Here is a 72089-nt window from a genome sequence, read left to right as displayed (position 1 = left end):
TCCCAGCTACTTGGGAGGTTGAGGCATGAGCATGGCTTGAATCTGGGAGGCGGAGGTTGCAGTGAGCTGAGATCATGCCACTGTACTCCAGCCTGGGCGACACAGCAAGACTCTCTCTCTCAAAAAAAGAGAAAGTACTCATTTGATTTCACTTTTTTCCTTAAAAGAGTAAGACATGTCATAGGATACATGAATATCTACAAATCTGCTCAAACTCCTTAATATGATTGTACTAGTTTCTAAGGGCTGCCATAACAAATTACCACAGAGACAACATAGTAGAAATTTATTCTTTCGCAGTTCTGGAGGCTAGAGGTCTGAAATCAAGGTGTTCGGCAGAGCCATCCTCCCTCCAAAGGCTCTGGGGAAGACTCCTTCCTTACTGCTTCCTAGTTTCTCATGGCTCCCTGAAATCCTTGGCATTCTTTAGCTTGTAGCTGCATTGCTGTAGTCTCCGATTTAGTCTTAACATGGCCTTCTCTGTGTCTCTTTGAGGCTTTTTTTCTTTTTTTCTGAGACATAGTCTCACTCTGTCTCCCAGGCTGGAGTGCAGTGGTGCGATCTTGACTCACTGCAACTTGCGACTCCCAGGTTCAAGTGATTCTTCTGCCTCAGCCTCCAGAGTAGCTGGGATTACAGGTGCTTCCCACCATGCCTGGCTAATTTTTGTATTTTTAGTAGAGACAGGGTTTCACCATGTTGGCCAGGCTGGTCTCAAACTCCTGACCTCAAGTGATCCACCCGCCTCAGCCTCCTAAAGTGCTGGGATTACAGGCATGAACATCGCACCCGGCCAGAGTCTTTTCTTCTTATAAAATCAGGAATCACTGGATTTAGGACCCACCTTAAGATGACTTTTTATCTTGAGATTCTCAATTAATTACATCTGCAAAGACTATTTCCAAATAAGGTCGCATTCTGAGATTCCAAGGGGACATGAATTTTGGAGGGACAATATTCAACCCATTACAATTGCCTACAGGTCTTTTATGATGTGGTACCAACTCAATTCTCCAGCCTCACCTCTTACCACTCTCCACCTCTCATTCCAAGCTAGTTGTATTAAGCCACTTGCAGTTCAGGGACCATAAGGTGCTCTTTCTCATTTCTAGATCTTTGCTTTTTCTGCCCACCTCTGTTTGAAATGTCTTTGCCATCTCCTTTTGCCTGGTTCTTACTATTTTGCAGATTCAGCTGCTCAAGGAAATTTTCCCAAATCCCACCTAGCATTGCTGTATTCCTTCCCCCTCCCATCTCTCTCTTGCATCCTAGGTTTAGCTCTATTACAGCATGTATCTCACTATTTAATAATTTTAGTTGATGTCCTGCTTCTTTCCTAAGTCTCTTTCTCCAACTCCTTGCCATCCAAATAATCAATAAGGGACAAATCATTTTTTGTCTTATTTTGATTTACTTTTGTATTCTTAGTGCTTAACATGGTTCCTAACAGGCAGTCTACAAATGATTATAGAATACGCGAACAAATGAATGTCTTTGAAATGTAGTTCACATGTGGTAAGAATTTCCAGGTGCTAAAATTGATAGGCAGCAGCATCTGTGGTGGTTTTTTTATTCATATTTGTCCTTTATAGAGAAGAATAACTTTGAAGAAATTGAGGGAAGTATTCCATGACTGTTGAATATTATATTAGACAGTATTAAATTACCTCATTTAGTTTTGGTGTTGCATGTGTTGAAAACTCACTTTGATCTGACCATAGCTCTATTCATTTTTATTATCCTTAGATCAAATAATGTAAGATTCTCAATACAGCCATAAATTTGAATGATGGAATTACCATATGAATGGATTTGAATTTCATATTAATATTAACTTTAAAGAAAATGATGTGGGTTTTTTGTTGAAGAGAGAAAAGCCTCTATTGAAATCAGAAAATGTATATAGCTACAAGTGAAAGAACTAGAAATAAGAAAAGAGAAAAGTTAAGGTAGATAGTGTTGATTATCTTCAGATAACTTGCCATTCTCATCACCAATGGAATTTAAATTATACACCTTGAATAAAATGAGGACAGAAAGCTGTTGTTAGAAAGACCACATTTCTTTTAGTGAATCATTTTTGGAATAAAAGGCTTCCAAGATTCCTGAATGTTTTCCTTTTTGGTTGACACAACATCAAGGACTATAGAAGTATGTAGCATGCTGGCTGGGTTGACTGGAAGAAAAGGACCTGCAAGCTAGTGGGTTGAAGCACATCAACAAGAAGGACATCAACTGTGGGGACAGTCCTGGAGGTTCTTGGCCTCTGGAGCAGTTCTGTGGCCCAGTCAGTAGAATGGATAAATAAATGGTAGTGTGCAGCAATCAAGATGGATAAGCTTTCAGCTACATGGAGCAATAAGGATGAATCTTAGGCTGTTGCACAACAGAAACAGGACACAAAAGAACATGGACAGTATGGCTGCATCTACATAAAATTCAAAAGCAAGCAAAACTAAGCTATATTATTTAAGGGATGCATACATAGAGAGTATGTATCCATAGCCTGGGTGCGGTGGCTCACGCTTGTAATCCCAGCAACTTGGGGGGCTGAGGCGGGTGGATCGCCTGAGGTTAGGAGTTCAAGACTAGCCTGGTCAACACGGTGAAACCCTGTCTCTACTAAAAATACAAAAATTAGCCAGGTGTGGTGGTGCGTGCCTGTTATCCTAGCTACTTGGGAGGCGGAAGCATGAGAATCCCTTGAACCTGGGAAGCGGAGATTGCAGTGAACAGTGATTGCACCGTTGTGCTCCAGCCTGGGAGACAGTGAGACTCAAAAAAAAAAAAAAAAAGTATGTATCTATACTTTTTTAGATAGCTAGAGTGAAAAAGTAGTGATTACTTTAAAATCAGGAGAGAAGTTAGCTCTGGGAGAGATGAGAGGGGATGTCATGGGGAAGAGTTACAAAGCTGGTGGATACTTCAGAGGTGTTACCATTGTCTTATTTCTTGCTTTGGAGGACGATTACACTACTGTTTGTTTTTTCTTTTCCTAGTTGAATGGTTATACTTGTATTTGCTTTACAATTATGGAGTGTACATTTGTATTTCACATCACACAATATACATTTGTGTTTCTGTAATACTTCACAGTTGTTTAAATAGCTAAGCAAACTAAATACCATTGCTGTATGCAGGGTGGCCAAGAGGTGAAGGGATCGATTTTGACAGTCTTGGAGTCTCTAGCTCCTGGCACAGTATCTAGTCCCAGGCAGCGGATCTATAAATGTTGGCTGAACTAAATTGGCCCAGGCAATATGGCATGATTCAAAGGAAGAAACATCATGCAGAGCCCACAGTCTGCATCTAAAATTCTCATATTCACTCCATGTCAGACAAGACGCTGTTGGGGTTCTGTGGTTCTGATGATCTTACTATGCATCATTAATTTCTACTGAGAAAAAATAATTACTATTCCCTTTGGGGACACGAAGTGTTTTTAATCGGTTTGTTTATTTAACTTAGTATTGACTTTTAATTTCTTTTTTTCATAAAAATTGTATATATTTAAGGTATACAACATGAGGTTTTGATATACATATATATAGTGAGTGGTTATTACAGTCAAGCAAATTACATATCTGATATGGTTTGGATCTGTGTCCCCACCAAATTTCATGTTGAATTGTAATCCTCAGTGTTGCAGGTGGGGCCTGGTGGGAGGTGGTTGGATCATGAGGGTGGATTCTCATGAATGGATTAGCACCATCCCCTCGGTGCCATTGTCATGATAGTGAGTGAGTTCTCAAGAGATCTGGTCATTTAAAAGTGTGCTGCCCTCGCTCTCTCTTGCTCCTGCTCCCACCATGTGAGATGTTTTGCTCCACATTTGTCTTCTGCCATGATTGGAAGCTTCCTGAGGCCTCCCCAGAAACAGAAACCGCTATGCTTCCTGTACATCCTGCAGAGCTGTGAGCCAATTAAACCTCTTTTCTTTATAAATTACCCAGTTTCAGGTATTTCTTTATAGCAGAGCAAGAACAAACTAATACAGTATCCATCTCCTCATGTAGTTGCCTTCTGTGTGTGTGTATAGTTATCTTCTGTTACTTTCTGTGTGTGTGCGGTAAGAGCACCTGAAACCTACTTCTAGCAAATTCCCAATATAGTGTTACTAACTATACAGAATGATTATGATGCAACATCAGTAACTGTACTCCTCATGCTGTTTATTAGATCTCTAGACTGATTCATCCTAACTGCAACCTTGTACCCTTTGACCAACATCTCCCCATTCTGTTCTACTTTGTTTCTATGTATTCAACTTTTTTAGAGTTCACATATAAGTGAGATCATACAGTATTTTTCTTTCTGTGTCTGGCTTATTTCACTTTGCATAGTGTCCTCTAGGTTCACCCATGTTGTCAAAAATGGCAGGATCTAGCCCGGCGCAATGGCTCACTCCCGTAATCCCAGCACTTTGGGAGGCCAAGGCCGGTGGATCACCTGAGGTTGGGAGTTCAAGACCAGCTTAGCCAACATGGTGAAACCCCATCTCTACTAAAAATACAAAAATTACCCAGGCGTGGTGGCACACACCTGTAGTCCCAGCTACTGGGGAGGCTGAGACAGGAGAATCACTTGAACCCAGGAGGTGGAGGCTGTCATGAGCCGAGATCGTGCCACTGCACTCCAGCCTGGGCAACAGAGCAAGACTCCATCTCAAAAAACAAACAAAAAAAAGACAGGATCTACTCCTCTTTTAAGGCTGAATAATATGCCATTGTGTATATGTACCACAATTTCTTTTTCCATTCATCTGTCAATGGACACTTAGGTTGATTCCTCATCTTGGCTATCATGATTAATGTTGCAATGAATATGAGAGCACAGATACCTCCTTAAGGTACTAATTTTGTTTCCTACGGGTACACTTGGAAGACGAATTGCTGGATCACACGGTAGTACTATTTTTAATTTTTTTGAGGAACTTCTGCACTGTTTTCTATAATGGCCATACCAGTTTAAATATCCACCAACAGTGTACAAGGGTTTCCCTTCCTTCCTCCCTCCTCCTCCTTTTCTTTCCTTCTTTTTCCTTCTTTCTTTTCTTTTTCTTTGTTTTCTTTGCTTTCCTTTCTTTCTTTTCTTTCTTTCTTTTTTTCTTTCTTTCTTTCTTTCTTTCTTAGGTATGGCTCTCTCATCCAGGTTAGAGTGCAGTGGCACAATCACAGCTCACTGCAGCCTCAATCTCCCAGCCTCAACAATCCTCCCACCTCAGCCTCCTGCAGAGCTGGAACTACAGGCACACACCACCACACCCAGCTATTTTTAAATTATTATTTGTTGTAGAAACAAGGTCTCACTGTGTTGCCCAGACTGGTCTCAAGTTCCAGTGATCCTCCTGCCTTGGCCTCCCAAAGTGCTGAGATTACAGGGTGAGCCACTGTGCCCAGCCAAGGGTTCCTTGTTCTTCACACCCTCACCAACAACTATTTTTTTTTTGTCTCTTTGATAATAGCTATTTTTTTTTAGACCAAGTTTCACTCTTGTTGCCCAGGCTGGAGCACAATGGCATGATCTTGGCTCACTGCAACGTCTGCCTCTCAGGTTCAAGCGATTCTCCTGCCTCAGCCTCCCTAGTAGCTGGGATTACAGGCACCTGCCACCACACCCGGCTAATTTTTGTATTTTTAGTAGAGACGGGGTTTCTTCATGTTGGTCAGGCTGATCTCAAACTCCCAACCTCAGGTGATCTGCCCACCTCAGCCTCCCAAAGTGCTGGGATTACAGGTGTGAGCCACTGCACCTGGCCTGAAAATAGTTATTCTAACAGGTATGAGGTGATAGCTCATTGTGGTTTTGATTTGCATTTTCCTGATGATAGTTGACGTTGAGCACCTCTTCATATACTTGTTGGTCATTTGTATGTCTTCTTTGGAAAAACGTCTATTCATTTCTTTTGCCCATTTTTCAATCAGGTTATTTGATTTTTTGTGGTTAAGTTGTAGGAGTTCTGTATGTATTTTGGTGATTAACACCTGATCCAAAATATTTTTAGTTTGCAAATATTTTTTCCAGTCCATAGGTTACTTTTTCATTTTGTTGGTTGTTTTCTTTGCTGTGCAGAGACTTTTTAGTTTGATGTAATTCCACTTGTTTATTTTTACTTTTGTTACCAGAGCTCTTGGTGTTAAAGTAGTCCCTCTTTATCTGTTGTTTCTCTTTTCATTCAGTTACCCATGGTCCACTGGGGTCCAAACATATTAAATGGAAAATTCCAGAGATGCACAATTCATAAGTTTTAAATTGTATACTATTCTGAGTAGCATAATGAAATCTCGTGTTGTCCCACCCAGGCCGTAAATCATCCCTTTGTCCAACCGATTCACACTGTCTGTGTGACCCACCCAAAAGTCATTTCGTAGCCTTCTCAGTTATTAGATCTACTGAGGTATCAGAGTGCTTGTGTTCAAGTCACCCTTATTTTACTTAAAAATGGACCAAAGCACAAGAGGAGTGATGTTGCCAATTCAGATATGCCAAAGAGCAAAAATAAAGTATTTCCTTAAGTGAAAAGGTGAAAGTTCTCAACCTAATAAGGAAAGCCAAAAAAAAAAAAAAAAAAAAAATTGTATGCTGAGGTTGCTAAGATCTATAGTTGGAACAAACAGCAGCTTGGCGGGAATCACATCTCAAACTCCAAAAGTTACATCCAATGTGTGATAAGTGCTTAACTAAGATAGAAAAGGCATTAAATTTATCCGTGAAATACATAAACAGAAATGTGTTCCTGTTTATGGCAATTGGGTTTGGTACTATCCATGGTTTCAGGCATCCACTGGTGAAAGGAGTTAGCTAGCTTACTTTAGGAAGATAGTAAGGGAAGGGCCCCCGGAGACTCTCCAACCTGCCCCACAAGTGTTTATACCAGATGTTTTATGCAGATAAGGGAAGCTGCACAAGGGGCTTGCCTAAACATGTCCACAGTGGAAAATTCCATTCCTTAACAAACATACAGTAAGGGGAAATACATCAATATGGAGTGGCTCAGATTAAAACCCCCCATGCACACTGGAAGGACAAGGTGGAGCCAGCAGGAATTCATGCCTTATACAAATAGGGAACTCAGCCCCATGAGCTTGGATAAAAAAAAGCTCTTGTATTCAACTGTGAAGGGGGGCAACTAGAAACCTGCTTTCAGGACCCTGTTCTTTACTGAGAATTCTCCTTTTGGTTAATAAATTCTACTCCACTCACTCTTCAATGTCCGCATGCCCAATTTTTCCTGGTCATGAGAAAAGAACCTGGGTTTAGCTGAGCTAAGGAGCAGAAAAATCCTACATTACTAGGAGTCTTGGAACATCTTCCACAGATGAGTGGGGACTACTTTATATCCAAGAAATCATTGCCAGTGACAGTGTCAAGGAGCTTTTCCTCTGTGTTTTCTTCTAGGAGTTTTACAGTTTCAGTATTGACCTTTAATTTCAAACCTCATAGAAAATTTTCTAGATTGAGATAGAATAATGGACTTGAATCTCTAGCAGAGCCAAACACTGAAAGTTTGGGAATATAGACACATAGTATATGTATGCTACGGATTTTTCCTGTTTCTCCCAAAAGAGATCAACCAAAGAACACTCTATCTGTAGATTTATTTTCTTCTAATTGAGAATTTACTATTAATGTATTCTGTGGCATGCAACTATATTAAAATTTTTATTATTCACTTTAGATAATAACTGTATCTTTCTCATAGTCAACAACCAATATGATTTTTACCTGCTTTAATTCTATCTATGTTAATAACCAATTCTCTGAAAATTATAGCCTCAGATGCAATTACAAAAATGTTGAGACAGGCTGGGCGCGGTGTCTCACGCCATAATCCCAGCACTTTGGGAGGCTGAGGCAGGTGGATCACGAGGTCAGGAGATCAAGACCATCCTGGGTAACATGGTGAAACCCCGTCTCTACTAAAAATACAAAAAATTAGCCTGGCATGGTGGCAGGCGCCTGTAGTCCCAGCTACTTGGGAGGCTGAGGCAGGAGAATGGCATGAACCCGGGAGGCAGAGCTTGCTGTGAGCCAAGATAGCACCACTGCACTCCGGTCTGGGTGAAATTGTGAGACTCCGTCTCAAAAAAAAAATTGTTGAGACATTATACTAGTTTTCAATGCTTTTAAACATGGAACTAATTGACGAAAATCTTTTAATTTACATATACACTATAATGTAGTTTTTTTAATAGCTAAATTTTATTCATTTATTGTACATGATAGCTATAACAGCCTTAACATAAATTGAAATAAAAGAAAATTTCACCCATAATTCTAATATCACCATAAATCAAACTGTTCTCAGTTTTAATTATACTGTAGACAAAATTTGATTTTCTACTTTTTAAATTAATGTTATTTTAACCTATGCTCTTTTATAAACTAGAAAAAAAGTTTCATATTTTTCATTTTCCTATTTAGTTCAAGTTAACTGTGTTATAAATAAATTTTTGGTGCCACCAAAGAAATAGCACTCAAAGATAAATTTAATTTTCTCAGCAAGGCAATTTTTACTTCTATAGAAGGGTGCAACTTGAGGATGGAGCAATGGTGAGAGCACACGTGAACAAGGGAGGGGAAGGGGTTCTTATTCCTGATGCAGGTAGCCCCTGCTGCTGTGTCATTTCCCCATTGGCTAGGGTTGGACTGCACAGTCCAGGCTAATCCCAACTGGCTATTTTAAAGAGAGCAGGGGTATGAGCCAGAGTGGTGGGGTGAGCAGTTTGGAGGGAAAGACGGTTACAGAACAGGTAACTAAAGGTGACTTAAATCATAGCAGGTGACCAGGGGTGACTCAGGTCAAAGCAGGTGACCAGGATGAGTCAGCACAGAGCAGGTGACCCGGGGAACAGATGTGAACTGCTGATTAAAACTGGTGGAAAAGGTTGTTTACTGAAACTATGAGGAAGTTAAACTTTAAAATGGAGGACAAAGAACTGAACATAGTGACATACTGCTTCTTTGAAGAGAAATTTAGAACTCACAGTATCCAACACCTGAAGGATTCCCAACAAATGCTAAAAACTATGCATTCTCTTTTACCCCAGTGTAAAAATTGTTCTAAGTGCATTCACCTGTATGAAAAAATATGAAATAAAACATATCAAATATAAACTAAAATGAATAAGTGACTATATTTATCTCATGTAGACTCTAGAAACAATATGTATATTCTAAGTTGTAGAGTGCTCTCATAATGTATCCTTGTATCTTCTATTCAATTATTGAATATAAATAACATTTATTTAACATTATAGAAGGCACTAGGATTTGAACCCTGGCAATCTAACTCCAGAGCTTATCTTCTTAATGTCTCAGGTACCTGAGTGTCCATCACCTGTTTTTAGGAACTGGGTTCTTAGAGGGGGTCTGTAGGATCATGATCTGCTTTAATCAGATAGCTCTGTAGACAAGGAGGAAGGGTCAGAACTTTGGGGAGTGTGAGTATGGGTCAAGCCTAAGAAACCAAGGTGACCAAGATGACTAAAAAGCTTCCGTATTGAATCCTGGACAATGCAATCCTTTTCTTTATAAGGTGTCCTAAACTAGTTTTCCTACAGAGTGAGAAGAACAAATGTGAGTGTGAAGCCACCCAATCAGAAAGTCTTTGGAGAGAGCAATGGATTAATGCATCTGGATTAATGCATCAGACTAAGGAGTGAAGGAACCGTCCTCGAATACAAGCTCTGATTGATCAGTGAAGACAAAATCAGCCCCTCCACAATAAAAGACAGCAAATGGTGGCATTGAGAGAATGAGAGTTGAAGTCTCAGTCAAATGGTGAATCATTTTTTTCCATTTATTGTGTTTTATTTTTTCTAGAGACAAGGCCTCACTATGTTGCCCAGGCTAATCTCAAACTCCTGGCCTCAAGTGATCTTCCCACCTCAGCCTCCCAAGGTGCTGAGATTACAGGTGTGAGCCACTGTACCTGACCTAGACAAAGGAGTTTCTATATCATTTTAATAAAGGATGATAAATTGTAGAGAAGTGACTAGATAAAGGAAAGGGAGTTTTGGCTTCTAGGGGTGGAAAATTGTGGAAAAGTGACTAGGCAATATATGGGGGAAACTAATGAAAGGTAAGAGTTATTTGAGTAAGGTTTGTTTCTGCAAACTTATCTCAGTGTTAGTTCTCTGTTTGATGATAAAGGTTTTTCTCTTCATCCTGGTAGAGGAATGCTGGGGGAGATTTATGCCAGCTTCGCAAAAGAAAATGTATGCCCTGCTTTTAGGCAGATGGAGGAAGGGCAGAGTCTCTTCCTGCATCTGTTATTTCTCAATTGCTTTCAGCTCAAAATAATACCTATGCTAAAGTGGCATATTTGGGGGTGGTATATTCTGGACCCATTCATCTACAAAATAGATGGTATCCCAGACTACATTGTAGGGTTATTTTCAGGGTTAAATGATTTATTGTATGTAAAATACTTGGAATAGTGCCTACCAAGTGTTAGCTATTATTATTTCTTCTCAAATATTGTCACTAATTGTTGGTCATTCTTCACTATTGTCATAATCCCTCCCCAGAGGTTTACCTTGTGATAATGAAGTATCTGCAGCCTCTTGCACATTATCAGAGGTTGCTCTTAACCCCCAGCTTTGGGTTGTGCTGACCAGTGGATCAAGGTCTTTAGCTGGTCAGTCAAATCCAATTTCATTTTGTCTCCTCCTTTCTCTCTAGCTTTGTGGTTTTCCAAAGTTTTCATCTTGTTGAGTAGTTTGTTATCTTCATAGATAACCCACCTCCCATCCCCAGACATTTATCTTTATGTTTGATTTCTTTGGTACTTAGAACCATACTTTCTCCAGTCTTTTCTTTTAAGATGGAGTCTCCCTCTGTCACCCAGGCTGGAGTGCAGTGGTGTGATCTCAGCTCACTGCAACCTCCGCCTCCCAGGTTCAAGCGATTCTCCTGCCTCAGCCTCCTGAGTAGCTGGGATTACAGGCGTGCGCCACCATGCCTGGCTAATTTTGGTATTTTTAGTAGAGATGGGGTTTCACCATGTTGGTCAGGCTGGTCTTCAACTCCTGACCTTGTGATCCACCTGCTTTGGCCTCCCAAAGTTCTGGGATTTCAGGTGTGAGCCACCATGCCCAGCCACCACCAGTCTTTTTATATTTGTTACCTGTCTTGTTTTTCCTAACTTCTTTTTGACACCGTCTTAGGCATTATAATAGTATTTTCTAAAGGCTCCTCAAGTGTAGCCAGGGTTGACAACCTGTGAAAGAAACTGACTCTTACACATGCATAAATTGGAATGCAGATTCAAGTGTTTCATGAAAATAATTATCTCTGATGAAAATAGAAGAATCATTAAGAACCATTAAGCTCTGACATTGGTCATTGATGAAAGCAATCAACTTTCTTTCCCAGAAAATACTTAAAGAGAATTAGATTTACAACTATTTAGGAATCTAAGTAGTAAAGATACAGTTAGAGAGTCTAAAGCTAGGAGGAAGGTCTAAATGGTCAGTGGTCTTTGATGAATCTAACATATTTTTTAACTTTTCGTTGAGATATAACATTGATGTAACATTGATGCAGCTTGATGTATTTGTTTGCTTTTGAGATAGGTGTTTCACTATGTCGTTCAGGCTGGCTCAAACTCCTGGGCTCAAGCAATTCTTTCACCTCAGCCTCCCAAGTAGCTGGGACTACAGTCATGCACCACCATGTCCAGTCTAATTTTAAAGACTGATGTCAGTCTGGATGAGAAATATCTGCATCCAGTGTAATGTTTCTGTATGCATTCCTCACCTGCTTATTCCTATCAAGAAATAAAGGAACATTTTCTCTGGACTTTATTTCTTTCAGGCTTGACCTGACCTGGGATGGAAAGAATGGGAGGAATTTAGGGAATCTTTGTCAGAGTACAGGGAAGAGGAAGAGGGAGGAAAGGAGGGGTCACTGAGGGTAGGAATGCCTAGGTCTTCCTCAATAGCAGAAGTGGAGCCAGAAGGACACACAAGTTGAGGGAGGTGCTTGCTGGGTGGGATCATATAGAATTTTCCTTGAGAGGCTTCCATCAGCACACTCATATCTCAGAAGGAAGAGCTGTCTGCCTTATCTTGCAAAAAACTTTGGTCATGAATGTAAGTAACTAGAAAATATACTTTCAAGTTATGTTATGTTAAAACAATGAATAGGTCTCTGAGAAGGAAATATAATAATTGGTGCGGGCCAGATGCAGTGGCTCACACCTGTAATCCCAGCACTTTGGGAGGCCGAGGTGGTCAGATCACCTGAGGTCAGGAGTTCGAGAACAACCTGACTAACATGGTGAAACCCTGTCTCTACTAAAAATACAAAAAATTAGCCGGGTGTGGTGGCACACGCCTGTAATCCCAGATACTCAGGAGGCTGAGGCAAGAGAATTGCTTGAACCTGGGAGGTGGAGGTTGCAGTGAGCCAAGATTGCACCACTGTACCCCAGCCTGGGCAATAGAGCAAGATTCCATTTCAAAAATAAATAAATAAATAGTGTGTGAGAGACATGGTGAAGAGAGGAGGGAGAGAGAGGCAAGGAGAGAGAGAGAAAAGAAAGAGGAGGAGGAGAAGCAGGAGAAGGAGGAGAAGGAGAAGCAGGAGAAGGAGGAGGAGGAGAAGCAGGAGAAGGAGGAGGAGGAGAAGCAGGAGAAGGAGGAGGAGGAGAAGCAGGAGAAGGAGGAGGAGGAGAAGCAGGAGAAGGAGGAGGAGGAGAAGCAGGAGAAGGAGGAGGAGGAGAAGCAGGAGAAGGAGGAGGAGGAGAAGCAGGAGAAGGAGGAGGAGGAGAAGCAGGAGAAGGAGGAGGAGGAGAAGCAGGAGAAGGAGGAGGAGGAGAAGCAGGAGAAGGAGGAGGAGGAGAAGCAGGAGAAGGAGGAGGAGGAGAAGCAGGAGAAGGAGGAGGAGGAGAAGCAGGAGAAGGGGGAGGAGGACGAGGAGGAGGAGGAATCCTTTAGGAACTCTACCAGAAAAAAATACTAATGAAATGAAAGACCAAATTCAGTGTCATCTATACTACAACATATTGGAGCATAAAATACATCATTATCAGTCCCTAGATATTTTTACACAACGAATAACTCATCTAAGGCCATGCATATTAAATAGAAAAGGCTTAAGTTGAAGCACTGAAGTAATTTAGAATGAACATAAACAGCTTCTGATACTAGGTGCACTGAGTGTGACGTGTTTTGGGAACACAGCGATCTTTGTTTTTGACAAGTACTACATCTGAGATGACATCTGAATAATTAATATGTTTAGCCCAGTTGATATATTTTCAAAAGTAATGTGCTACTCTGGATACAGATTTTCAAATTACAATCAGCACTTCTTGTTGCCACCTCCCATTATGTGTCTTTCATCACCTGTTTAGCCAGCTGTGCTGCTAGGTAGGCAAAAATCAAACATTAAACAGATGTTCCTTGAACTGAAAGTAGGAGGTGTTTTCAAACATGGCTAGCTACATTGATTAGGGATGAAATATATCAACCGGAAAGCAGATTAATTTACCTATTAAGAATAACAGATTGTGGGCCGGGTGCAGTGGCTCACACCTGTAATCCCAACACTTTGGGAGGCTGAGGCAGGCGGATCACCTGAGGTCAGGAGTTCAAGACCAGCCCGGCCAACATGGTGAAACCTCGTCTCTACTAAAAATACAAAAATTAGCCGTGCATGGTGGCAGGCGCCTGTAATCCTACCTACTTGGGAGGCTGAGGCAGGAGAATCACTTGAACCAGGGAGTCCGAGGTTGCAGTGAGTTGAGATTGCGCCATTGCGCTCCAGCCTGGACAAGAGCAAAACTCCATCTCAAAAAAAAAAAAAAAAGAATAACAGATTGTGGAATCAAAGTCATCCCCTGCTATCCATGTGGTCTTGGGCTAAGTTAACTTAAACTTTTTAAGCCTCACTCTTCTCATCTATAAAATGATAAATTATCTGAATTAATGGCATCTACTAGGATGGTTATCTGTAATCTCAACACTTTGGGAGGCCGAGGCAGGTGGACCACCTGAAGTCCAGAGTTTGAGACCAGCCTGGCCAACATGGTGAAACCTCATCTCTACTAAAAATACACAAATTAGTCATGCGTGGTTGCAGGCGCCTGTAATCCCAGCTACTCTGGAGGCTGAGGCAGGAGAATTGCTTGAACCAGGGAGGCTGAGGTTGCAGTGAGTCGAGATCGCGCCATTGCGCTCCAGCCTGGACAAGAGCAAAACTCCATCTCAAAAAAAAAAAAAAAAAGAATAACAGATTGTGGAATCAAGTCATCCCCTGCTATCCATGTGATCTTGGGCTAAGTCAACTTAAACTTTTTAAGCCTCACTCTTCTCATCTATAAAATGATAAATTATCTGAATTAATGGCATCTACTAGGATGGTTATCTGTAATCTCAACACTTTGGGAGGCCGAGGCAGGTGGACCACCTGAAGTCCAGAGTTTGAGACCAGCCTGGCCAACATGGTGAAACCTCATCTCTACTAAAAATACACAAATTAGTCATGCGTGGTTGCAGGCGCCTGTAATCCCAGCTACTCTGGAGGCTGAGGCAGGAGAATTGCTTGAACCAGGGAGGCTGAGGTTGCAGTGAGTCGAGATCGCGCCATTGCGCTCCAGCCTGGGCAAGAGCAAAACTCCATCTCAAAAAAAAAAAAAAAAAAGAATAACAGATTGTGGAATCAAAGTCACCCCCTGCTAGCTATGTGGTCTTGGGCTAAGTTAACTTAAACTTTTCAAACTTCACTCTTCTCATCTACAAAATGAAAAATTATCTGATTAATGGCATCGTCTAGGATGGTCATGATGATTAAATGAGATTGTCCATATACCCTTAAGAGTATATCTGGCACAGAGTAAATGGTCAATCTATTTTAGCTATTTATTATTTCACTTTTATCGAATTGCATACTTAAGAGCTTTGGAAAGTAAAGAAATGGTTTAAAGTAAGGAGGTTGGTTTGGTGCACTGGTTTTCAAACTATGTTCTCACAAAGAGCTGCTTCCAAGGCTGCGGCTTGGGGGCAAAAAAGAGGCTGTAGGTGGAGCTTTAAAACCCTCACTTCATTTTAAAGCACAGCAGTTCATTTTGTATGCTCTGTATATTGAGGTTCTGTGTGAGTCTTGCCACAGGCCGGCGGTCAGAGCCTGGGACCGTGCCAATCATGCCCCCTCCACACTCCCTGCACCACTGGCCTTGCCGCTGTCTCAGTACACCTCCCGCCTGGACTTCAAGAGAGCATTGGACAGAGCTCCCGAAACCAACACTGAGGATGACAAACCGAGGAGGGTGTGCCCATGCCCAAGAACTACCTGTGGCTACCATTGTCTATATAAAATTCTAATTTAAAAAAAAGTATTACATAAGCTGAGCATGGTGTCTCATGCCTCTAACCCCAGCAATTTTGGAGGCTGAGGCAAAGGATTGTTTGAGGCCAGGAGTTTGAGAACAGCCTGGGACAACATAGCAAGACATCCTTTCTATAAGAAATAAAAAACCTGGCCAAGAAAGATGGCTCACGCCTATAATCCCAGCACTTTGGGAGACCGAGGCAGGTGGATTACTGGAGGTCAGGAGTTCAAAACCAGCCTGGCCAACATGGTGAAACCCCGTCTCTACTAAAAATACAAAAATTAGCCAGGTGTGGTGGCGGGCACCTGTAATCCCAGCTACTTGGGAGGCTGAGGCAGGAGAATCGCTTGAACCCTGGAGGTGGAGGTTGCAGTGAGTCGAGATCCCGCCATTGCACTCCAACCTGGGCAAAAAGAGTGAAACTCCATCTCAAAAAATAAATAAATAAATAAATAAATAAAGGCTGGGCACAGTGGTTCACATCTGTAATCCTAGCACTTTGGGAGGCAGAGGCGGGTGGATCCCTTGAGTCCAGAAGTTAGAGATGAGACTGGCTAACATAGTGAAACCCTGTCTCTACTAAAAATACAAAATGTACAGGTGGTGCACACCTGTACCCCAGCTACTTGGGAGGATGAGGCATGACAGACTCACTTGAACCTGGGAGGCGGAAGTTGTAGTGAGCCAAGATGGCACCACTGAACTCCAGCCTGGGTGACAGAGCAATATTTTGTCTCAAAAAAAAAAAAAAAAAAGAGCTGCCTATGGTAACACACCTGCAGTCTCATCTACTGAGGAGATCAAGGCAGGAGGCTCACTCAAGCCCAGGAGGTCAAGGCAGCAGACAGCCGAGATTGTGCCACTGCACATCAACCTGGATGATAGAGTGAGACCCTGCCTAAAAACAAACAAACAAGCAAAAAGTATTACTATTTTTAAAATAAATTAAAATAATTGACAACGAGTAGAGCATCTGATTACAAATGTGTACACTACATGATAAAACTCTTTAAAAGCTAGGGATAATAGAAAACTTACATAATATGATAAATAGCACCTACAAAAGATCTACAGTAACCATATACTTAACAGTAAAATGTTGAGATTTCCCTTGAATAATAAAAGGATATCTGCTTTTCATTCAATATGGTACTAGCCAGTGCAATAAAGCAAAAAATCGAAAATTGAGTAGAGATTGGAAATAAAACAATGAAAGTATCATTAACTTCAGGTAATATGCTTTTAAACCTAAAAATCCAAAATAAGCTATGGATAAATCATTAGATTTAATGAGTTATTTAAACTTGATGGATTGCAAAGTCAATTTTAGTTGTTTATACCAGCAACAAATAGAAAATAAGCATTTAAAAAGACACCATTTTGATAATTTCAAAAACATCAAATATATGGTAATGAATCCAGTAAGTATATATTATTGAAATAAATTAAAGACAACCTAAATAAATAGGGGGATATAACATATTCTTTGTTTGGAAGACTCAATGTTAAAAGGATGTCAATTCTTGGCTGGGCATGGTTGCTCACGCCTGTAATCCCAGCACTTTAGGAGGCCAAGTAGGGTGGATCACTTGAGGCCAAGAGTTTGAGACCAGCCTGGCCAACATGGCAAAACCTGTCACTACTAAAAATGCAAAAAATTAGCTGGGTGTGGTGGCCCACACCCATAATCCCAGCTACTTGGGAGGCTGAGGCACGATAATCACTTGAGCCCAGGAGGCAGAGGTTGCAGTGAGTCGAGATCATGCCACTGCACTCCAGCCAGGACTCTGTCTCAAAAAAAAAAAAAAAAAAAAAAAAAGCTGTACAATTTTTCAATTTTACTGATTTCAGCTTTAATTCTTATTATTTCTTTTCTTTTGTTTACTTTGGGATTTAATTTACTCTATTTTTCTAGTTTCCTAAGGTGAAAACTCAGGTTATTGATTTTAGGTCTCTCTTCTTGTCTAATACAGACATTCAATGCTATACATTTCCCTCTAAGCACTGCTTTTGCTGCATCTTACCAATTTTGATAAGTGGTATTTTCATTTTCATTCAGTTCAAAATATTTTTTCATTTAGTCTTTGACCCATTTATTATTTAGAAGTCTGTTGTTTAATCTCCACAGATTTTGGGATTTCTCCAGTTACCTTTCTGTTGTTGATTTCTCATTTAATTCTACTGTGACCTGAAATCAGAAATTGTGTGATTTGTATTCTTTTAAATGTGTTAAGGTGTATTTTATGGCCCAGAATGTGGTCTTAGTGAATGTTCCATGAGAGCTTGAAAAGAGTGTGTATTCTGCTGTTATTGGATGAAGTTGTCTATAGATGTTAATTTTATCCAGTTTCTTGGTAGTGTTTTTTGGGAGTTGTTTGTTTGGTTTCTTTTTTTGCTTTTTTGTGTTTTGTTTTGTTTTGTTTTGTTTTTGAGACAGAGTTTCTCTCTGTCTCCCAGGCTGGAGTGCAGTGGCCAGTGGTGCGATCTCGGCTTACTGCAACCACTGCCTCCCGGGTTCTCCTGTCTCAGCCTCCCAAGTAGCTAGGATTACAGGCGCACGCCACCAGCTAATTTTTGTCTTTTTAGTAGGGACAGGGTTTCACCATGTTGGCCAGGCTCGTCACGAACTCCTGACCTCAAGTGATCCGCCCACCTTGGCCTCCCAAAATGCTGGGATTACAGGCGTGAGCCACCGTGCCCAGCCTTGGTAGTGTTTTTGAGTTCAATTATGTCCGTAATGATTTTCTGCCTACTGGATCTGTCCATTTCTGATAGAGGAGTGTTGAAATCTCCACTGATGGTGGGATTCATTGCTTTCTCCTTGCAATTCTGTTTATCTCACATATATTGACACTCTGTTGTTAGATGCTACATGTTAAGAATTGTTGTCTTCTTTGAGAATTGACTGCTTTATTATTATGTGATGTCCCTCTTTATTCTTGATAACTCTCCTTGTTTGAAGTCTGTTTTGTCTGAAATTAGTATACAGTGAACAACATAGGAGTTGAACAAATAGAGGTTAAGAACTCTGACCCCTTGCATAGTTGAAAATCCATATAAAACTTATATTTTATTTATTTTACGTTTTGTTTTTATTTTATTTTTTAGAAACAGAGTCTTGTTATATTACCCAGGCTGGTCTCCTGGCCTGAAGCGCTTCTCCCACCTCAGGCCCCGAGTTGCTGGGGTTATAGGTATACTCCACTGTGCCTGGCAAACTGTGTGTAACTTTTGACTCCCCAAAAACTTAACTACTAATCGTCTGCTATTGACCAGAAGCCTTACTGATAACATAGTTGATTAACACATCTTTGGTGTTATATGTATTACATACTGTTTTATTACAATAAAGTAACCTAGAGAAAAAATGTTATTAAGAAAATCATAACTCATCACTAAAGAACTTATTCATGTAACCAAATACCACCTGTTCACCAAAAACCTATTGATATAATAAATAAATAAATAAAAGGGAAAAAAAGAAAATCATAAGTAAGAGAAAATATATTTACTATTCATTAAGTGGAGTGGATCATCATAAAGTTCTTCATCTTCATCGTCTTCATGGCAAGCAGGCTGAGGAGAAGGAGGAAGAGGAGGGGTTGGTCTTGCTGTCTTGTGGGTGGCCAAGGCAGAAGAAAATCTGTGTCTAAGTGGACCCCACCATTCAAGCCCATGTTTTTTAGGGGTTAGCTGTAGTTATTCCTGCTTTCTTTTGATTACTGGTTAGCACAGTATATTTTTCTACATAAATTTGCTTTTTTTTTTTTTTTTGACAAGAGTCTTGCTCTGTCCCCCAGGCTGAGGTGCAGTGGCACGATCTCGGCTCACTGTGACCTCCGTCTCTGAGGTTCAAGCGAGTCTCCTGCCTCAGCCTCCTGAGTAGCTGGGGTCACAAGCACCCGCCACCACGTCCGGCTAATTTTTGTATTTTTAGTTGAGACAGGGTTTCACCATGTTGGCTAGGCTGGTCTCGAATTCCTGACCTCAGGTGATCCACCTGCCTCGGCCTCCTAAAGTGCTGGGATTACAGGCGTGAGCCATCGCGCCCGGTCTACTTTTTGTTTTTAAGAGACAAGGTCTTGCTATGTTGTCCAGGCTGGACTCAAACTCCTGGGCTCAAATGACCCTCCTGCCAGCCTCCCAAGCAGCTGGAACTATAGGCATGAGTCACCAAACCCAGCTCATCCATTTATTTGTAATCTATATGCATCTTTATATTTAAAGTGGATTTCTTTTGTTGTTGTTCTGATTTAATTGGAATTAAAGTGGGTTTCTTATAGGCTATATATAGTTGGGTCTTGTTTTTTGATCCATTCTGACAATCTCTGTCTTTTAATGGGTGCATTCTGATCATTGATGTTCAAAGTGATTGTTGATATAGTTGGATTAATATCTACTATACATATTACTATTTTTTATTTGTAGCCCTTGTTCTTTGTTCCTATTTTTGTCTTAAATTTTTTACTGTGTTTTGTGGGTTTAATTGAGCATTTCATATGATTCCATGTTCTCTCTTAGAATATCAATTATACTTCTTTTTTTAAAATTTTTTAGTCATTGCCCTAGACTTTGCAAAATACATTTACAACTAATCCAGTCCACTTTCAATAACACTATACCACTTCACTGATAGTATGAATACTTTATAATAACAAAATAATACTAGGCCGGGCGCAGTGGCTCATGTCTGTAATCCCAGCACTTTAGGAGGCCAAGGCGGGCAGATCACAAGGTCAGGAGTTCAAGGCCAGCCTGGCCAACGTGATGAAACCCCGTCTCTACTAAAAAATACAAAAATTAGCTGGGCATGGTGGCGTGCACCTGTAATCCCAGCTACTTGGGAGGCTGAGGCAGGAGAATTGCTTGAACCCGGGAGGTGGAGGTTGCAGTGAGCTGAGATTGTGCCACCACACACCAGCCTGGGGGACAGAGCAAGGCTCTGTCTCAAATAATATAATAATACTAATAATTTCTCCCTCCTGTTCCTTGTACCATTGCTGCCATTCACTTACATATAAGCATACAGAAATATAGATGCATATATAACTGAATACATTATTGTTATTGTTTTTAACAAACTGATATCTGTTAGGTCAAGTAAGAAAAAGTTTTTATCTTCACTCACTCCTTCTTAAATGTTCTTCCTTTCTTTATACAGATCCAAGTATCTGACCTACATTATTTTCCTTCTCTCTAAAGAACTTACTTTAATATTTTTTGCAAGGCAAGTTTACTGATAACAAATTCCCTCAATTTCTGTTTGTCTGAGAAAGTCTTTATTTATCCTTCATTTTGGAAAAATAATTTTTCAGGGTACATAATTCTAGGATGAAAGCTTTTTTTTCACTCAACACTTTATTTCACTCCATTCTCTTCTTGCTTGCATGATTTCTGAGGAAAAATTGGATGTTATTCTGATCTTTGCTCCTCTGTAGCTAAGGTGCTTTTTCCTGTGGCTTCTTCCAGGACTTTTTCTTTATCTTTGATTTTCTTTCTTTTTTTTTCTTCTTTTTTTTTCCTTTTTTTAGGGACGAGGTCTCACTCTGCTGCCCTGGCTGATCTTGAACTCCCTAGCTAAGGCGATCCTCCTGCCTTGGCTTTCTAAAGTGCTAGGATTACAGGTGTGAGCCACCATGCCTGGCTTGATTTTCTGTAATTTAAAAATTATATGCTTAGGTGTAGTTTTGTGAAATTTGGTTTTGTTTTTGGCATTTATCCTCCTGCATGTTCTCGGAGCTTCCTGGATCTGTGGTTTGGTGTCTAACATCACTTTGGGAAAATTCTCAGTCATTATTGTTTCAAATATGTCTTCTTATCCCTTCTCTTTTTCTTCTTCTTTTGGTGTTCCCATTATGCGTATTTACATTTTTTGTAGTTGTCGCCATGTTCTTGGATATTCTGTTCTTTTTTTTTTCTTTCTTCAGTCTGTATGCTGTTTGCTTTTCAGTTTTGGAGGTTTCTATTGGAATATCCCCAAACTCAGAGATTCTCTACTCTTTCTTAGGATTTCCATCTCTGCTTGCATTGCCCACCTGGTTTGGGTTTTTGTTGTTGTTGTTGTTTGTCTGTTTTTTGAAATGGAATCTCACTCTGTCTCACAGGCTGGAGTGCAGTGGCACCATCTCAGCTCACTGCAACCTCTGCCTCCTGGGTTCAAGCAATTTTCCTGCCTCAGCCTCTGAGTAGCTGGGATTACAGGTGCATGCCACCATGCCCAGCCAATTTTTTGTATTTTTAGTAGAGACAGGGTTTCACCATGTTGGCCAGGCTGGTCTCAAACACCTGACCTCAGGTGATCCACCCGCCTGAGTCTCCCTACAGGCGTGAGCCACCGTGCCCAGCCAACCACCTGGTTTTGCATGTTATGTACTTTATCCATTAGAGTCCTTTGCATATTCATCATAGTTGTTTTATTTTTTTTAACTGTCCAAAGTATTTGATAATTGTTTATTTATCAAAGGAAACTATTTCTTAGCCCACATAATCATATTTCATAGTTCAGGAACACAGGTCAATGACAAACTTCTAGGTAATACAACACAAATAAATTCTTTATATTCTGAAATCACTTTGCACTTTCCTCCACTCCACAAAATTTTTCATGGGATTACAATTTTTTTAGAAATCTATAGATGCTTTCTTTCTTGGTTCAGCCACAGCAAAGTTATAAAGAGCTACAACAAATACTCCAACAATATGAAATCACAGACACTTGGTCAGAAGGCCAAGCAACTGAGGTTCTGTCAAAGCTCTGGAAGCCCTGGTAGTTACTGTTCTTAATTGGTATGTCAGTCTCAACACCAATGCCCTTCCTGGTTGATGGAGAAATGGATGGCCCATAGTTGTTTTAAATTCCTGGTCTGATAATTCCAATATCCCTGTCATGTCTGGCTCTGATCCTTGCTCTGTCTCTTCAATTTGTGTTTTTGCCTTTTAGTATGCCTTGTAATTTTGCATTGATAGCCAGAAATGGTGTACTGAGTAAAAGGAACTCCTGTAAATAGGCCTTTAGTGATGTGGTAGGAAGGTGCGGAGAGCAGGGGAAGCATTCTCTATAGTGGGCTGGAATTAGGTATTTCCCTTTTCCTCAGCTAGTTAGGCTCTGTTAATGCCCCAGCAGGTTAGGATCTGGTTAACTAGTTTCTACTTATTAAGAAGAACAGGGTGCTCTGGCATATTTCAAAATGCCTCCTTTTCCCCTCCTCCTGCCAGAAGCATGAGAAGATTTTTCTCTGATACTTACTGTGAGAAGCTGGTCAAGCTCCTGGAGGTAAAACTCACAAAAGTTGGGGGAATGGGTTATGAGTAGGTCCCCCTAGGTTTTTTAAACTGTCAGACTTGTCTGTACTGAGCCTTTAGCAATCTGTCAATTTCAGTTCAAGTTTTCCTATCCTGGCTGGCAGTGATTTCCATTCATGAGTCTCTGCTGTGGTAAATTATGACTCCTACTGGTTCCTGGCAGTAATTTCCATTCATGAGTCTCTGCTCTGGTAAATCATGATTCCCTGGGATACCCTGTCTGTCTCTACAATCTTGGGGGAAGCAGTTTTCCCAGTGTTCCCAACTCTCTTGCAGATCCAAGAAGTGTTGCTGATTTTTCAGTCCATTCAGCTTTTCACTTGTTAGGATGAAGTGGCAACTTCTAGGCTCATTACATATGAAACTGAAACCTGGAAGTCCTCATTAAAAAAAAATCTCCGCTGGGCGTGGTGGTTCACACCTGTAATCCCAATACTTTGGGATGCCAAGGCGAGCAGATCACGAGGTCAGGAGATCGATACCATCCTGGCTAACACGGTGAAACCCTGTCTGTACTAAAAATACAAAAAATTAGCCAGGTACAGTGACACACACCTGTAGTCCCAGCTACTCTAGGAGGCCGAGGCAGGAGAATTGCATGAACCTGGGAGGCGGGAGGCGGAGGTTGCGGTGAGCCGATATTGTGCCATGGCACTCCAGCCTGGGTGACAGAGCGAGACTCAGTCTCAAAAAAAACAAAACAACAACAACAAAATACTCTATAAATCTGAATGAAAAAATATGGATTATTTCTTCCATTGTTCAATAGACACATCTTTTTTAAAAAAAATGGGCAGGAGGCTTAAAGTGTCCCTTTATTTCACAAAAAAATAATATTCAAATGGCTAATGACATAAAAATACGCTCAAACTCATTAATAAACAGAGAAATCCAAATTAAAGCCTTAACAAGACAGTACTACACATTTCAATATAGCTTAAATTGAAATAATTAACAATACCAAGTGTTGATGAGGATGTGGAGCAAGGAAAGCTTACATCCACTGCTGCAGGGAGTGTAAGTTGGTGTAAGTTTGGAAACTGGCTGGGCATGGTGGCTCACCCCAGTAATTTCAGCACTTTGGGAGGCTGAGGCGGGAGGATTGCTTGAGCTCAGGTGTTCCAGAGCAGCCTGGGCAGTATAGTGAGACCCTGTCTCTACAAAAAAGAAAAAATGTTTTTTAATTAACCAGGCACAGTGGTGGGTGCCTGTGGTCCCAGCTACTCGGGAGGCTGGGGTAGAAGGATCACTTGAGTCCAGGAGTTCGAGGCTGCAGTGAGCCATGATCGAGCCACTGCACTACTGCTTGAGAGACAGAGTGAGACTATGTCTCTTAAAAAAAAAAAAAAAGGAAACTATTTGATATTCCCTACTAAAGCTAAATATGTGAATATGCACATATCCTATGATACAGTAATTCCAGTCTTAGATATATATCTAACAGACCAACAGAAATGTATCAAAATGTTTATTGCAATACATTTGTTATATCCAAAAACTAAGAATAGCAAAAATGCCCATCAACAATGGAATACATAAGTAAGTTGTAGTATATACATATAGTGGAATACTATACAGAAAGAAATAGCTATGTGGAGCAACATGTATGAATCTGAGAAGCACAACGATGAACAAGAGAAGCCACATGCTAACGATATACTACATGATTCCACTTACATAAAGTTTGAACAAGCATAGCTAAACTCTGGTGTTAAAGCCAAGAGGTTGCCTTTGGGGTAAGGGAGGATGCAATGATCGGGATTGGGCATGAGAGGGGTTTCTGGTGTGTTAGCAATATTTACTTTGTTGCCTTGAAAGGTGATCAAGGAATGTATTTTGTGATAATCCAGTAAACTTCACTTTTATGGTTTGTATATTTTTTTGTTCCTTGTTTATATTTTAATTTTTAAGGTTCAAAATAAAAAATGAAATAGCTTGGTTGTGAAAAGCAGTAGAGAGCTAGGAGTACTGGACAGACTTAATATGTTTAAATGTGGCCAGAGGCACCTGCCTTGAGCAGTGGAAAACACCTCAGTCTCAGGCTGATGATATAGGAGAGAAACAACAATGGGCGGACCAAGCTCATCACTTATGTTCAGGAACACATTGTTTTCATATTTGCCCTTCCAGGTCCTGTATGAAAAACTGCTTCCACTAAACTAAATGATCAATTCATTTACATTAACGTGTGATATGGTTTGGCTCTGTGTGCCCACCCAAATCTCATGTCGAATTGTAATCCTCACATGTCAGGGGAGGTGGGAGGTGATTGCCTCATGGCGGCAGATTTCCCCCATGCCGTTCTCGTGGTAGTGAGTGAGTTCTCATGAGATCTGATTGTTTAGAAGTGTGGCACTCCCCCTCTCTCTCTCTTCTGCCACCAAGTGAAGAAGCTTCTTGCTTCCCCTTCACTTTCCTCCATGATTGTAAGTTTCCCGAGACCTCCCAGTCATGCTTCTTGTTAAGCCTGTGGAACTGTGAGTCAATTAAACCTCTTTTCTTCATGAATTACCCAGTCTCAGGTAGTTCTTTATAGCAGTGTGAGAACGAACTAATACAACATGTAAATCCTGTAATTCTAGGGTTGTATGTGCTATTAGAGATCATATATTCCAATTACTCATCCAGGTTCATAAAAAGACAGACAATAGCTTAACTAGTGACATCCCCAGGCTTAGATTGGACTGTAGACTAAATCTTCCACTATAGAAGTTAGGTGTCAGATTGCTAGGCTGGGGAGGAAATTTCAGTCCCCTGAAATCCTTTGTCTAGATTTGGGCTGTGCTTGAATTGTTTCACTTTGAAGGAGATATTTTGCTTGGAGCTTTGGATCATGTAAAGGTGAAAGATACTAAATCCTCAGAAGTTGTTCCAATTATCTTTTGCTGAACCATCCCAAGTTCAGTGGCATAAAACAGCAACCAGGATATTATGCTCACAGATCCTGTTGGTCAACAATCTTGAAAGGGCACAGCTTGAGCAATTGTCTCTGTTCCATGAGGCCTGGGGCCTCAGCTAGGAAGGCTCCAAAGCTAGTGTGGCAGGGGCAGAGGAGATAATGTGACTCAACACCTGGGTAGGATAATTGACTGTCTTGGTTTGCCCAGGACAGGAGGGAGTCAAGATAGTCCATCTAGACTGGGGACTGCAGTCATCTGAAGACTCACTTATTAGATGTCCGGTCATTAATGTTGACTGTTGGCTGAGCACCTAATTGGAGTTATTGACAGGAATGCCTTCACATGGACCCTCCATGTGGCATCTTGGGCATCCTCACAGCATGTTGGCCAGGTTCCAAAAGTAAGTGCCCCAAGGGAACCAGGCAGAGTTCATCACCACTTTCTGTGGTCTATTCTCAGAAGTCACATAGTGTCACCCAGTCACATTCAAGGGAAGGGATCATAGATACCACCTCTCTATAACAGAAGAGTCAAAGGCACAGCACGTCATAAGAAGAGCATGTGGGCTTGGAGATATTGTTGTGGCCATCTTTTGAAAATACAATCTGCCACAGTTGTATACAGAGCCCACTGAGACACTTCGGGGACTTGAGCATACATAGGTGGTGGGCATGGGGGAGAGGGAGCAAAAGAAATTCATTCTCTCAAATTCTTCTCACTATATTCCACATGTAATAAGTCAGCTTCTATCCCGTGGGTTTAATTTTTTTTTTTTTCAGACGGAGTCTCGCTCTGTCACCCAGGCTGGAGTGCAGTGCCACAATCTTGGCTCACTGCAGCCTCTGCCTCCGGGGTTCAAGTGATTCTCCTGCCTCAACCTCCTGAGTAGCTGGAATTATAGGCACCTGCAACCACAGCCAGCTAATTTTTTGTCACTTTTAGTAGAGATGGGGTTTCACCATGTTGACCAGGCTAGTCTCGAACTCCCGACCTCAAGTGATCCACCTGCCTCGACCTCCCAAAGTGCTGGGATTACAGACGTGAGCCACCGTGCTCAGCCCTGTGGGTTTAAATTTTTAACTATGGGCTAGAATTCAACAAAATGATGGGCAAAAATGGGGGCAATGTGGCTAGCAAGGTCACATATTCAAATTTCAGGTATGCTTTATACCTTTGGGTGACATTATATGAGCATCAAGTGGCATCTGATGTTGTAAGACTATCAGCTTAGGAGTCAGAGATTCTGTCTCTGCCTCCTCTGCTAGCACCTCCATTGATTCATCTTGTGACATTTGTCAACTCACTTTGCATCTCAGGTGCCTCATTTTTTGAAATGAGAATGATAGCAGAACTTGAACTATCCACTTCACAGCCGTAGGAATCAAATAAGTATGAAAAACTGCCGCAGAAACATAAGGCATCACAGTATTACAGGCGTACCTCATTTTATTGCACTTTGTGGATTTTCTTTTGCAATGCTTTCATTATAGATACTGTATTTTTTACAAATTGAAGGTTTGTGGCAATCCTGGATTGACCAAGTCCACTGGCACCATTTTTAACAGCATGTGCTCACTTGGTGTCACTGCATCCACATTTTGGTAATTCTCACAAGATTTCCAACTTTTTTATTATTATTGTACCTGTTATGGTGATCTGTGATCAGTGATCTTTGAAGTTACCATTGTAACTGTTTTGGGCTGCTATGAACCATGCTCATATGAGACAGTGAACTTGATAAATGTTGTGTATCCTCTGACTGCTCCTCTGACTTGGCTGTTCCCCTTGTCTCTTTCCCTCTCCTCAGCCTCCCTATTCTCTGAGACACAATATTAAAATTAGGCCAATTAGTAACCCCACCATGGCCTCCATGTGTTCAAGTGAAAGGAGGAATAACACATCTCTCACATTAAAACAAAAACTAGAAATGATTAAGCTTCGTGAAGAAGGCACATCTAAACCCAAGGCAGGGCTGGGTGTGGTGGCTCACACCTGTAATACCAGCACCTTGGGAGGCCAAGGCAGGTGGATCACCTGAGGTCAGGAGTTCGAGACCAGCCTGGCTAACATGGTAAAACCCCGTCTCTACTAATAATACAAAAATTAGCCGGGTGTAGTAGCACATGCCTGTAATCCCAGCTACTCAGGAGGCTGAGGCACAAGAATTGCTTGAACCCAGGAGGTGGAGGTTGCAGTGAGCTGAGATCACACCATTGCACTCCAGCCTGGGTGACAGAGTGAAACTGTGTTTGTTTTTGTTTTTAAAAAAGAAAAACAAAAAACAAAAAACCCAAGGTAGGCCAAAAGCTAGGCCTCTCCAACAAACATATGAAAAAAAGCTCATCATCACTGGTCATTAGACAAATGCAGATCAAAACCACAATGATACACCATCTCACACCAGTTAGAATGGCGATCATTAAAAAGTCAGGAAACAACAGGTGCTGGAGAGGATGTGGAGAAATAGGAACTCTTTTACACTGTTTATGGGAGTGTAAATTAGTTCGACTATTGTGGAAGACAGTGTGGTGATTCCTCAAGGATCTAGAACCAGAAATACCATTTGACCCAGCAATCACATTACTGGGTATATACCCAAAGGATTATAAATCATTCTACTATAAAGACACATGCAAATGTATGTTTATTGAAGCACTATTCACAAGAGCAAAGACTTGCAACCAACCCAAATGCCCATCAATGATAGACTGGGTAAAGGAAATGTGGCACGTATACACCATGGAATACTATGCAGCCATAAAAAAGGATGAGTTCATGTCCTTTGCAGGGACATGGATGAAGCTGGAAACCATCATTCTCAGCAAACTAACACAGGAACAGAAAACCAAACACCACATCTTCTCACTCATAAGTGGAAATTGAACAATGAGAACACATGGACACAGGGAGGGGAACATCACACACTGGGGCCTGTCGGGGGTGAGGGGGCTAGGGGAGGAATAGCATTAGGAGAAATACCTAATGTAGATGATGGGTTAATGGGTGCAGCAAACCACCATGGCACGTGTATACCTATGTAACAAACCTGCACACTCTGCACATGTATCCCAGAACTTAAAGTATAATTTAAAAAAATTTTTTTTAATAATAAAATATACAAACTTGGAATATATATATAAAAAAAGCCAGACCTCTTGTGCCAAACAGCCAAGTTGTGAATGCAAAGGAAAAGTCCTTTTTTTTTTTTTTTGAAAAGTTCTTGAAAAAAATTAAAAGTGCTACTCCAGTGAACAAATGAGTGATAAGAAAGCAAAACAGATACATTGCTGATTTGGAGAAAGTTTTAATAGATTAAACATCAAACCAGCCACAACATTCCTGTAAACCAAACCTAATCCAGAACAAGGCCCTAACTCTTCAATTCTATGAAGGCTGAGAGAAGTGAAGAAGCTGCAGAAGAAAAGTTTGATGCTGAATGGTAATGCCTAGGTTTTCTTCTAGGGTTTTTATGGTTTTAGGTCTAACGTTTAAATCTTTAATCCATCTTGAATTGATTTTTGTATAAGGTGTAAGGAAGGGATCCAGTTTCAGCTTTCTACATATGGCTAGCCAGTTTTCCCAGCACCATTTATTAAATAGGGAATCCTTTCCCCATTGCTTGTTTTTCTCAGGTTTGTCAAAGATCAGATAGTTGTAGGTAAGTGGCGTTATTTCTGAGGGCTCTGTTCTGTTCCATTGATCTATATCTCTGTTTTGGTACCAGTACCATGCTGTTTTGGTTACTGTAGCCTTGTAGTATAGTTTGAAGTCAGGTAGTGTGATGCCTCCAGCTTTGTTCTTTTGGCTTAGGATTGACTTGGCGATGCGGGCTCTTTTTTGGTTCCATATGAACTTTAAAGTAGTTTTTTCCAATTCTGTGAAGAAAGTCATTGGTAGCTTGATGGGAATGGCATTGAATCTGTAAATTACCTTGGGCAGTATGGCCATTTTCACGATATTGATTCTTCCTACCCATGAGCATGGAATGTTCTTCCATTTGTTTGTATCCTCTTTTATTTCCTTGAGCAGTGGTTTGTTACCATTCAGGACATAGGCGTGGGCAAGGACTTCATGTCCAAAACACCAAAAGCAATGGCAACAAAAGACAAAATTGACAAATGGGATCTAATTAAACTAAAGAGCTTCTGCACAGCAAAAGAAACTACCATCAGAGTGAACAGGCAACCTACAACATGGGAGAAAATTTTCGCAACCTACTCATCTGACAAAGGGCTAATATCCAGAATCTACAATGAACTCAAACAAATTTACAAGAAAAAAACAAACAACCCCATCAAAAAGTGGGCGAGGGACATGAACAGACACTTCTCAAAAGAAGACATTTATGCAGCCAAAAAACACATGAAAAAATGCTCATCATCACTGGCCATCAGAGAAATGCAAATCAAAACCACTATGAGATATCATCTCACACAGTTAGAATGGCAATCATTAAAAAGTCAGGAAACAACAGGTGCTGGAGAGGATGTGGAGAAATAGGAACACTTTTACACTGTTGGTGGGACTGTAAACTAGTTCAACCATTGTGGAAGTCAGTGTGGCGATTCCTCAGGGATCTAGAACTAGAAATACCATTTGACCCAGCCATCCCATTACTGGGTATATACCCAAATGACTATAAATCATGCTGCTATAAAGACACATGCACACGTATGTTTATTGCGGCATTATTCACAATAGCAAAGACTTGGAACCAACCCAAATGTCCAACAATGATAGACTGGATTAAGAAAATGTGGCACATATACACCATGGAATACTATGCAGCCATAAAAAATGATGAGTTCATGTCCTTTGTAGGGACATGGATGAAACTGGAAACCATCATTCTCAGTAAACTATCGCAAGAACAAAAAACCAAACACCGCATATTCTCACTCATAGGTGGGAATTGAACAATGAGATCACATGGACACAGGAAGGGGAATATCACACTCTGGGGACTGTGGTGGGGAGGGGGGAGGGGGGAGGGATAACATTGGGAGATATACCTAATGCTAGATGACGAGTTAGTGGGTGCAGCGCACCAGCATGGCACATGTATACATATGTTACTAACCTGCACAATGTGCACATGTACCCTAAAACTTAAAGTATAATAAAAAAAAAAAAGAAAAGAAAACCTGATTTGGGGGACAGCAAACCACAAAAAAAAAAAAAGAAAGAAAAGTTTGATGCTAGCAAAGGTTTAAGGAAAGAAGCCATCTTTATAACATCAAAGGCAAAGTGAAGCAACAAGAGCTGATGTAGAAGCTGCAAGTTATTCTGAAGATCTAGCTAAGACCATTGATGAAGTTGGCTATTATAAGCAGCACATTTTCAATGTAGATGAAACAGCCTTCTATTGGAAGAAGATGCCATCTAGGACTTTCATAGCTAGGCAGAAGTCAACGCCTGGCTTCAAAGTTTCAAAGGACATGCTGACTTTCTTGTTAGGGGCTTATGCAGCTGATGACTTGAAGTTGAAGCTGGTGCACACTTACCATTCCAAAAATCCTGGGTTCCTTAAGAATTATGATAAATCTACTCTGCCTGTGCTCCATAAATGGAACAAAAGAGCCTGTATGATAGCATGCCTGTTTACAGGATTGTTCATTGAATATTTTAAGCCCACTGTTGAGACCTATTGCTTAGAAAAAATGATTCATTTCAAAATATTACTGCTCATTGACAATGTACCTGGTCACCCAAGAGCTCTGATGGAGATCGTGAGAAACAAACTTACCTCTCCAAACCCAAAGAATGGACTCAGAGACACAGGGAATAGTGGGAGCAAGACTTTTAATGACATTCTTGCAAGATCGGGTGTCTGATGCGCAGACACACACAGCATGGTTACAACAAGCCATTTATCCCCTAGTATACAGATCCCTCACCTGGTTCCTCATAGGCTGAGTACTATGGGGTCACAATCTTTCCAGACGTCGCCTATTGGTTGTTAGGTAGGCGCTTTTAGGTGTCTTATTTAGGGTTATCTCACTGCATTTTGTTGCAGCCTACAATGCATTGCAATCATAGTCAGCTCAGGGGCTTTTCAAGTATTTGACTTATGACCTAGGTAGTCAGGCGAGCTGATAGGAATAGATAAAGTGAGGTATTTTGCAGTCTAGTAAATTTTATTCTAGATTAAACTTCTTTGGTTCTGATGAGGGCAACTAAGTGGGGCCCCAACAAGTAGGTACAGGCTATTAAAGCAGGGGCCTAGTATATTCTGTCTTTCTGTAGTTTGCGGACCCAAGCCTATTCAAGGCACTTTGTCTTGGAAATGGACCATCATATACATTATTTCCTTCATGATGTACAGGAGATTAATGTTGTTTTAATGCCTGCCAACACAGCATTCATTCTGTAACCCCTGGATCAGCAGTAATTTTGACTTTCAAGTCTTATTTCTTAAGAAGTACATTTCCAGGCCAGGCATGGTGGCTCACACCTGTAATTCCAGCACTTTAGGAGGCTGAGGTGGGTGGATCACAAGGTCAGGAGTTCTAGACCAGCCTGGCCAATATGGTGAAACCCCTTCTCAACTAAAAATACAAAAATTAGCTGGGCGTGGTGGCACATGTCTGTAGTCCCAGCTACTCGGGAGGCTGAGGCAGGAGAATTGCTTGAACCTGGGAGGCAGAGGCAAGATTGTGCCACTGCAATCCAGCCTGGATGACAGAGCGAGACTCCATCTCAAAAAAAAAAAAAAAAAAAAAGTACATTTCCCAGCCTGAGCAACATGGTAAAACCCCATCTCAACCAAAAATACAAAAAATTACCTGAGTGTGGCATGCACCTGTGGTCCCAGACACTCGGGAGGCTGAGGTAGGAGGACCACTTGAGCATGGGAGGTGGAGACTGCAGTGAGCTGAGATTGCACCACTGCACTCCAACTTGGGTGACAGAGTGAGACCCCATCTCGAAAAAATAAATAAAGTACATTTCATAATGCTATAGTTGCCACAGAGTGATGCTTCTGATGGATCTGGGCAAAGTAAATTGAAAATCTTCTGGAAAGGATTCACCACTCTAGATGCCATTAGGAACATTTTAGTCCTTCAGTGTAAATAAGGTTAAAAAAAGAGTAAAAATAAAAAAAGAATCTTCATTATTCAAGGGAAAAGTCAAAATATCAACATTAACAGGCATTCGGAAGGAGTTGATTCCAATCCTCATGGATAATTTTGAAAGGTTTAAAACTGCAGCAGAGGAAGTAACTGCAGATGTGCTGGAGATAGCAAGAGAATTAGAACTAGAAATTGATCCTGAAGATGTGACTGAATTACTGTAATCTCATGATAGAACTTGAACAGATGAGGAGTTGCTTCTTATGAATGAGCAAAAAAAATGTGGTTTCTTGAGATGAAATCCACTCCTGGTGATGATGCCATGAACGTTGTTGAAACAACAACAAAAGATTTAGAATATTACATAAATGTAGTTGATAAAGCAGCAGCAGAGTTTGAAAGGACAAACTCCAATTTTGAAAGATTTACTGTGGGTAAAATGCTATCAAACAGCATTGTATGCTACAGAGAAATCTTTTACAAAAGAGTCAATCAACGTGGCAAACTTCATTGTTGTCTTATTTTAAGAAATTGCAGCTGGTTACAGTGGCTCACACTTGTAATCCCAGCACTTTTGAAGGCCAAGGAGGGAGGATCATTAGAGGCCAGCAGTTTGAGATTGTAATAAACTATGACTGCACTGCTGTATTCCAGCTTGGGCAACAGAGTGAGACTCTGTCTCAAAAAAAAAAAAAAAAAAAAAAAAATTACCACAGCTATTCCAACGTTCAGCAACCACCAACGTTATCAGTCAACAACCATCAACACTGAGATAAGACCCTCCATGAGCAAAAAGATTATGACTTGTTGGAGGCTCAGATGATCATTTTTAAGTAACAACGTATTTTTAAATTAAAGTGTTTTTTTTAACATAATGATTTACACATTTAATAGACTACAGTATAGTGCAAACATAACTTTTATATGCACTGGAAAACCAGAAAATTTGTGTTACTCACTTTATTGCAATATTGGCTTTATTGCAATAGTCTGGGACCAAACTCGTAATATCTCTGAGGTATGCCTGTATATGGATGTGTCAAGTTTAGCATCTGCTGTCATCAGGAAAGCTAAGTATAGAAGCAAAAGCAGGAACAGCCCTGGATGGGAGTGCAGTAAAAATGACTTCGGGTCCCTGTAAGACCTGTAATTAAGGCCTTGAGCCAAACTAATTACTTATGCTTGACTTAATAAGTTAAAACATTTTTGACAAAACAAGGACAAACAATTAGATGAAAAAAACTGTGTGTAACTTATTAATACAATGAAGCTATACATCAACTGAAGTCTAAGTATATTCCTTATTTTGGGGAAATAATATAGAAAAAGTACAGTTCCTATGATTTTTACAAGATCCATAGCTGAACAAACTTTTAAATTTATTCCTATTTTATCTATCTAAAGATCTATTCTGCTGAAACTCATGATGCAGAAAATGGAGCATATTGCAGAAAAGGCTATACTGGGAAATAATTCAGAATGGAAAGGTAATAATCACAAGCAGCTGTGGAAAGTGGTTGTAAATAATTAAATGAAAAAAAATGAGATCAGGCGCAGTGCCTCACACCTGTAATCCCAGCACTTTGGGAGGCCAAGGTGGGTGGATCACCTGAGGTCAGGAGTTTGAGACCAGCCTGGCCAACATGGTGAAACCCCATCTCTATTAAAAAAACAAAAATTAGCCAGGCATGGTGATAGGCACCTGTAATCCCAGCTACTCGGGAGGCTGAGGCAGGAGAATCACTTGAACCTAGGAGGCAGAGGTTGCAATGAGCTGAGATCATGCCACTGCACTCCAGCCTGGGTGACAGAGCAGGACTCCATCTCAGAAAAAAAAAAAAAAATGAGTAACACTAAAAAAGAAATTAAATATCTCAAATTAATAACGAGTCTAGTAAAGAAATCACAGATTGAAGGAATGATAGCAACCACCTAGATGGATAAGGAATTTTATTTCATTTCTGTTCCTAAGACAGTAAGTTTATGAACAGCTCACAGTGGTATAAAGAATAATTTAAGGCAGGGGGTGGTGGCTCACTCCTGTAATCCCAGCACTTTGGGAGGCTGAGGTGGGTGGATCACTTAAGTTCAGGAGTTCGAGGCCAGCCTGGCCAACATGGTGAAACCCCATCTCTACTAAAAATACAAAAATTACCCGGACATGGTGGTGTACACCTGTAATCTCAGCTACTTGGGAGGCTGAGGCAGGAGAATCCCTGGAACCTGGGAGGCAGAGGTTGCAGTGATCCAAGATTGTGCTACTGCACTCCAGCCTGGGCAACAGAGCTAGACTCCGTCTCAAAAAACAAAAGCAAAAACAAAACTTAAAAGGCATTGTAGGTAAGTTAATCCTTGCTTTATTATCGTTAGGCTAGGAAAATTGCTTGCCCAAAAAGAGATGCTTTGGGTCTCAGCTTCTAGTTAATCCTTTGAGGCGTTCTCACCTGGATTTTTGTCCCTGAGTTGTGACAATGTCTCCCAAAGTTTCAATGATCACCTTTACACAGATGTCTCTGTCTCTCTAACTTCACCATTCTAGGGGCCTCACATTCATGTCACTAATGGTCTACTGATTATAGTGTAATTAATTCTCCCATTTTGCCCAGAAATAGAGGGTTTCTGGGTGGACTTTCAGTGCCAAAGCTGGGAAAGGGCTATCTAAAAGTGCTGGGATTACAGGCATGAGCCAACATGCCCAGCGAGATCACGCCACTGCACTCCAGCCTGACGACAGAGTGAGACTCCGTCTCAAAAAAAAAAAAAAAAAATTGGTCAGGTTGCCTGTAATCCCAGCTACTCAGGAGGCTGAGGCAGGAGAATCGCTTGAACCCAGGAGGCGGAGGTTGCATTGAGCCGAGATTGCGCCATTGCACTCCAGCCTGGGCAACAAGAGCATAACTCTGTCTCAAAAAAAAAAAAAAAAAAAAAAAAGAATTGTTCTCGGCCAGGCATAGTGGCTCACGCCTGTAATCCCAGCAATTTGGGAGGCCAAGGTGGGTGGATCACCTGAGGTCAGGAGTTCAGGACCAGCCTGGCCAATATGGCGAAACCTCATCTCTACTAAAAACACAAAAATTAGCTGGGCATTGTGGCACATGCCTGTAATCCCACCTACTTGGGAGGCTGAGGCACAAGAATCACTTGAACCCAGGAGGCGGAGGTTGCGGTGAGCCAAGATCATGCTATTGCACTCTAGCCTGGGTGATAAGAGAAAGACTCCATCTCAGAAAAAAAAGAAAAGAGAATGGTTCTCATTTTTTCACACATGAACTATTGCAAAGGCCTCCTGTTATAAAATGAAATGATATTTAAAATATTCACCCCCTAGCATATGTCTCATTACTTGTATTTATGTATTTGTTTTTCTTTCTTTCTTTCTTTCTTTTTTTAATGGAGACAGAGTCTCGCTCTATTGCCCAGGCTGGAGTGCAGTGGCACCATCTCGGCTCACTGTAACCTCTGCCTCCTGGGCTCAAGCGGTTCTCCCTCCTCAGCCTCCTGAGTAGCTGGGACTATAGGCACGTGCCACCATGCCCAGCTAATTTTTTGTAGTTTTTAGTAGAAACGGGGTTTTGCCATGTTGGCCAGGCTGGTCTCAAACTCCTGACCTCAAGTGATCTGCCCACCTCAGCCTCCCAGTGTGCTGGGATTAGAAGTGAGCCACCGCACCTGGCCTTATGTTTCCTGATTAATAAAAATTAATATGTCTTAGTTTCAGTGAAAGGCTGAGTAAGTGTTCTAGAGTAAAGGAACTAAAGGGACAAAATAGAATCTTGGTTCTGGCGGGATAATGTTGCTACAAAGGATAACATTGAGATAATCAGTGAAAACTGAGTATGGACTGTATCGGGTGATAGTATTTTTTTCTCTTTTTTTAAAGTAGAGGCAGCACATGGAAGCTGACATCGTGAATTTTTGCCCCAGAACAACTGCAGGAATAAATCAGGTCCTCTCAGGAGAGGACCCACAGACCTCCTGAAGGAAGCAGATTGCTCCTGCAGGACCAGGGAGACACCTCAAATACTGTGAGTGCCAAAACTGTGGAAGTGGGAAAGGGAGATGGTCCACCCCAAACACCCCCACTGGGGAAACTGAAGGCCTAGATTATGGGAGAAGATTTTGACCCTATCTGGAACTGAGTCAATTTAGAGAGCTGAGTGAAATACAGGGGTAGAGGAAGCAGCAGGAAAACCCCTGGGAGCTCCCTGGGTCCCCTAGCAACCTGTTTCTGCCTGGTCTCACAGAGGTCCTCCAGGAGAGCGGCCAGAGGTGCTGGGCCAAGGCCACAGGGAGAAGGAAATCTCCAGCTGAACTCTGTAACAATTTGAACTGATAGAGAAGCCTCCTGGCCAGAACTCAGGGGAGGGTGTGAATCCAGTGTGCAGACTCCACAGGCTGGGGTAGAAGGAAAGGCATATTTGCTTTCACAGCTAGGAGGCGGGTAGCCTGGGGCAAGTTTTTAGCTCTGCTCTCCCACTGCCTGGAAACAGACTAGGTGCTGTTGTAGGGTTGCACAGTGGGAGTGAGACCAGCCCTTTGGATTGCGTGGGAGCTGGGTGAGGCCTGTGACTGCCAGCTTTCCCCAACTTCTCTGACAACGTGCATGACACAAAAGAGGCAGCCATAATCCTCCTAGGTACACAACTCCATTGACCTGGGAACCTCAGCCCCATCCCCTACAGCAGCCACAGCAAGACCCGCCCAAGGAGAGTCTGAGCTCAGACACGCCTAGCCCTGCCCCATCTGATGGTCCTTCCCTACCCACCCTGGTAACTGAAGACAAAGGGCATATATTCTTGGGAGTTCTAGGGCCCCACCCACTGCCTGTTCCTCTCCATACTACCACAGCTGATGCTCTCTGGAAAGCGCCACCTCCTGGCAGGAGGCAACCAGCATAAAAGTAGGGCATTAAACTATCAAAGCTAAGAACCCTCATAGAGTCCATTTCACCCCTCTGCCACCTCCACTAGAACAGGTGCTGATATCCACAGCTGAGAGACCCACAGACGGTTCACATCACAGAACTCTGTGCAGACAGCCTCCAGTACTGGCCCAGAGCCTGGTAGACTTGCTGGGTCGCTAGATCCAGAAAAGAGTTATAATAATCACTGCAGCTCAGCTCTCAGGAAGCCACATACATAGGAAAAGGGGGAGAGTACTACATCAAGGGAACACCCCATGGGACAAAAGAATCTGAACAACAGCCTTCAGCCCTAGACCTTCCCTCTGACAGAACCTACCAAAATGAGAAGGAACCAGAAAACCAACTCTGGTAATATGACAAAAAGAGGTTGTTTAACACCCCCCCAAAAAATCATACTAGCTCACCAGCAATGGACCCAAACCAAGAAGAAATCCAGATTACCCGAAAAAGAATTCAGGAGGTTAGTTGTTAAGCTAATCAGGGAGGCAGCAGAGAAAGGTGAAGCCCAGTGTAAGCAAATCCAAAATATGATACAAGAAGTGAAGAGAGAAATATTCAAGGAAATAGATAGCATAAAGAAAAAACAATCAAAACTTTTGGAAACAATGGACACACTTATAGAAATGCAAAATGCCCTGGAAAGTCTCAGCAATAGAATTGAACAAGTAGAAGAAAGCAATTCAGAGCTCAAAGACAAGGTCTTCAAATTAACCCAATCCAATAAAAACAAAGAAAAAAGAATAAGAAAATATAAACAAAGCCTCCAAGAAGTCTGGGATTATGTTAAATGATCAAATATAAGAATAATTGCTGTTCTTGAGAAAGGAGAGAAATTTAAAAGTTTGGAAAACATATTTGGGGGAATAATTGAGGAAAACTTACCCAACCTTGATAGAGACCTAGACATCCAAATGCAAGAAGCACAAAAACACCTGGAAAATTCATCACAAAAAGATCATCGTCTAGACACACTGCCATCAGGTTATCTAAAGTTAAGATGAAGGAAAGAATCTTAACAGCTGAGAGACAAAAGCACCAGGTAACATATAAAGGAAAATCTATCAGATTAACAGCAGATTTCTCAGCAGAAAACCTACAAGCTAGAAGGGACTGAGGCCATATCTTCAGCCTCCTCAAACAAAACAATTATCAGCCAAGAATTTTGTATCCAGCAAAATTAAGCTTCATATATGAAGAAAAGTTACAGTCTTTTTCAGACAAACAAATGCTGAGAGAATTTACCACTACCAACCCATCAGTACAAGAACTGTTAAAAGGAGCTCTAAATCTTGAAACAAATCCTGGAAACACATCAAAACAGAACCTCTTTAGAGCATAAATCACACAAGACCTATAAAACAAAAATACAATAAAAAAAAAACATCAAGGTATACAGGCAACAAATAACATGATGAATGGAATGGTACCTCACATCTCAATACTAACATTGAATGTAAGTGGTCTAAATGCTCCACTTAAAAGATAAAGAATTGCAGAATGAATAAGAATTCACCAACCAACTATCTTATATGGGTATGAGGACTCACACAAACTTAAGGTAAAGGGGTGGAAAAAGATATTTCATGCAAATGGATACAAAAACACGCAGGAATAGCTATTCTTATATCAGACAAAACAAACTTTAAAGCAACATCAGTTTAAAAAGACAAAGAGGGACATTATATAATGATAAAAGGCCTTGCCTAACAAGAAAAATATCATAAAACTAAACATATATGCACCTAACACTGGAGCTCCCAAATTTATAAAACAATTACTAATAAATCTAAGAAAAGAGATAGACAGCAACATAATGTTAAATACAGTGAGTTCTAAGTTTCTCTTCAAAGAATCAGTATGTCAGTATGTTCAGTTCTTTGTTCTCCATTTTAAAGTTTAACTTCCTCATTCTCTTCTTCTCCTCGCCCCTAGTTTCAGTAAACAACCTTCCCACCAGTTCCAATCAGTAGTTCACATCTGTTCCCCTGGTCACCTGCTCCATCCTGAGTCACCCTTGGTCACCTGCTCTGACCTGAGTCACCTTTACTCACCTGTTCCGTAACTGTCTTTCCTGCCGAAACTGCTCACCCCGCCTCTCTGGCTCATACCCCTGCTCTCTTTAAAATAGTCAGTCGGAATTAGCTTAGACTGTGTGGTTCAACACTAGCCAATAGGGGACTGACACAGCAGTAGGGACTACTTCCATCAAAGATAAGAACCCCTTCCCCTCCATTGTTCAGGTGTGCTCTCGCCATTGCTCCATCTGCAAGACACACCCCTCTATAGAAGTAAAATTGCCTTGCTGAGAAAATTTATGTTTGAGTGCTATTCCTTCTGCAGCAACAAAATTTATTTCTGACAATAATAATAGTGGGGAACTTCAATACTCCGCTGACAGCACTAGATAGGTCATCAAGACAGAAAGTCAATAAAGAAACAATAGATTTAAAGATTTAAACTATACCCTAGAACAGATGGACTTAACAGATATATACAGAACATTCCATCCAACAACCACAGAATATACATTCTATTCAATAGCGCATGGAACTTTCTCCAAGATAGAACATATGATAGGCCACAAAACGAGCCTCAATAAATTTTAAAAAACTGTAATTACATCAAACACTCTCTGAGACCACAGTGGAATAAAACTGGAAATCAACTCCAAAAGGAACCTCCAAAACCATGCAAATACATGGAAATTAAATAACCTGCTCCTGAATGATCATTGGGTCAAAAATGAAATAAAGATGAAAATTTAAAAATTATTCGAACTGAACAACAATAGTGACACAACCTATCAAAACCTCTGGGACACAGCAAAGGCAGTACTAAGAGGAAAGTTCATAGCCCTAAATGCCTACATCAAAAAGTCTGAAAGAACACAAACAGACAATCTAAGGTCACACCTCAAAGACCAAGAGAAACAAGAACAAACCAAACCCAAACCCAGCAGAAGAAAGGAAATAACCAAAATCAGAGCAGAACTAAATGAAATTGAAACAACAACAAATATAAAAGATAAATAAAGCAAAAACTGGTTCTTTGAAAAGATAAATAAAATTGATAGACCATTAGCAAGATCAACCAAGAAAAAAAGAGAGAAAATCCAAATAAGCTCAATAAGAAAAGAAACAGGAGATATTAAAATTGACACCACAGAAATACAAAAGATAATTCAAGGCTACTGTGAACATCTTTATGCACATAAATTAGAAAACCTAGAAGAGATGGATGAATTCTTGGAAAGATACAACCCTCCTAGCTTAAATCAGGAAGAATTAGATACCCTGAACAGACCAATAACAAGCAGCAAGGTTGAAATGGTAATTTAAAAATTACCAGCCCAGCACAGTGGCTCGTGCCTGTAATCCCAGCACTTTGGGAGGCCAAGGCGGGCAGATCACCTGAGGTCAGGAGTTCGAGACCAGCCTGAGCAACATGGAGAAAACTCATCTCTACTAAAAATACAAAATTAGCCAGGCATGGTGGTGCATGCCTGTAATCCCAGCTACTTGGGAGGCTGAGGCAGAAGAATCACTTGAACCCGGGAGGCAGAGGTTGTGGTGAACTGAGATCGCACAATTGCACTCCAGCCAGGTCAACGAGCAAAACTCCGACTCAAAAAAAAAAAAAAGTTACCAACAGGCCAGCCATGATGGCTCATGTCTATAATCCCAGCATTTTGGGAGGCTGAGGCAGGTGGATCACCCAAGGTCAGGAGTTCAAGACCATCCTAGCCAACATGGTGTCTCAACTAAAAATACAAAAATTAGCCAGGCATGGAGGCACGTGCTGAGGTGGGAGAATTGCTTGAACCCAGGAGGCAGAGGTCGCAGTGAGCTGAGATAATGTCACCGCACTCCAGCCAGGGCGACAGAGAGAGACTCCCTCTCAAAAAAAAAAAAGAAAAAAAAAATTACCAACACGAAAAAGTCCAGGATCAGACGGATTTACAGCAGAATTCTATGAGACTTTCAAAGAAGAATTGGTACCAATCCTATTGACACTATTCCACAAGATTAAAAGAAAAAAAAAGGGAACCTTCCCTGAATCATTCTATGAAGCCAGTATCACCCTAATACCAAAACCAGGAAAGGACATAACCAAAAAAGAAAACTACGGACCAATATCCCTGATGAACACAGATGGTAAAATCCTTAACAAAATACTAGCTAACTGAATCCAACAACATATCAAAAGGATAATTCACCATGATCAAGTGGGTTTTATACGAGGGATGCAGGGATGGTTTAACATATGCAAGTCAATAAATGTGATACACCACATAAACAGAATTAAAAGCCAAATTCACATGATCATCTCGAAGGATGCAGAAAAAGCATTTGACAAAATCCAGCATCCCTTTATGATTAAAACTTTCAGCAAAATCAGTATAAAAGGGACATACCTCAATATAATAAAAGCCATCTATGGCAAACCCACAGCCAACATAATACTGAATGGGGAAAAGTTGAAAGCATTCCCTCTGAGAACTGTAACAAGACAAGAATGCCCATTCTCACTATTCCTCTTCAGTATACTACTGGAAGTCCTAACCAGAGCAATCAGACAAGAGAAAGAAATAAAGGGCATCCAAATTGGTAAAGAGGAAGTCAAACCATTACTGTTTACTGATGATATGATTGTTTACCTAGAAAACCCTAAAGACTCCTCCAGAAAGCTCCTAGAACTGATAAAAGAATTCAGCAGGCTGGGCGCGGTGGCTCACTCCTGTAATCCCAGCACTTTGAGAGGCCAAGGTGGGTGGATCACGAGATCAAGAGATGGAGACCATCCTGGCCAACATGGCAAAAGCCCATCTCTACTAAAAATACAAAAATTAGCCGGGCATGGTGGCACGTGCCTGTAATCCCAGCTACTCGGGAGGCCGAGGCAGGAGAATCACTTGAACTCAGGAGGCAGAGGTTGCAGTCAGCCGATATCGTGCCACTGCACTCCAGCCTAGTGACAAAGCGAGATTCCATCTCAAAAAAAAAAAAAAAGAAAAGAAAAGAAGAAGAATTCAGCAAAGTTTCTGGATACAAAACTAACGTACACAAATCAGTAGCTCTTCTATACACCAACAGCGACCAAGCTGAGACTCAAATCAAGAACTCAACCCCTTTTAAAATAGCTGCAAAAATAAAATAAAATACTTAGGGATATACCTAATCAAGAAGGTGAAAGACCTCTACAAGGAAAACTACAAAACACTGCTGAAAGAAATCATAGATGACACAAACAAATGGAAACACATCCCATGCTCATGGATGGGTAGAATCAATATTGTGAAAATGACCATACTGCCAAAAGCAATCTACAAATTCAATGCAATTCCCATCAAAATACCATCATCATTCTTCACAGAATTAGAAAAAACAATTCTAAAAATCATATGGAACTGAAAAAAAGCCCACATAGCCAAAGCAAGACTAAGCAAAAAGAACAAATCTGGAAGCATCACATTGCCTAATTTCAAACTATACTATAAGGCCATAGTCACCAAAACAGCATGTTACTGGTATAAAAATAGGCACATAGATCGATGGAACAGAATAGAGAACCCAGAAATAAACCCGAATACTTACAGCCAACTGATCTTTGACAAAGCCAAAAAACATGAAGTGGGGAAAGGACACCCTTTTCAACAAATGGTGCTGGAATAATTGGCTAGCTACAGGTAGGAGAATGAAACTGGATCCTCATCTCTCACCTTACACAAAAATCAACTCAAGATGGATTAAGGACTTAAATCTAAGACCTGAAACTATCGAAATTCTAGAACATAATGTTGGAAAAACCCTTCTAGACATTGTCTTAGGCAAGGATTTCATGACCAAGAACCCAAAAGCAAATAAAATAAAAGCAAAGATAAATTGCTGGGACTTAATTAAACTAAAGAGCTTTTGCATGGCAAAAGGAACAATCAGCAGAGTAAACAGACAACCTACAGAGTAGGAAAATATCTTTACAATCTATACATCTGACAAAGGACTAATATCTACAATGAACTCAAACAAATCAACAAGAAAAAAACAAACTATCTTGGCTGGGTGTAGTGGCTCACACCTGTAATCCCAGGACTTTGGGAGGCCAAGGCAGATGGATCACCTGAGGTCGGGAGTTTGAGACCAGCCTGACCAACATGGAGAAAACCCATCTCTACTAAAAATACAAAATTAGCCAGGCATGGTGGTGGGTGCCTGTAATCCCAGCTACTCGGGAGGCTGAGGTAGGAGAATCCCTTGAACCTGGGAGGCAGAGGTTGCGGTGAGCCAAGATCACACCATTGCACTCCAGCCTGGGCAACAAGAGCTAAACTCCATCTCAAAAACAGCAACAACAACAATAACAAGCCATCAAAAAGTGGTCTAAGGACACGAATAGACAATTCTCAAAAGATATACAAGTGGCCAAAAAACATGAAAAAATGTATGATCAGGGAAATGTAAATCGAAACCACAATGCGATACCACCTTACTCTTGCAAGAATGGCCACAATCAAATGAATGAGACTCCGTCTCAAAAAAAAAAAAAAAAGAAAAAAAAGGAAAGAGAAGAAACTGTGATATATATATATATGATGGAATACTACTTGGCCACAAAAAGGAATGGATTAATGGCATTCACAGTGATCTGGATGAGACTGGAGACTATTATTCTAAGTGAAGTAACTCAGGAACTGAAAACCAAACGTCATGTGTTTTCATAAGCAGGAGCTAAGCTATGAGGATACAAAGACCTAACAATGACACAATGGACTTTCGGGACTCAGAGGGAAAGGGTGGGAAGGGGGTGAAGGATAAAAGACTACAAATAGGGTGCAGTGTATACTGCTCAGGTGATGAGTGCACCAAAATCTCACAAATCACTAAAGATCTTACTCATGTAACCGAACACCACCTATTCCCCCAGTAAGCTATGGAAATAAAAAATTAAAAAACAAAATAAAATGAAGCAGTCTTGCTATTGGTGCCCAGGCTGGTCTCAAACTCTTGGGCTCAAGCATTCCTCCCACCTTGGCCTCTCAAAGTGTTGGAATTATAGGCATGAGCCACCACACCTGGCCCAGGCAATAGTATTTTATCAGCATTAAATTTACTGAGTTAGATTATCACTCTGTAGTTATTATCCTAACGTCCTTGTTCTTAAGATTATTTGCTATAGAGATGATGGGCCATAATCTCAACCACTTACTTTCATGTTTTCACGAAGAAAAGTTGTTTTAAAAATAAGAATAAGAAAGAAGTAAAATGAAAAATGAAACAGGTATCTTAGATATGTGTAAGTATTTGGCAATTTTGGTGAAACATTAACTAATCACTGACTACTCAGTGCCCAAATGTCTGTTTCAAGCAGTGTGTTCAAAGGTCCCGTTCAAGGCAAATGCAATGAAGATCTGAGGTCTAGTGTCAGGTCAACATGAGTTGTAAAGTCAAAAGCATTCCAGAAGCCCCTTTCTCCACTAAATGCAGAGTTTAAGGGTTTCTATGAGCCAAAGTTTTGTGGAAGAACAAAGGGATTTGCAAAGCAAGTGCTTATCAAAGTAAAGTTTAGAGGGACTCTAATAAAGACAAAAGCACTGGATGGTCTGTCCCAACCCTGCTTTCCACTTTTTACTGCAACCCGGCCCTCTAATTTCTAAATTTTTTGTATCTCTGACATTAAGAAATGAAGTCTTGAAAAGGTAAATCTATAATGCAGGGTCAACTGGCTTTATGTCTTTTTTCTTTTCTTTTCTTTTCTTTTCTTTTCTTTTTTTTTTTTTTTTGAGATACCATCGGGCTCTGTTACCTAGGCTGGTATACAGTGGTGTGATCACAGCTCACTGTAACCTTGACCTTCTGGGCCCAAGTGATCCTTCCACCTCAGCCTCCAGAGTAGCTGCGACTACAGGCACATGCCACTACTTTAGGCCAAGTTTTGTATTTTTTGTAGAAATAGAGTTTCACTGTATTTCCCAGGCTAATCTCAGACTCCTGGGCTCAAGCAATCAGCCGACCTCAGCCTGCCAAAGTGCTGGCATTACAGGTATGAGCCACCATGCCTGGTTACTGGCTTTACGTCTTAAAGACACCGTATCAGAGCTGACCTCACTGGCTCTGAGTCTTTGAACTGGTGATTGGAGACCAAGTAACAGGCAGGTATACGAGGTTGGTCTAGGGAAAAAACACCTGTTTTGTGAATTTCTGGTCTCTGACAGCTTCCTCTACAAAGAGTCACCTCCTGAGATGTGGGAAAGGAGTGACAATGTGTTGTACTGACACTGCATCTAAGTTTCAAAGCCAGGGTGGTATTTCTCCAAAGCCCAAATTCCTAGCCTAAATGTCCTGCTGCCACATCAATGCCCCATACAATCTGGCCCTGTACTTTTGTCCCTTATCCAACCTACATGCATACTATTCCTTCAAACGTAGCTTAATTTTTAGCTATATCTAAATTACGTACCCCTCACTTAACCCATAATGCTTCTTTATGCCTCCATATATTTGCTTATGTTTTGCTTCTACTCAGATCACCCTTACCCCCCAGGGCATGCAAGAAACATCATCTTGCGTCAAGTTTATCCCAAATTTCTTTTTATCTTTCAAACCTTCAATAAATTCTTTTTTTTTTTTTTTTTTTTTTTTGAGACAGAGTCTCGCTCTGTCGCCCAGGCTGGAGTGTAGTGGCGCAATCTCGGCTCACTGCAAGCTCCGCCTCCCAGGTTCACGCCATTCTCCTGCCTCAGCCTCCTGAGTAGCTGGGACTGCAGGCACCTGCCACCACACCTGGCTGATTTTTTTGTATTTTTAGTAGAGACGGGGTTTCACGTTGTTAGCCAGGATGGTCTCGATCTCCTGACCTCGTGATCTGCCCGCCTCGGCCTCGCAAAGTGCTGGGATTACAGGCGTGAGCCACGGCGCCCGGCGCAACTCTTTTTTTTCTAATTCCTCCAAGCAGAGGTTGTTCTCCCACATTAAGACCTTATACAGACTTTTATTATAATTTGTATTATTTTCCTTTTTATTTTGGATTAGTTTTCATGTCTGTCCTTTTGATTAGATGTAAACTCCTTCAAAGCCAAAACTGAGTCATAGCAATTGTTTTTTTTTTTCTGTGGTCCACTATTTCAATTCCTTTCCTGTCAGCACAGGTTTCTCCTTATACAATACCAGCCCCGCAAAGTGTCTTCTCCTTTTCAATTTCAACACCCACACCCAACTTTTTCATGGAATTTGCTCCCTTCCTATTCAGGTGTGTACTCTTTTAATTACTGATCCCTAAACACTTGGAGCAACAAGAGGTCTAACTCCATCACCTTGCAGTAGAATGCTGACAGGTAGCCAGGGCATCAGTGGAGGTGCACTTCCTTTCTGGATCACTCAGCCTGATGTTTCTTTCCATTCACTGGCTATTGTATGACGTATCTGTGGTGCTTACAGCCCAGGTTGGTCTGGTACACATCCATTTCCCTACTTATGATGGTAGAATGGATAGTTTGGGTATGGAAGGAAGCCCCTCAGTTGGATGAGGCCGTGAAGAAACAAGGGCAGGGATGCAAATAGAAGTGGAGACTGGAGTGGAAGGCCATTATGTTAATTAGCTTGATTGCTGAGAAGATACAAAAAAATGAGTGACTGGGAAGAGGCAAGAGCCCCACCTGGCCCCACCTGTTGCATGTTACTTATTGGGTTAGCCTTGTTTCTCTCTCTCTCTCTCTCACACACACACACACACACACACACACACACAGTCACCTGAAAGGTGGTCCATGAGGTGTATTGTCCAGCCTGAGTTTTCCCCAGGAATAGGTAGGAGTGTGGAGCCCTATAGAATGGAAAATATGGATATATGCCCTAGTTACAGTTGAAGGAGTGTCTGGGTGGGGGTGTAAACTATAAAGCAATTCTGTCATGGGAAGATGGATAACCAGTTTTCCTGGTAATAGGTAGAGTAAAAGAGTGATCTCAGTTGGTTATTAATTCTTATACTATGCCAGATCTTTTGCATTCATTATCTACTCAAATCCTCAAAACAGTCCAATGAACTATGTATTATTCCAACTTCACAAATGTGGAAAGTAGCTCTTAGACCAAATTATTAACCGGTCTAACAGCAAATTAGTGACAGAGCCAACACTGAGTCAATATTGAAATTCAAATGTGTCTAATTCCAAAATCATCATGACATAACACCTACAAGATATCCAAAACACAGTTCATTCATTTAGCTAACAGATGTTTATTGTGCACCCGCTGGAGGCAAGCACCCACTGGGAATATAATAATAAGGTAAAATAAAAACATGCTTCTCCTCGTGGAGCTTACAGCCTCATGGAAGAGATAAGCATCAATCAAATCATCAAGCAAGTAAGTGCAATATTGCAGCTGTGACTTGTACCATGAAGGAAAAGTACATAGTGCTATAAGAATGTATTAGTATGGGGCCAGGTACAGTGGCTTACACCTATAATCCCAGCACTTTAGGAGGCCAAGGTGGGAGGATCCCTTGAAGTCAGGAGTTTGAAAACAGCCTGGGTAATACAGTGAGACCCTGTCTCCAGTAATTCTAGCTACTTGGGATGCTGAGGTGGGAGAATCACTTGAGCCCAGGAGTGCAAGGCACAGTGAGATATGATTGCAACACTGCACTCCAGCCTGGGGGAAAGAATAAGGACCTGTCTCTTAACAAAAAAAAAAAGAAGAAGAAAGAAGAAGGAGGAGGAGGAGGAGAAAAAGAATATACCTATCCAACATTTCCTCTTCTAAAAACTTCACTTCTGGCCAGGTATAGTGGCTCATACCTGTAATTCCAACACTTTGGGAGGCCAAGGTGGGAGGATTGCTTGAGCCCAGGAGTTCAATACCAGCCTGAGCAACATAGTGAGACCCCACCTCTAAAAAAAAAAGAAATTATAAGTTAGCCAGGTATGGTAGCATGCACCTGTGGTCCTAGCTACTCGGGAGGCTGAGGTGGGAGGATTGCTTGAGCCCAAGAGTTCAAGGTCACAGGAGCCAAGATTGCACCACTGCACTCCAGCCTGGGCAACAAAGCAAGACTCTGTCTCAAAAACAAAACTTCAGTTTTCCTTTGGGAACCACCCCTTCCTCATTCTCTCACAATGCAGTTCAGGTAAAGCTAACATTGCCCAATCACTAATCACAGCCTCTCCCCACTGACTTCATTGAAGGTCACATGACTTAGCCCTGGCTAATGAAAGTACTACTTCCCTAGGACCACAGTGATTGGTTCAAGAAAGTTTCATGTGACTCAAGCCAGGCCAATGAGAAAGATGCAGAGATTTTCCTGGCACCATTAAGAATGAGATGTTCTTCTTCAATTGAGCAGCAAAGCTAATAGAATGTACTTGGAGCTGCTGGTGGCCGTGACACAAGGAGAGTATACCTGAGGATGAAGCTAACAGAGAAGAGGAGAGGCAAGAAATACAGATCCCCGCAGATATTAATTAAATACATGCACCCAGGTTCATATCAGCAACCGATAAACATTTTGGTTATATGAGCCAGTTAATTCGCCTCTTTCTGCTTAAGCCAGTTTGACTGATTGTTTGGTTGGTTGATTGATTTTTTTTTTATCACTTGCAGTTAAAAGAGAAAAGCATCCCGACTGAGAGATTTATTTTTTATTTATCTTTTTTTTTTTTTTTGAGGTAGACTTTTGCTCTTGTTGCCCAGGCTGGAGTGCAGTGGCACAATCTCCGCTCACTGCAAGCTCTGCCTCCCCGATTCAAGCGATTCTCGTGCCTTAGCCTCCTGAGTAGCTGGAACTACAGGCACGTGCCACCATGCCTGGCTAATTTTGTATTTTTAGTAGAGATGGGGTTTTACCATGTTGGCCAGGCTGGTCTCAAACTGCTGACCTCAGGTGATCCACCAGCCTCGGTTTCCCAAAGTGCTGGGATTACAGGCGTGAGCCACCATGCCCGGCCTGACTGAGAGATTTATCTGCACAGTCAGGGAAGGCTTCCATGAAGAACTAAGGTGATCTGAATTCTGAAAGATAAGTAGCAGTTAATTTGGCAAAGAGAAGAAGGAGGAGTGTTCCAGTCAAAGAGACTAGCAAGTGCTAGAGCTTTGTATGAAGAAGGAGCATGATTGAGAGGGATGGAGAGAAGGCCAGTGTGAGTGGACAGGGCTGATGTAGTACAAGATGAAAATGGAAAGACAGCTTCCTGCCTTTAGCATAGTAAACTGTGCTAAGGATTCTGATCTTTGGATTTAGAGCCAGAGGACACATTTAAGGGCTTTTAAGTATGATGGATAAGGTAGTGGTGATACTACCAGACTTGTATACAGGTTGTTTTTTCCTTTAATGAGACAGGGTCTCACAGTGTTACTCAGGCTAGAGTGCAGTGGCTATCCAGAGGCATAATCACAGTGCACTCTAGCCTTGAACTCCTGACCTCAAAGATCCTCTGGTCTCAGCCTCCCTAGTAGCTGGGACTACAGGTGCACTCCGCTGTGCCCAGCATCTACATACAGGGTTTTTTTTTTTTTAATTCGCAGGCTGTTATATGAATAGATTGAAGATTATCAAGAGTGGATAAAAGAGAGGAAGTATATAGCCCCATCTATGCCAAAAGATGCATCTTGAATCTAATCAAGATAATAAATCTAACCACCAGTTTATGGGAAATATGGGAGCCAGAGGAACATGTTAAACAATGCCACAAGGATACAATCAGCCAAATCCAGGATACAAGATATTAAATGGGATGAATGAACTGGCTTCTGCAAAAACTAACTGAGATTAAGAATTTTAGGCCAGGTGCGGCGGCCCATGCCTGTAATCCCAGCACTTTGGGAGGCTGAGGTGGGTGGATCACGAGGTCAAGAGTTTGAGACCAGCCTGGCCAACATGGTGAAATCCCATCTCCACTAAAAATACAAAAATTAGCTGGGTGTGGTGGTGGGCACCTGTAATCCCAGCTACTCAGGAGGCTGAGGCAGAAAAATTGCTTGAACCCGGGAGGCAGAGGTTGCAGGGAGCCAAGATCGCACCACTGCACTTCAGCCTGGGTGACAGAGCAAGACTCCATCTCAAAAAAAAAAAAAAGAAGAAGAAGAAGAAGACGAAGAAGAAGAATTTTAGAGCAGGACCCTCTAGCATGCACTTGTAGTCCCTTCTACTTGGGAGGCTGAGGCAGGAGGTCTGAGCCCAGAAGTTTGAGACCATCCTGCACAATATAGTAAGATCTATCCAGTTTGGCGGGTGGAGAATAAAAATAATTTTTTTGTAAGGGATGTGGTCTTGCTAGGTCATCTAGGCTAGTCTCAAATTCTTGGCTTCAAGTGATTCTCTAGCTTTGGCTTCCCAAAGTGCTGGGATTACAGAAATATGCCACTGCACCTAGCCAGAAGAAGAATGTTTAAAAAGGAAGTGATTGGATATTATTTGGATCCTGATGTAAACAAACTGCAAAGGATATTTTGACACAATCAGGCAAATGTGAACATCTGTTGGGTATAAGGTGATATTAAGAAATAATTGGAGGCCAGGCGTGGAGGCTCATACCTGTAATCCCAGCACTTTGGGAGGCCGAGGCGGGTGGATCACCTGAGATCAGGAGTTCGAGACCAGCCTGATTAACATGGAGGAACCCAGTCTCTACCAAAAATACAAAATTAGCCGGGAGTGGTGGCGCATGCCTGTAATCCCAGCTACTTGAGAGGCTGAGACAGGCGAATCACTTGAACCCAGGAGGCAGAGGTTGTGGTGAGCCGAGATCGTGCCATTGCATTCCAGCCTGGGCAACAGAGCAAGACTCTGTCAAAAAAAAAAAGAAAGAAAGAGAGAGAGAGAAGGAAGGAAGGAAGGAAGGAAAGAAAACGAAAGAAAGAAAGAAAGAAAAAAGAAAGAAAGAAAGAAAGAAAAAGAATTGGGGCTGGGAGCAGTGGTTCATGCCTGGTGACAGAAACAGACTCCATCTCAAAAAAAAAAAAAGAAAAGAAAAGAAAAGAAAAAGAAATAACGGGCTGGTGCGGTGTCTCATGCCTGTAATCCCAGCACTTTGGGAGGCTGAGACAGGTGGATCAGCTGAGGTCAGGAGTTCAAGACCAGCCTGGCCAACATGGCGAAACCCTGTCTCTACTAAAAGCACAAAAATTAGCTGGGCGCAGAGGTGGGCACCTATAATCCCAGCTACTCAGGAGGCTGAGACAGGAGAATTGCTTGAACCCAGGAGGCGGAGGTTGCAGTGAGCTGAGATTGTGTCACTGCACTCCAGCCTTGGTGACAGAACGAGGCTCTGTCTCAAAAACAATAATAACAATTGAGATGAGGCAGACTAAAATGCTTAGCACAAAGACTCAGCGTTAATTCACTGGACAAATATTTTTTGACTAGCCACTATGTTTCAGGTACTGTGCCAGATGGTAGGAAAAACCTGGTTTCTAGTGTCCCTGGGAAGAAAAAATTAGCCGGGCATGGTGGCATGTGCTTGTAATCTCAGTTACTCGGGAGGCTGAGGCAGGAGAATCGCTTGAACCCAGGAGGTGGAGGTTGCAGTGAGCCACGATCGCACCACTGCACTCTAGCCTGGCGACAGAGGGAGATTCTGTCTCAAAGGAAAAAAAGAAAGAAAGAAAAAAAGAAAAGAAATATTTGGGCCGGGCGTGGTGACTCACACCTGTAATCCCAGCACTTTGGGAGGCCGAGGCAGATGGATCACCTGAGGTTAGGAGTTTGAGACCAGCCTGGCCAGGTGAAACCCTGTCTCTACTAAAAGTACAAAAATTAGCTGGGCACAGTGGTGGACACCTGTAATCCCAGCTACTCAGGAGGCTGAGGCAGGAAAATTGCTTGAACCTGGGAGGCAGAGGTTGCAGTGAGCCGAGATTGCACCACTACACTCCAGCCTGGGTGACAGAACGAGACTCTGTCTCAAAAATAACAATAATAATAATAATAATTGTTCTCTTAGGTGTGGTAATGGCACTGGAATTTGTTTTTTTTTAAAAAAAAAACACTGACTTTATATGTTAGTTATATACACACTGAAGAATTTACAGGTAAAATGACATGACATTTGAGATTTGGTTTAAAATAATTTAGAGAAAAGGAAAAAGAAAGGTAGAATAGCTGGCAAAATGTCAACAATTGGCTGGGTGCAGTGGTTCATGCCTGTAAACCTAGCACTTTAGGAGGCCAAGGTGGGAAGATTGCTTGAGCCCAGCAGCTCAAGGCTGCAGTGAGCTGTGATCATGCCACTGCATTCCAGCCTTAGCAAGACCCTGTCTGAAAAAAAAATAAAAAAGTTAGCAATTGGCTGGGTGTGGTGGCTCATGCCTGTAATACCAGCACTTTGGGAGGCCAAGGTGGGTGGATCACCTAAGGCCAGGAGTTCAGGACCAGCCTGACCAATATGGTGAAACCCCATCTCTACTAAAAATACAAAAATTAGCCAGGCATGGTGGTGTGTGCCTGTAGTTCCAGTTACTGGGGAGGCTGAGACAGGAGAATTGCTTGAACCTGGGAGGCAGAGGTTGCAGTGAGCCAAGATCATGCCACTGCACTCCAGCTGGGGCAACAGAGGAGACTCCATCTCAAAAAAAAAACAACTTTAACAATTATCAAAGCAGGGTAATTAGGTGTAGGGAGAAAGTTATTATATTATTGTGTTTCTACTTTGGTATATGTATATTTGAATTTTTTCATTATAAAAAGAATTTTTAATAAATTATTAAAACATAAATAAAATTAGGGATTAATGCTAACTGAATTTTAATAACTGAAGGTAGAGCTGTGAAATCTACCCAAGATATTGAGGGGAAAAAAAGCAAGTTTCACCCCCACCGCCATCACCCACAACCAACCACAAAAAAGCAATAGAGAAGAATAAAACCATTTTAATGTTATGCCCTTCCGTCCACCCTCTTCCCCCTCAAAAAAAGTGGATGCAGAAAAACAAATTGGAATGTTACCCAGTCATCTAGTCCAAGGACAGCTTGGGAGGGGGAAATGGCAGTGGAAATGGATTAAAAAGTGTATGTGTTTAGGGGCCAGGCGCAGTGGCTCATGCCTGTAATGCCAGCACTTTGGGAGGCTGAGGCAGGTCGATTACTTGAGTCCAGGAGTTTGAGATGACTCTGGGCAACATAGGGAGACCCTCATCTTTAAAATAATAATAATAAAATAAATAAACAAAAAGAAAAAGTGTATGGGTTTTTTCACAAAGGTACTATTTAATGTTGTAGATGTAGGGATCCCATAGGGATGCTACAGTGATCCACTGCTGGTAGCAGCCTGGATTTTAGCTCCCCCAAGTGTAAAGATTTGAAGGGAGGGAGAATTAACTAAAATCCAGAGGGAAGAGTCATGTGGACTTGGCCTCCTGTAGAAGGGAAGTGGCTTTCAGTTGGGACAGAGTCAGCTCCAGGCAACCTGACAGAGAGGGAGCCAGGGGAATCAATACCCTGGCCTCACGTTCCTCCCTCTGACCTCTGCAGAGATAATCAGTGGGTGAACCTCAGTGGAAGGCAGGGTGCAGCAGCCTTTGATACAGTCCTTACAGGCCTGCCTCCTGGGGCCTTCAGCAGGGCAGAGCAGGGTGGAGAGAGGACTGGGAGGGGCAAACACAAGCTATCCAGGACAGGCTTCACAGTTTTTGCATGACCTGTGTTATGAGGTTCCTTGTGATCTTAACACTGCCTACCCGTCTCAGTTCCTGTCTGCCTACTCCCCCTGTAAAGTGGAGGCATAGAGGATAATAGTGTCTAATCCATCACACGAGGATGAAATGAGTTAACCTGTATAAAGCATTCAACTTGATATGTCAAGTGTTTTACAACAGCTAGCACTCAAAAATATTATGAAGAAGACTTTCTGGACATAGTTTCCTCTTTTTGCTTTTTCCTACTTTATTTTCTTTTTTTAATTGATGCATAATACAAATACATAGTTTCAAAGTATATGTGATAATTTAATACGTTCATACAGTTTGTAAATATCAAAGCAGTGTACTTGGAATATCCGTTACCTTAAATATTTGTCTTTATGCTGGAACCATTTTATTTACTTATTTATTTGGAGACAGGGTCTTGCTCTGTCACTCAGGCTAGAATGCAGTGGTGCAGTCATAGTTCACTGTAACCTGGGCTCAAACAATCCTCCTGCCTCAGCCTCCTGAGTAGCTAGAACTACAGTCATGTGCCACCACATCCTGCCTAAGCTAGAACCATTTTACTTTTTCTCTCCTAGCTATTTTGAAATGTACAATAAATTATTGTAAAGTAGTCACCTTACTGACCCAACTTACTAGATCTTATATAGTTCCATCTTTCTGAACATTTTTTCTTTCCAGGGACACTAGAAACCAGGTTTTTCCTACCACCTGGCACAGTACCTGAAACATAGTGGGTAGTCTATAAATATTTGTCCAGCGAATTAATGCTGAGTCTTTGTGCAAAGCATTTTAGTCCGCCTCATCTCAATTGTTACAGCAACCTTATAAGGTAAGTATCATTCTGTTTTAGAGATGAGGGTAGTAGAGGCTCAGCAGGACTCAATGACTTGTCCAGAGCAGACCAGGATTCAAAGTCAGGCCGATCTTACTCTAAAACTTGTGCTCTTTGCCCTGTGCCAGAGGCTGCAGGCAGTGAGGGCTTTCTGCAAAGGTGACCACTGGCCACCGAAGTGTCACCCTGACACTTCACTGTGACTCCCAAAGGGTGGGTCTCCATTCAACAGGAGCCAGATGACCATGTAGTCTGTATCTGACAATAGGCTCTTGGGGCGTAGACCTCTGAATCATCTTTGTGTCCCTATAAGATACCTTTTTACTGGGTGCTAACTAATGTCCATTGACTTAAATAATATAATAAAAGATAGACTATCTTCTTTTGCTCTTGTTAATGCTGCTTCCAATGCACTGTGGCCATTCCTGGCATTGAGGGTAGGGTTGGTTTGTGGGCACAAAGCCCAACCTTTAATTCCTAGTGTAGAGGATCAGGCCTAACATTTATTAAGCAATTGTATTGTCAGGCATTGTTCCAGATGCTTAACATGTAATATCACCATGACAAATCTATGGGGTAAGAATTATCATTAATCCTATTTTATGCTTGAGAAAACTGAAGTTCAGAATAGTTAAGTGAACTTTTTCAAGGACACACAGCTAGAAAGCAAGCAAGGATTTTGAATCCAAGCATCTGATCCAGGATCTGTGCTCTTGACTTTTCAATGGACCACACTTACCTTTCTTGTCCTCTCCCCTCCTCTTCTGTATCTCTGCAGCCTCCCGTCCTGACCTGCAAAACTTCCCTGCTTGCTGGCAGCCTAAGGGGCCACCTTCCAGTTCTCTTGAATGTTACTGCTCACAGTCAAAAGCAAACAAAATGAAAGTGTCAGCCAGTACCTTGGTTGTCCACCTGCTTGATACAGATGTGCCTCACTGTCTTATTTTTATCAAGCACATTTAGGGATTCACTTCAGCTTTTTGTTTCTCCCTCATGGAAGATGTTTGGTCTGGATGCTTCTAGTAACAAACAGAAACCCAAACCTTCATGGCAAAATGCTGCTGAAGAAAACTGAGGTGAGGGCCAGGCGCGGTGGCTCATGCCTGTAGTCCCAGCACTTTCGGGAGGCCAAGGTAGGCGGATCACGAGGTCAGTTCAAGACCAGCCTGGCCAACATGGTGAAACCCCATCTCTACTAAAGATACAACAAATTAGCCGGGCATGGTGGCGTACACCTGTAATCCTAGCTACTCGGGAGGCTGAAGCAGGACAATCTCTTGAACCCGGGAGGTGGAGGTTGCAGTGAGCCAAGATCATGCCATTGTACTCCAGCCTGGGTGACAGGGCGAGACTCCGTCTCAAAAAAAAAAAAATAAAAAAAAAGAAAGTAAATTGAGGTGAGAGCAAACAGCACAAAAGCGAGACCAGTCTTCAAATCTTTGCTGGCACAAAGTTAATTTATTGAAATAATGGCTAGCACACCAAATTATGTATGTATTTTTTTACTTACTTACTTACTTACTTACTGAGACAGGGTCTTGCTATGTAGCCCATACTGGCCTCAACCTTCTGGGCTTAAGTGATCCTCCCACCTTAGCCTCCCGAATAGCTGGAACTATAGGCGTGTGCCAGCACGCCTGGCTCACCAGGTTATTTAATGTAGCTGAAATAGTAATAAACTTCTTTTTAAATTAATAACATTAATTTATGTTCTGTTACAATTCGGTAATTACTACCTATTTTCCCACCCTATGCAATCATTTTTTCTTCCCTTTTATTGCTTCATGGAATTTATACTACAAAATAAACATAATTAACATGGATTTGACACATACCTTCTGTTGTCTGTATGAACAGCCATAAATTTACAAGAAAATACTAATTAATTGATATGAAACCCTTTCTGGGTTGGGTTTCCCAGAAATGGGCTCTGACAGAAGTTAACATGCAAGGCCTTTATTAGGCAGTGCTCTTAGGATCAACACATGAGGAAGGAGGGGAGGAAGCAGGACTAGGAAGAAGTCTAGCTCCCATGCTGGCCCAGCAAAGACCTCAGGACCACAAAGGGTTGTCCTTCATGTTGATGGCTCTTCAGAATTGCTCAGAGTTGGGGATAGGAAGCCAAGCCTTTATACTCCCACAGGCCAGCCCTGAAAGGACAGGTGATCTTAGATCAACCAGACAATGTTCTTCAAGTCCAGGGGATCACCAAAGACAGCTGAGTGCTGTCTTCCTGCAGCATTCCTGGGAGGTAGGGGAATAAGTCTTTCATTCCTACTAGGGGATCTAGGTGGTGTGTGACATAGTCCACCACAGAAACAAGTTAATTGTAACTCATTTTGTTTCCAAACTCTAAGAAAAGTTATACCACTGCATCTCCTAAGCCACAGCACGTTTCATCATTTCAGTCAAGGTATCAGTCATTTTCTCAGCCGATCTTGAATTATCCTGAGACTATGGCAGAAGCAAAGGTCATAGATGAGGCTCATCCCTAAGCTGAAAGGAAGCTGGCAGTGGGTGCTCCTGTCCACAGATCAGAACCCAAGGATACCAAGGGCCAGCTGAGGGTTTGGGTATCAATGGGGGTTTCGGGAACCAATCGCCCACAGATCCAAAGGGATGACTGTGTTTACAACTAAGTGTCGTGCAAGGCTGCTGCACAAAGAGCAACAGAACAGGCAAGGCAAAGTGCATCTGAAGAACAAAAGTGAAGAAGGTCCTATTTGCTAGGGTCCCCACAACAAAGTACCATAGACTGGGCCATTTAAACAACAGAATTCTTGAGGCCACGCCTGAGATCAAGATGTTGGCAGGATCTGTTTCTTCTGAGGCCTCTCTCCTGGACTGTAGATGGCCATCTTCTCCCAGGGTCTTTCCATGGTCTTCTTTCTATATCTGTCTGTGTCCAGATCTCCTCTTCTTCTAAAGACACCAGTCATATTGGATTAGGGCCCACCCTCATGACCTCATTTTAACATAATTACCACTTTCAGTTTCCTATCTATCTCCACATAGAGTCGCATTCTGAGATACTGGGGTTTAGAACTTCAACACATGAATTGTGTTGAAGGGAATACAATTCAGCCCACAGAAGGGGCTTTGAATTGGGTTTCTTCAAAAGGTGATTCAATTTTGACAGGCAGAAATGAGACTACAGAAGGGCATTCCCAAGGAGGGAAGAGGAAGCAAGCCCTGAGAGGAATGTGAGGGTACAGATAGGAATAGATTACGTTCTGCCCCTGGGAGCTCTGTAATGAAAGAATGCAGAGTGACTAAGTCCAGTTGGGCTGTGGGTGGACTGTAGTGGAGAAGAAGGTGTAAGGTAGGACACAGGCCTGATAATGGAGGTGTTAGATGCCTTTGTGTAACAGTCCACAAAGTCGCGCCTAAAAGATATGTCACAATCTATGATTTCCTATAAATAAATTTAATTTCTCCTTCAAGTCCTATCCTCCTGCATTGATAGAAAATGAACCTCAGGCTGGGTGCAGTGGCTTATGCCTTGTAATCCCAGCACTTTGGGAGGCCAAGGCAGGCAGATCACCTGAGGCCAGGTGTTTGAGACCAGCCTGGCTAACATGGCGAAACCCTGTCTCTACTAAAAATACAAAAATTAGTAGCCAGGCTTTGGTGATGCATGCCTATAGTAGTCCCAGCTACTTGGGAGGCTGAGGCACAAGAACTGCTTGAACCCAGGAGGCAGAGGTTGCAGTGAGCCAAGATCGTGCCATTGCACTCCAGCCTGGGCAACAGAAAAAAAAAAAGTCTCCAAAAAAAAAAGAACCTCAGTCATTGTTTAGGCCCCACCTAGGGATGTGCCATCAAAGGAAACTCACAGAGTCAGAGGAGCACGGATGGGGTAGGGTCCTCTGGTCATTGACCATCTCTGCACACAGGCTACAGTGGAGTCAGCCCTTGTTCCTGTCTGTATAGCTCCTTCCAGTCTCGTGGCTCTGTACAGTCATGTCACACTCAGGCTACCAAGGTTTTTTTTTTTTTTTTTGTCTGTTTGTTTGTTTTTGAGATGAGGTCTCACTCTATCATTCAGGCTGGAGTGCAGTGACGCAAAATTGGCTCACTGCAACCTCTGCCTCCTGGGCTCATGGGAACCTCCTGCCTCAGCCTCCTGACTACAGATGCATGCCACCATGTCCAGATAATTATTGCATTTTTTGTAGAGATGGAGTTTCACCATGTTGCTCAGGCCAGTCTTGAACTCTTGGACTCAAGCAATCTACCCGCTTTGGCCCCACAAAGTGCTAGGATTATAGACGTGAGCCACCGCGCCTGGCCTGAATTCAGTTTTAGATGATTCCAATTTTGTTGGCAGTAATGAGTCCCAGTACTCAGGGGCCAGTCCAGTATATGCCTTCTTGCCTCCATTAGGCTTTCCTCCATCAGGGTACGCACCATGTCAATATCATACAGTTTTTCTCAAAGACTGCCTGTTTTGAGGCTTGTTGGCCTTGGCATCTACAGTAAAAACCAGTCTGTTGTTTTCTCCACCTTCTTTGAGGTCAAGGGGAACTTAATGATGGCACTGTGGTTTCACTTGTTCCTCCTGAAAACACATTTTCTAGGGCCCTTTGGAGTCTCAGTGTGCTACACCCCTGGAGGGTGACTCATGGGCCTTCCTCAGGAGGCTGTGGCTGCCTTGTAGTGTGGCTTTCTTGGCCTACAAAGCCTTTGTTCTTGCCCTGATATTGTGATGGGCAGGAGGCTCCTCCTTTCCTTTGACATCATCTTTGTATAAAGGTCTTAACTCATTTAACTCACATTTATGATGCATGAAAGATCCTTGCCACGTTTATAAGAAATTTTCAGTGGGACTGGGTGCAGTCTGATGCTGTAATCCTAACACTTTGGGAGGCTGAGGAGGGAGGATTACATGAGGCCAGGAGTTTGAGACTGACATAGTGAGACCTCGTCTCTAAAAAAAAAAATTTTTTTTTTTAATTTGCTGGGTGTTGATGTGTCTCTGTAGTCCCAGCTACTCAGGAGGCTGAGGTGGGAGGATCCCTTGAGCCCAGGCGTTAGAGGCTGCAGTGAGCTATGATCATGCCACTGCACTCCTGCCTGGGCAACAGAGCAAGACCCTGTCTCAAAAACAAAACAAAAAGAAATATGCAGTGAGACAGAGAGATGCTACCTGAGGAAAGGACACACAAAATTGCAGAACTTTGTTGTATTCACCACAATCCAGAGTTGAGTCTTCAGGTCCAAAAACTCCACCTTTCTTCATTGTCCATGAAATGTACAAAAGTGTCCATGAAATGTACACTAGCCACAGAAAGGATCTGTACAGTGCAGATAGGCACGCCTGTCTTTCATAGATGATTGTATCTTTCTTTCATAGCTAGGTGGACTGTCTTTTTATAACTTGATAACAATAGATATTAAAACCAGTATCCAAGGTGTTAATTTACAATGAGAAATATAACTGCCAAATAGGGAGAGCATGGTGAATCACACCTGTAATCCCAGCACTTTGGGAGGCCAAGGCAGGCAGATTACCTGAGGTCAGGAGTTTGAGACCAGCCTGGCCAACATGGTGAAACCCTGTCTCTACTGAAAATACAGAAATTATCTGGGTGTGGTGGCGAGCACCTGTAGTCCCAGCTACTCAGGAGGCTGAGGCAGGAGAATCGCTTGAACCCAGGAGAAGGAGGTTGCAGTGAGCCAAGATTGTGCCACTGCACTCCAGCCTGGGCGACAGAATAAGACTCCATCTCAAAAAATAAAAAAATTTAAAAACAGAAAGAAATATAACTGCCAAATGGAGAAGTCATTAATATTGTCTAGTCAGAGTATTCTGTATCTTGAAAAAATATGTACTTGGATAAAATCAGAAGTTAACTAAATGTGGAATTAGAACAAATAAAATTAGATGGTTTTATTATTTTTTAATTTGTTTTTTTATTAAATTAGGCAGCCCTCAGAACCAGGACAGGTTCAGAGAGCTCCCTCAATGGCTTTAATATCTATTGTCATCAAGTTATAAAAAGACAGTGCACCTAGCTATGAAAGAAAGATACACTCATCTATGAAAGACAGGCGTGCCTATCTGCACTGTACAGATCCTTTCTGCAGCTAGTGTACTGCTCAGATATGGAGTCATCATGGTACCAACTTGGTTTGTTTTCTTTTTCTTTTCTTTTCTTTCTTTCTTTCTTTCTTTTTTTTTTTTTTTTTTTTTTTTTGAGACTGGGTCTCTGTCACCGAGGCTGGAGTGCAACATCATGATCATGGCTCACTGCAACCTCAAACTCCCGGACTCAAGCCATCCTCCCACCTCAGCCTCCCAAGTCACTAGGACTACAGGCACACATTACTACGCCTGGCTAATTTTTTTTAATTAAAAATTAAAATATTTCAAAAAAAATTTTAAAGAGCAATCAAGGTGGGAGCAATCAAGCTTCCCAAGGTGCTGGGATTACAGGTGTGAGCCACTGTGCCTGGCCCCTACTTTAGTATTTAGGGAAGCAAAGATGTCCGCATCCTAATCCCCAAAACCTACGAATATGTTAGGTTCTGTGTCTGGGGTGTTTTTTAACACCAAGCAATTCTCCAACATCAGCTGGATGTCAAACATTTCAATTAATTCAGACACAAACTACCTAGAGTTAGCTTGCTTCAGACTTAAGGGTTCAGTCCCACAAGACTGTCCCCACTTCAGACTGCACTTGCAAGTCTGATGCCATATGCATAGTTCTGGCTGATATAACTCAGGGGTTCCCATGACTCCTTCTTTAGGTCTATCTTAATAATTTGCTAGAATGGCTCACAGAACTCAGAAAAACTTTTCCTACTTTTACTGGTTTATTATAAAGCACACAACTCAGGAAGAGTCAGATGGAAGAGGTGCATAGGGCACGGTATTGGGCAGGGGTTGGTATGGGGCTCCCAAACCCTCTCCAGTAGTATGACCCTCCCAGTAAGTCAATGTGTTCATCAACTTGGAAGCTCTTTGAATCTTGTTGTTCAAGAGTTTATATAAAGCTCAATCCTCAATCCCCCTTTCCCTCCCAGAAGGTTGGTGAATAGAGCTGAAACTTCCAATCCTCTAAACGCTTGTTTTTTCTGGTGACCAGCCCCCATCTAGGCCCCACATCAACTCACCTCATTAGCATAAACTCAGGTGTGATCAAAGGGAGCTCATATGGAAATTGCGCCACTGAACTCTCCAGCCTGGGTGACAGAGTGAGATCAAAAAACAAAAAAACAAAAAAACAGAAAGGGGATGGAGGCTCACAGTTACTGCTGCAGGGCTTTCACCCTGCCTGGACCAGGTGCCATTTAAAAGCGCACCCTTGGCTGGGCGCAATGGCTTATGCCTGTAATCCCAATGCTTTGGGAGGCCAAGGCAGGCAGATCACCTGAGGTCAGGAGTTTGAGACCAGCCTGGCCAACATGGCAAAACCCCGTTTCTACTAAAAATACGAAAATTAGCTGGGCATGGTGGCATGTACCTGCAATCCCAGCTACTTGGGAGGCTGAGACAGGAGAATCACTTGAGTCCAGGAGGCAGAGGTTGCAGTGAGCCAAGATCACACCACTGCACTCCAGCCTGGGTGAGAGAGCAAGACTCTGTCTCAAAAAAAAAAAAAAGTGCACCCTACACTCACCCTGCTTGTTGGGCTCACCAAGAAGTGCCTGGGCTCCATGCAGCAAAAAATACCATGTGTGTTTGTGATGGAGGTGAAAGAGGAGCCTTCTGCCAAAAGGGAGCAGCAGATTAGCCATACCTGTGGGCTCAACTAAATAGAAAACCCAACAAACAAGGCAAAAAAGATTTTAAATTTTTCTACATTCAAAAGAAAACACAAAATGATTTTTTGGGAACCTTGAGGAGGACTTCAAACAGGCTCCAGAGTGCTGGATACCAGCAAAGGAAATAGAACAATTAAATGGGAATCCAGTGCCTGATGAAAATGGACACATTCTTGGTTGAGTACCAGGAGAAAAAAACAACAAACAGTACTGCTGGCATTCCTCTGTAGTTCATTATGAATTTGAAATTGCCCTGGTACTAAAGCATCATCCTGATGAACCTGGGCTTTTGGAAATTAGTGCAGTGCCACTAATTTTAGAACAAACACTGGAGCTTATAGGAACAAATATCAACGGAAACCCATGTGGGTTAGGAAGCAAGAAGCATCCATTACATCTTCTTATACCACATGGAGCATTCCAAATAAGAAATCTACCCATGGCCGGGCGTGGTGGTTCAAGCCTGTAATCCCAGCACTTTGGGAGGCCGAGGTGGGCGGATCATGAGGTCAGGAGATCGAGACAATCCTGGCTAACACGGTGAAACCTCGTCTCTACTAAAAATACAAAAATTAGCCGGGCATGGTGGCAGGTGCCTGTAGTCCCAGCTACTCGAGAGGCTGAGGCAGGAGAATGGCGTGAACCCCGGAGGCGGATCTTGCAGTGAGCCGAGATTGTGCCACTGCACTCCAGCCTGGGCAACAGAGTGAGACTCTGTCTCAAAAAAAAAAAAAAAACAACAAAAGAAATCTACCCGTTTGAGGCCGGGCGTGGTGGCTCACACCTGTAATCCCAGCACTTTGGGAGGCTGAGGCGGGTGGATCACGAGGTCAGGAGTTCGAGACCAGACTGGCCAACATGGTGAAACACCTTCCCTACTAAAAATACAAAAATTACCCTGGCGTGGTGATGGGCACCTGTAGTCCCAGCTACTCGAGAGGCTGAGGCAGGAGAATCACTTGAACCTGGAAGGCAGAGGCTGTAGTGAGCTGAGATCGTGCCACTGCACTCTAGCCTGAGACAGTGAAACTCTATCTCAACAAAAAAAAAAAAAAAAAAAAAAAAAGAAAGAAAGAAAGACAAGAAAGAAATCTACCTGTTTGGAAATACAATGGTCTCTTGTCCTGCTTTGAAGTTTGCAAAGAGGGTAAAATTGAAAGAATAGTACTGCATTGCAGTGATGGTTGTTAGATTAAGGTCCATCACCATCATCTTGGTTAATGCTGGCCTATCCCAGATACTTACATTAACTCAAAACCAGTTATAGGTCAGGCATGGTGGCTCATGCCTATAATCCCAGCACATTGGGAGGCTGAGGTGGTCGGATCACTTCAGGTCAGGAGTTTGAGACCAGCCTGGCCAACATGGTGAAACCCTATCTCTACTAAACCAAAAATTAGCCAGACATAGTGGCAAGTGCCTGTAATACCAGCCACTTAGGAGGCTGAGGCACAAGAATCCCTTTAACCCCGGCAGAGGTTGCAGTGAACCAAGATTGTGCTACTGCACTCTAGCCTGGGTGACAGAGCGAGACTCTGTCTCAAAAACAACAACAACAACAACAAAAATCAAGCTCCAGTTATTATCAACATGAACCTGAACAAATATGATTCTGCCTTTGATATTAAGTGTTTGTTTAATCATTTTTCAAAAATAGATAGAAATAGGGTAGACTGAAATATATAATATGTGATGTATAAAATGCAAATAAAATTAAGATTCGTTTTATTGTTGTTACATTCTAAAAAACAAAAAAACAAACGGGGCTCATAATGAATAACAAAAGAAACTCCTATCACTCAGGAAATGCCAGGTGTTTCAGGAGCTCCATGACAGAAACTATGGACAAATATATTCTATCACACTGTGAAAAGGGGGACTTAAATATAGCAGAGAGTGTTAAGGTTGCTAATCAGCTGACTTTAAAAGAGAGGTTTTCCTGGATTATCTGGGGGGATCCAAAGTAATCACAGGATTCTTAAATGTGGAAGAAAGAAGTAGGAGTTTCACTGTCAGTGTCATAGTGATATGGTGATGCAAGAAAAACGTATAAAGAATGGGGCTGCAAGCCAAGGAATGCAGGCAGCCTATAGAAGCTAGAAAAGGCAAGGAAATGGATTCTCCCTGGATCCTCCAGAGGGAATGCTGCACTACCGAACACCTTGATTTCAGCTGAGTGAGTCTCATTTTGGACTTCTGACCTCCAGAAGTGTAACATGATAAATCATTGTTGTTTCTTTTTTTTTTTTTTTTTTTTTTTGAGACAGAGTTTTTCTCTCACCCAGGCTATAGTGCAGTGGCGTGATCTCGGCTGACTGCAAGCTCCACCTTCCAGGTTCACGCCATTCTCCTGCCTCAGCCTCCCGAGTAGCTGGGACTACAGGCGCCTGCCACCATGCCTGGCTAATTTTTTGTATTTTTAGTAAAGACGGAGTTTCACCACATTAGCCAGGATAGTCTCGATCTCCTGACCTCATGATCCACCCACCTCAGCCTCCCAAAGTGCTGGGATTACAGGCATGAAGCCATCACGCCCGGCAAATCATTGTTGTTTCAAGCCACTAAATGTACAGTAATTTGTTACAGAAGCCACAAAAGCTCTTTGTGAATTTAACTTCTATACAGGTGATACAAACCATTTTGTGTATGTATTTTGTTTGTTTGTTCGTTTTAATTTTTGTAGCAATGGAGTCTCATTATATTGGCCAGGCTGGTCTTGAACTCCTAGCTTCAAGTGATCCTCCTGCCTTGGCCTCTCAAAGTGCTGGGATTACAGGCATGAGCCACCATGCCTGGCCATTATGTGTTCCTTTGTTTGTTTGTTTTTGAGACAGGGTCTTGCTCTGTTACCTAGGCTAGAGTGCAATAGTATGATCATGGCTCACTGCACCCTCCACCTCCCTGGGCTTCAGTGATCCTCCCACCTCAGCCTCCCAAGCAGCTGAGACTACAGGCACACACCACCATGTTCAGCTAAGTTTTTTTTCTTGTTGTTGTGGAGGAAGGATCTCACTATGAACTCCTAGGCTCAAGCAATTCTTCCACCTAGGCCTCACAAAGTGCTGGGATTACAGGCATGAGTTGCTGTGGCTGGCCTCATTCTATATATGTGTATTAGTCCGTTTTCACGCTGCTAATAAAGACATAGCTGAGACTGGGCAATTTACAAAAAAGAAAGAGGTTTAATTGGACTTACAGTTCCACATGGCTGGGGAAGTCTCACAATCATGGTGGAAGGCAAGGAGGAACAAGTCACGTCTTACATGGATGGCAGCAGGCAAAGAGAGCAGCGGGAAAACTCCCCCTTACAATAATCATCAGATCTGGTGAGACTTACTCACTATCACAAGAACAGTACGTGAAAGACCTGCCCCCATGATTCAATTACCTCTCCACCCTGTCCCTCCCACAACACATGGGAATTCAAGATGAGATTTGGGTGGGGACACAGCCCAACCATATCAATATGTTAAAGTTTTCTTCAGAAAAATATATAGCACAATTATGCAGCAATAGCATTAAGTGCCTAACACAATGCCTAAGTGCTCAAAAAAGATGCATTTTCCTTCCTGTATTTATTATTTCCACAAATACTAATTGCATGCCTACTACATTCCCAGCACCATTCAAGGCACTAGGGAGAGATCTCTTCCCTCATAGAGCTTGTGTTCTTTTTTTTCTTTTTTCTTTTTTTTTTTTTTTTGAGATGGGTTCTTGCTTGTCACCAGGCTAGAGTGCAGTGGAACGATCTCGGCTCACTGCAACCTCCGCCTCCCAGGTTCAAACAATTCTCCTGCCTCAGCCTCCTGAGTAGCTGGGACTACAGGCATGTGCCACCATGCCCAGTTAATTTTGGTATTTTTAGTAGAGACAAGGTTTCACCATGTTGGCCAGGATGGTCTCAATCTCTTGACCTCGTGATCCGCCTGCCTCAGCCTCCCAAAGTGCTGGGATTACAGGCGTAAGTGCATTCTTAGCACTTAGCAAGTAAGACAGAAATTATAATTTAATTTGGCCAGCATAGGTTGGATTTAAGAAAAAAACTTTTTATTATGACAATTTCAAACATACAGAAAAGGAGGGAGAGTACAAAATGAACCACCATGTGCCCATCACCCAACTTCTATAATTATCAACATTTTACTGATCTTTGCCCAGGACTTTTTTTTTTTTTTTGAGATGGAGTTTCACTCTTTTCGCCCAGGCTGGAGTGCAATGGCGTGATCTCAGCTCACTGCAACCTCTGCCTCCCAGGTTCAAACAATTCTCCTGCCTCAGCCTCCCGACTAGTAGCTGGGATTACAGGCAACTGGCTAATTTTTTTTTTTTTTGAGACAGAGTCTCACTCTGTCATCAGGCTGGAGGGCAGTGGCGTGATCTTGACTCACTGCAACCTCCGCCTCCTGGTTCAAGCGATTCTCCTGCCTCAGCCTCCCGAGTAGCTGGGACTACAGGTGTGCACCACCACGCCCAGCTAATTTTTGTATTTTTAGTAGAGATAGGGTTTCATCATGTTGGCCATCTCAATCTCTTGACCTCGTGATCTGCCTGCCTCAGCCTCCCAAAGTGCTGGGATTACAGGCGTGAGCCCCTGCGCCTGGCCTAATTTTGTATTTTTAGTAGAGATGGGGTTTCTCCATGTTGGTTAGGCTGGTCTCAAACTCCCAACCTCAGGTGATCCACCCACCTTGGCCTCCCAAAGTGCTGGGATCACAGGTGTGAGCCACTGCACCCGCTGTACAGGATATTTTAAATATTTATATTAGTTATCAATAATTAAGTGTAAGGAATTTTAAAGAAATTTCATATAAAAAAATTTCAGAGCATTTGACAGCACTGGACCCACATTTCCACACAGCAACAATTAGCTATACCTAAGAACCTTCTGACACTAGCTAGATGGGCTAATGCATGTATCTGATTACCATGTTACTGACCTCCCTATTGTCTCTCCTGTACCAAAGTCTAGTGACAGACACTATTGTTAAATAAACTTTTTTTTTTTAGCCATCACACTTGGCTGTTTTTAATTTTTTTTGTTTTTGGTTTTTGTTTTTGTTTTTGTAGAGAAGAGGTCTCACCATGTTTCCCAGGCTGGTCTCAAACTTCTGAGCTCAAGCCATCTTCCTGCCTCCACCTCCTAAAGTGCTAGGATTACAGGTGTGAGCCACTGCCCCAGCAGATATTACTGTTATTGTTTGTCTGTTGGTTTGAGACCGAGTCTCACTCTGTTGCCCAGGCTGGAGTTCAGTGGCACTGCAACCTCTGCTTCTAGGGCTCAAGCAATCTTCCCGCCTCACCTTCCCGAGTAGCTGGGACTACAGGCTCACATCACCACACCTGACTGATTTTTGTAATTTTTTGTAGAGACAAGATTTCACAGGTTGCCTGGGCTGTTCTCAAACTACGTCACTCAAGCAAGCCACCTGCCTCAGTCACCCAAAGTGCTGGAATTACAGGTGTGAGCCAGCCTATTATTGTTGTTGTTGTTATTGTTTTGAAACAGAGTCTCACTCTGTTACCCAGGCTGGAGTGCAATGGTGCGATCTTGGCTCACTGCAACCTCCACCTCCCGGGTTCAAGCGATTCTCCTGCCTCAGCCTGCCGAGTAGCTGGGATCACAGGCACCAACCACCACGCCCAGCTAATTTTTGTATTTTTAGTAGAGATGGGGTTTCAACATGTTGGCCAGGCTGGCCTCAAACTCCTGACCTCAGGTGATCCACCCGCCTGGGCCTCCCAAAGTGCTGGGATTACAGGCGTGAGCCACCACGCCCAGCCTCATTCATTACATTTTGAATGTAACTAATTTCATTTCTCCTTAGCTTTAATTTGGGGAATACCTTGCTGTGATCCTCAAGCACATGTGATTTTCCCTTCACTAATTTATTTTATCAGTTCTTTTTATTTTAGTTTAGTTTTTAACCACATGCTTTCACTTTGATTTTCCTGTCCTTAAAGAAAGACAGACAGAAAATTTTCAAAGCCATACTCAAGTTTTACAATTTCAGTGATACCTACTTGGCTAAACTTATTACTTTTCTATATTTTAAAATTATACACACAGTTGCTTCTTCTGGATGCAAAGTTAAATGCCACAATGGGAAACAGAGGCCATGAGCTAATACAGCTGTGATGTGTTTGTGTGTTTTTTGTTTGTTTGTTTGTTTGTTTTTCAAGATGGAGTCTTGCTCTGTCACCAGGCTGGAGGCTAGTAGCTCGATCTCTGCTCACTGCAACCTCCACCTTCTGGGTTCAAGGGATTCCCCTGCCTTAGCCTCCCAAGTAGCTGAGACTACAGGCGCGCGCCAACATGCCCAGTTAATTTTTTTGTATTTTAGTAGAGATGGGGTTTCCCTGTGTTGGCCAGGATGGTCTCGATCTCCTGACCTTGTGATCTGCCCGCCTCAGCCTCCCGAAATGCTGGGATTACAGGTGTGAGCCACTGCTTGTGATGTGCTTTGATTGTCATTTTTCCTTTGAAAAAATATTTCTGTGGTATCTATTCTGTGCAAGGCACAGATAAATACAACCCACATAGCACCTAGACAAAGAGATAACGATTTTAAGCACAACAGGAGCCTAAGAACAATAGAATAAAGCAACAAAATTAAAAGAGCATTGCTTTTAGATCTCATGAGAGACCACAGAGTTGTTACTTTTAATTGTTATAACAAAGGCCTACAAATTTCTTTGGTTGCCAAAATCAGTCTTCAGAACTAAATTCCATTTCTGGGAGGACCTCAAGTGGTCCTGTTTTCCCTTGGAAAAAGCCCTAGGAAATGCTCAACATATCATCATATCACTTGCATTCAAGGTTGGATTCAAATGAAGGTCTTGGAGGCCCCAAGAATCTTACCTAGGTCAATTCTCCCTCAGGAAATTCCCCCTCAGGTCAATCCATAAAGTCATTATTAGTGTCCTGACTTAAAGCAGAAACCAATTCCTTGAACAAGGTGGGCACAGAAGGAAGAAAACTTCTGGGAGAGACTGGCTTTAATTTCAACCAACCAAAGGAACAAAGATGCTTTGGAATGTTTTAGGCTGGCTAGTGATACTCCGCAGCAGAAAATAAACCAGCTGGGTGTAGTGGCTCATGCCTGTAGTTCCAATGCTTTGAGAGGCAGAGACAGGATGCCCTTTTGAGGCCAGGAGTTCCAGCCTGGGAAACATAGTGAGACCTTGTCTCTATAAAAAAAGAAGAAAATACAGAAAATAAACCAAAGCCTTGCCCATCATTCTACAAGGGACATATTTCTACACTGGAGATGCCTGAGTTGTCCTTTCCAGTTGAGGAGCTGTATGTATTTAAAAAGTAGAACTATATCTGAGATTGAAATACTTCTTCAACCCCCATATACCTCCTTTTTTAGATTCTGTTGACCATTATTAAATCTCCAGATTTCTATATGTTCCTGAAGTTTAATTTGGGAACTTGACCCTCCGAGCAGTATGGAATTTAGAGGCCTGGAATTCTTCTCTACAAACTATTAAGTTCTGAGTGGGAAGCCGAATGACTCAGGTGTGAGTTGAGTTCCCTTTTCAGAGACAGAATGGCATGAGATTGACAGCAGGCATTCTGAAGTCACACACACCTGGTTTCAAATCCCAGCTCAGTTACTGACTGGTCATATGACCTTGGGCATGTTACTTAACCAGTCTGAACCTTGGTTCCTCCTCTACAAACTTGGAACAAAAATGATTCCTAACTCACAGGATAATAAGTAGAATTTTCATTATCTATGGCTGTGTAACAAATTATTCCAAAACTTAGTCATTCGAACCAATAATTTCTTTATTTTTCCTTTTTTTTTTTTTTTTTTTTTTGAGAGCAATTCAAGGGAAGGGTAAATAGATCCCACCTCTTTTTTTTTTTTTTTTCTTTGAGACGGAGTTTCACTCTTGTTGCCCAGGCTGGAGTGCAATGGCACGATCTCGGCTCACTGCAACCTCTGCCTCCAAGGTTCAAGTGATTCTCCTGCCTCAGCCTCCCAAGTAGCTGGGATTCCAAGCACCCACCACCATGCTCAGCTAATTTTTTTTTTCTTTTTGTATTTTTAGTAAAGACGGGGTTTCACTGTGTTGGACAGGCTGGTCTTGAACTCCGGCCTTCAGGTGATCCACCCACTTTGGCCTCCCAAAGTGCTGGGATTACAGGCATGAGCCACCGGGCCCGGTCTTTTTTTTTTTTTTGAGACGCAGTCTCACTCTGTTGCACAGGCTGGAGTGCAGTGGCACGATCTTGACTCACTGCAACCTCTGCCTCCAGAGTTCAAGCAATTCTCGTGCCTTAGCCTCCCGAGTAGCTGGGATTACAGGCGCGTGCCACCACGCACTGCTGATTTTTGTATTTTTAGTAGAGATGTGGTTTCGCCATGTTGGCCAGGCTGGTCTTGAACTTCTGACCTCAGGTGATCCACCCACCTTGGACTCCCAAAGTGCTGGGATTACACGCGTGAGCCACTGCGCCCAGCTGCTTCAATTTTTCATCTACGAAATAGCAGTAACAAGTATATCTACCTCACAGAATTATTATAAAGGTTAAATGAAATATTACATGTAGGCCGGGGGTGGTGGCTCACGCATGTAATCCTAACACTTTGGGAGGCCGAGGCGGGCAGATCCCTTGAGGCCAGGAGTTCAATACCAGCCTGGCCAACATGGCGAAACCCCGTCTCTTCTAAAAATATAAAAATTAGCCGGGCATGGTGGTGCATGTCTGTAATCCTAGCTACTCAGGAGGCTGAGGCAGGAGAATTGCTTGTACCCGCGAGGCATAAGTTGCAGTGAGCTGAGATCAAGCCACTGCACTCCAGCCTGGGTGACAGAGCAAGACTCCATCTGAAAAAATAAAAAATAAAATGAAATGTGACATGTAAAAAGCATAGAAAAGTTGATTTAAAAAAGAAATTTTTTGTAGCCCGGCGTGGTGGCTCAAGCCTGTAATCCCAGCACTTTGGGAGGCCAAGGCGGGTGGATCACCTGAGGTCGGGTGTTCGAGACCTGCCTGACAAACATGGAGGATGCAAAAAAATACAAAAATCTCTACTAAAAATACAAAATTAGCCAGGCATGGTAGTGAATGGCTATAATCCCAGCTACTCTGGAGGCTGAGGCAGGAGAATAGCTTGAACCCAGGAGGTGGAGGTTGCGGTGAGTCCAGATTGCACCATCGCACTCCAGCCTGGGCAATAAGAGCAAAACTCTGTCTGAAAAAAAAAAAAAGAAAAAGAAATTTTTCAGCTGGGCGCAGTGGCTCACGCCTGTAATCCTAGCACTTTGGAAGGCTGAGGCATGTGGATTACCTGAGGTCAA

At 42.1% G+C, this 72089-nt stretch overlaps 1 pseudogene; it reads left to right on the top strand.

Moving 5' to 3' along the window:
• The first annotated feature begins 37948 nt into the window (after positions 1-37948).
• LOC134810150 (RNA ligase 1-like) lies at positions 37949-63243 on the top strand (annotated as a pseudogene).
• The last annotated feature ends 8846 nt before the right edge of the window (positions 63244-72089 follow it).

Source organism: Pan troglodytes, chromosome 4 (genome assembly GCF_028858775.2).
Source record: "Pan troglodytes isolate AG18354 chromosome 4, NHGRI_mPanTro3-v2.0_pri, whole genome shotgun sequence".
NCBI classification, from domain to species: Eukaryota; Metazoa; Chordata; class Mammalia; order Primates; family Hominidae; genus Pan; species Pan troglodytes.
Note: the sequence above shows the minus strand (reverse complement) of the source record. Positions and strands in the feature narration are given on the sequence as shown.